The sequence below is a fragment of the Rhinolophus sinicus genome, chromosome 14 (genome assembly GCF_057876585.1).
Source record: "Rhinolophus sinicus isolate RSI-liver-muscle chromosome 14, RSI-T2T, whole genome shotgun sequence".
NCBI lineage: Eukaryota > Metazoa > Chordata > Mammalia > Chiroptera > Rhinolophidae > Rhinolophus > Rhinolophus sinicus.
This window is the reverse complement of record NC_142514.1, coordinates 25157952-25210191: the sequence shown is the minus strand read 5'-3', so window position 1 is coordinate 25210191 and position 52240 is coordinate 25157952. Positions and strand designations below refer to the sequence as shown.

General features: G+C 52.5%; 2 protein-coding genes across 4 annotated transcripts; both read left to right on the top strand.

Annotated features, from left to right (window-relative positions):
• The first annotated feature begins 4074 nt into the window (after positions 1 to 4074).
• LSM10 (LSM10, U7 small nuclear RNA associated) lies at positions 4075 to 6629 on the top strand. 2 transcript variants are annotated; one of them, XM_019726544.3, is made up of 2 exons: positions 4075 to 4394; positions 5886 to 6629. In XM_019726544.3, the coding sequence occupies exon 2, from the start codon at positions 5902 to 5904 to the stop codon at positions 6271 to 6273; it is 372 nt and encodes a 123-aa protein (XP_019582103.1). In that variant the 5' UTR covers positions 4075 to 4394; positions 5886 to 5901; the 3' UTR covers positions 6274 to 6629. The 2 variants fall into 2 exon arrangements, with proteins under 2 accessions (XP_019582103.1, XP_019582104.1); XM_019726545.3 differs by having other exon boundaries at positions 4081 to 4394; positions 5883 to 6629.
• A 5427-nt stretch (positions 6630 to 12056) lies between these two features.
• Positions 12057 to 51263, top strand: STK40 (serine/threonine kinase 40). Of its 2 annotated transcripts, none has more exons than XM_074334403.2 (11): positions 12057 to 12257; positions 32040 to 32159; positions 33837 to 33922; positions 34295 to 34438; positions 36563 to 36790; positions 37583 to 37635; positions 42761 to 42876; positions 46627 to 46771; positions 46883 to 47002; positions 47434 to 47518; positions 48968 to 51263. In XM_074334403.2, exons 2-11 carry the CDS (start codon positions 32048 to 32050, stop codon positions 49184 to 49186), a joined length of 1308 nt encoding a protein of 435 aa, XP_074190504.1. In that variant the 5' UTR covers positions 12057 to 12257; positions 32040 to 32047; the 3' UTR covers positions 49187 to 51263. The 2 variants fall into 2 exon arrangements, with proteins under 2 accessions (XP_074190504.1, XP_074190506.1); XM_074334405.2 differs by lacking the exon at positions 12057 to 12257 and adding an exon at positions 12419 to 12524.
• The last annotated feature ends 977 nt before the right edge of the window (positions 51264 to 52240 follow it).

Here is a 52240-nt window from a genome sequence, read left to right as displayed (position 1 = left end):
TATTTGCATGGTGGTTAAGGGCATCCAGAGAAAGCAGGGGAGGGAGAAGGAGGCAAAGAAGAAAGAAGATAGGGATTACTCTGACAAGTTACGTAGACTGAGTAATAACAACGCACCAGTGTCCACCTAAAGCCAGGCCACAGGATATGAGGGTGTCCACGTTAGTGCCCAGTGCGCTTTATGGGGAGGCATGCCGCAGTCAGAACCAGGACACTGGGTTCTGGCCCCATCCCTGCCCCAAATTCACCATGGTGTCTTGGGGAGTTACCCTCACCAAGCCCTAGTTCCCTCATCTGCAAGAAAGAGAAAGAACTAGTTCACTGGCTCAAAGCCAGCTTGCCTACACAAGTTGTTGAGTTGACAGTTTCCTAGGCCAAGCCCCAGGTAGGACCAAAGAACTGGAAGTTTTACCTATGCTGACCCCAGTTGCATGCTTTCGGGGTATATCTGCTCTCTTTCAGCTCTTCTGTGACTGATCTCAACTAAATTTCAAATTGTCCTACTCTTATCAGTGTTGGAATGTTCTACAGATTATGTGAGGCAAAGCACTAGAAAAGCCTTGTGAACAGAAGTATTTTAATGGCTCCCAGAAGAAAGGTATAATAAAAATTGAGAGTGAAGAGGGAAGAAAAAAAGGGGAAATCACCCCATGTAGGCTGCATAGTATCTAGCAATTTTTAAAGGTAAACTCACTTTTTCCCTTGGATCCAGGTCCTGGTAGGCAAGAAACAAACTTCAGCATGGTATCCAGATTCTGGAGATTCTCAAATCCAAACAATCCAATTCCCTCATCCACTTCATCTGGTTTGTCACTCTGGTTTATATCCAGTATGGAGACCAACTCAAGCCACAGGAAACCACAGAAAGAGAAATGTAAATTTGGGAAAATATACCAGAGGGCCAAAAAAATGTATACATATGACTTGTATTCATCTTTTGTTATTGGTATATATCGAGTATTACAATTTTAATACAGTTTTTTCCTTTCTTAAAATGTGTATACATTTTTTTGGCACCCTCTGTATTTATCGTAATACTTAATCATAAAGACCCACATTAAAATCTGAAAACTAATACAACTTTCACCTACCCCTGCTGCCTTTAAATAATGCCCTGGGTAACTCCTCTTTAGCTGCTAAGTTCCTGGACAGCTGACCATAGTGGGAGTTAAAGGAAGTGTTCGCAGGGATTGGGCCAGGGAACCCCTTCACAGCTTCATGATTTGGCGTAAATTCTCAGATCATAATTCAGCCCTTTTCAAATGAGAATGTCAAGATGCATTCCAATGGCTAATGGAAATGAATTGTGGATTTCTTGATTACCTTAATACTTCTCCCCTACATACTTACCCCCAGCCCACCCCCACCCCCACGCATACTACATTCTTTTTGTTTCTGGCCAGTGGTCTCTGTTAGCTCCCCAAACTACCTGAAACCCCAATTGCATTAGCCTGATGAGGCCACACCACTAACACAGCCCCAGAAGAGCTGGGGGCAGAACCCAGGACTCCTAAATCCTAGACAGGCACATTTGCTTCAGATTACTCTGCCCTCCTTTCTCTTTATGAAACTCCCTGACTTCTGAAACGTTGGCGCCAACATTTGTTTCAGGTTTCAAGGGGAAGGTATGGTGTCAGCCAAAGACATTTGACTCGTGTTCCGAGTATCCTAAAGACCTCTCAGCATTGGTTACAATTGAGGAAATAATACTAATCTTGTATGCTCTCCCTCATCTCTCTAGCTCAGCGTATCTTTTATCTATTCCTTTCTTTCCCTCAATCGCACCCAGCCTTCTTTCTGCACCTCAGATATTTACCCAAATGGCTGCGGAGGTGCTCCTTTCCTATCCAAACCGCTCTCACCCACCCTTTGGCCTCTGCCTCTCCAGGGACTCCTTGCCTCCATCTTAATCCATCTGGCTGCTCATGCATTCCTCTCCCCTCACCAGCACTGCAGGCTTCCTTGCTGCCTCACCTTCCCTCCCTCATACACCCCTACAGCTCCTTTCACTACACAGATCCTAATTCTCATGTCGCCAGGCCCCAACTTTGCTAGATCCAGCAGCCATTTCTCCTTCCCATGCTCCTTGGCTCTTTGAAGGCCCTCAGCTCTGCCAAACACGCTTGTCTTCCTAAAACTCTCACCCTTGAGCCCTGGTGACTCTAATCATACTGCTTTCTGACTACACTTCCCCTGCCTTCCTCAGTGGCTTCCGGTTGAGGATTGCCCTATATGATACAGGTGTTGATGTAGCTAGCTATTTTTAAAAGTCTGTCAAAATGACCAGGTCATTTGCCAGATGACCCTTATTTCATCCCTGGCTTTTTTCATTCCTCACCCTGATCTCATCTCTCACTCCACTTCTCCCCTCACACTATGCCTTACTCTGACACGCCCCACCACCAAATGTTTTATGCACCCCTGGTGCTTAGTTTGCATTCTTCTGCACATTGTTTTGCACAGCTTTCTTTTTTCAGAGTGGCCATTACTTTCACCCATTACTATTGACTGCAAGTCTCTGCATTCCCCCTTAGCTGGGCTTCAGGCTCACTTTTCTGAGATGTCCCACACCACCTCACATTTCAGAGTCTAACACTGATGTCATTTTTATTTAATTATTTCACTGTCAAAAAGCATTGAAGAAACTTAAATATAATACAAAACAGGACAGTTTTCCATTGAAAAGAAATGGAAGTGATGGGTAGAAGTTACCAAAAACTTCCTAACAATGGAGACAATCACCAACAGAGAAGTCAGTTGCTATTCACTGGAGTCGGTCAGGCAGTGGTTAGGGGATCATCTGTGGGTGCCGTAGAGGGGATTTGGACACTGGGAGGTAAGTTGAAGCAGGTGACCTAGGAATCACCCTAACTGTACGGATTCTGTGACCCCCTGACAATCAGAAACAGAAGCACAACAGAGCTTATCTAAAGGGAACAGAGAAATTCAAGGCTCCTGAAATGAATTTAATTTGAGTGGGCTTTGTACTGGTCTAGGTTGTTGGTTGCCAAAAATTGGAACCGATTCTGGCCTATTTGAGTAGAGAAGGAATTTACTGAAAGGGACTCAGGCAACTCGGAGTTCTCTAGACAGTCTGTCGGGCAGACTGGAGAACCATGAGGAAATGGACAGGAACCAGGGAGGTTAGTCAGCATAGCAGAGGACTCCAGCACCAGGAGTACCCTCAGGATGAGGCACTGGATGACGCAGACGCGAGCACAGAGCCTAAACAGTCCCTGCTGGTTTGTACCGCATGCTCCAGATTTAAAATCTGATAATTTCTGAGTTTAGGTCACATGCTGTAATTGACAAGGATCAGAGACAATATCTGGCCTTTAAATTACTTGTACTGGGAAGCAGAACTTCACCTGCCACCGAAATTCATAGAATGTCTGATTTCCCCAAACATGGGAAAGGAGTTCAGTGGCTGAATAGCCAAAAAATGAGATTTCCTGCACACGCATGACCCCCACCCCACCCCAATCTTCTTATTCTTATCAATGGGCCACCATCGCTCTGCATACCTAGTGTTAACATTTAAATCGATTCCTCCTCCTCCTCCTCCCCACACTCCAGATTTAATCAGCCTCCAAGGATTCTAATTAACTGTTTTCCAAATTGTCAAGCTCATTTCCACCAAGTCCTTCGCACAAACTGTGTCCTCTAATTGCAATGCTCCCCTCCTAGTTTTCGCAAGGTTGGCTTCATGTCATTCATCTCAGCTCAGATGTCAACTTATTAGGACATCCCTGACCATCCAGTAAAAGGCCACCCAGTCACTATCACATCACCCTATTTTAATTACCTGAAGAACTTTTATCATAATTTTCTTGTTTTTCTTATACACCCCCCCCCCCCCCACACACACACACACCAGTAGATTTAAAGGTCATCAATTCTGGGAGCTTGTCTCCTTGGTCACCGCTATGGCCAGAACCTGGGAAGGGGCCTGACACATGGTGAAGGATCAATGAATATTTGTTGAATGAATGAATGACTCCAATGAAGGGGAGAATCCAATGACATTTGCCGGGGGTTGCAAGAGCGTGAGCACGACGCTCGCAAGGCATTCTGGGGATTGTAGTTCGGGATCACCCCGCGGTGGCGCGGGCCTGCGAACTGAGCGCTCTCTATGCTCTGGGAGGACAGAGCGGCGCCGTCGTTGCTATGGCTTTTCAGTCTCGCCGCTGGAGGGAAGCCGCCCAGCTAGGCGCCCACTAGCTCTGGCGCCAACGCGGACCGGGAAGCGGAAAGAATCCCGCGTGGTGGGTCCGGGGACCCCCAGGGCGGAGCGCGAGGAGACCGGAACCCCGGAGGACAGCGCGAGCAGCGGAAGCGTTTACTTCACGATTTGCTGAGTGTAGCTCATCTCCCCCAGCCCACTCCCACGGCTCTGTGAGTAAAGGCTCGTCACCGTCCTCACTTTACCGATGGGCTAACTGGCTTGAAGAAGCTAAGTGGCTTGCTCGAGGTCTCCCTCCCGGGAAGTGACAGAGCCCGTCTTAGAGCCCAGCTCTGCCTCGTTGCAGTCATGGTGCGGCCCCAAACCTCCGCTTGGGCACAGACTTCTGGTGGAGCCTGGTGGGGTCGTTAGACCCTTCCAGCCCAGCTCCCAGTCTCCCTCATCAGTGGCTTAGGCTGGCTTGCCACACGTAATGCCACCCTGCTCAGCCCTGTGGGGATTCTGAGTGAGGTCTTAAAGAAAATTCCACCACCTTCCACTCAGAGTCTGAAAATAGGGATGGATAAAACAAAATTACATTAATAAAATATCAGGGCATGTTGAAAGCAAAGGAAAGTACATTTAATGTGGTGAGATTCTGTTAGCCTTATTTAGCCTATGGTTTAATAGATGTGGAAACAGGTTCAGAGACATTGAGTAACTAACTGGCCTAGGTTTACAGTTTGTGGGTGGAGCGGAAATTCCATCCTAGGTTTCTCAAAATCTGTGTGCTTTATATGTTCCTTTTTTTTTTTTTTTTTTTTTTCAATTAATGACCTAAATTTCTACTTACATGGCGACTGCATATTGTAGATAGACCAGTCGTTCTCACTGGGCCCCAGACCAACAATCAGCATCAACTGAGAATATGTTAGAAAGGCACATTCTTGGGCCCCACCTCAGACCCACTGAGTTACAAACTGAGAATGGGGCCCAGTGATGTGTTTTAACGAGTCCTCCAGGTGATTCTGACACACACTAATGTTTGAGAACTACTGGTGATTTCACCGGGGGGGTCATGTTAAAATGCAGATTCTTTCAGAAGGTATGGGGAGGGACTGAAGATTCTGCATCTCTAACAAATGCTTGGGTGATGCTGAAACTGCTGGTCCATGGACCATACTTTGAGTAGCAAGGGGATAAACTACACCTTAGAGCAGTAGTTCTCAAACTTGGATACACTTAGAATTACCTGAGGAGCTTTTGAAACATAGGACACCTGGGGCTCCACCCTTGACCAAATGAATCAGAATCTCTGGGGTGTGGCAGTCAGGTAAAAACCCACCAGGTGATTCTAACATACAGTGCAGTTTCAGAACCCCTGGTGTGGAATTTGGAGGAGGGAAGCCACGGATTTTGAATCCCAGCACTTATCAACTGTGTGACCTTGGGCAAGTGACTTAACCTCTCCTGGCCATATTTTCCTCGTTTATAAAATAAGTATAAGTAATCCTTGGCTTACCGGGCTGTGTAAGAGCTTTATGAGGTGTGTATATGCAGCGCCTGGCTCCTCCAGGTGCTCTACAGACTCAAAAACTGGGGAGGTGGGCAGACCTGGGGAAGTCTGTGCTGGGGATTTTGTGCTAGACCCTGGTGGAGGGGAGTTGGCAACTGCACCCCTTAGCTTGCTACAGCTCCCCTCTGTGTGCTCCTCCCGCAAGCAGCCAGCAGTGTGGAACAATGGCGGTGAGCCACTCGGTGAAGGAGCGGACCATCTCTGAGAACAGCCTGATCATCCTGCTGCAGGGCCTCCAGGGCCAGGTCACCACTGTGGACCTGCGGGATGAGAGCGTGGCCCATGGACGCATAGACAACGTCGATGCCTTCATGAACATCCGCCTGGCCAAGGTCACCTACACAGACCGTTGGGGGCATCAGGCCGAGCTGGATGACCTCTTTGTAACCGGCCGGAACGTCCGTTATGTCCACATCCCAGACGACGTGAACATCACTAAGACCATCGAGCAGCAGCTGCAGGTCATCCATCGGGTACGCAACTTTGGCAGCAAAGGTCAAGGCCGGCGGGAATTTCCCACCAAAAAGTATAAATGAGGTTGACCCTTCAGCAAGCCCCAGTCCCCACCCAGGTTCCTTCTGAGTTCTACTGAGCCAACGACTGCCTGCTCTCCCTCCCTTTCCAGGTTCTGGGAAGGGAGCAGGGCCAGCCCAGAAACTGGTGTCTGACAGACAACACCTGTCACAGTTGCCTTTCACAGGGTTCCACCTCCCGGATTCATCCTGGGACCCAGAATCCTATTTACCTGTGGCCTTGGGGTAGATGACAATCCCCCTTTCGATCAGTTGCACCTGAATTTGTGATTTACTGATTTAGGGAATCTGTCAAATAGTTTTCAACCCTCACACAGTGAGGATTATTAAATGTGCTGGGCCTCAGCCACCCCTGAATATCCCTTTTTCTCTTGCAGTTGTGTTTGTTTTCTCATAAAACTAAACTTGGACACAAACAAGTCCGTGCCTCTTGCTTCCCCTGATGAGAGTGGGTCCCCTTTTGGTCCTGTGTCCTAGGCTGCTGGGTCTCAAACTTGGCTGCACATTGGACTCACCTGTCCCACACTCATCTATTTGGATTTCGCCGGTATGGGGGATGGCCCGGGCATTGGATTTTTGTAAGTTTCCCACATGATACTGCTATGCAGCAAAGTTTGAGAAGTGTAGTAGGAGAGTCCTTCAGTCTGGTCAGGTGGAAAGTGGCTTTTCTGTTCAGATTCCCTATGGAGGAGGCTGGTAGTCTCATTGCATTTCCTCAGGGGGAGAGATTGGAGTAATCCTGGGCCCTCCCCTCAAGTGTGGGAACTCCTCCAACAGCAAGTAATCAGGCTCCAACTCTGAGAGTCACTGGGTCCTCAGGGAAGAAAGGATTCTGAGGTTAGAACCCAAGTCTTTGTTGTCACTGCCTTGCAGCCAGACCAGCCCTGCCACAGGCAAACCACCATCTCAGTAAAAGCAGCTCCGTCCTGTGGAACCAGAGGGTTTGTCTTCATCAAACAAACATCCACAGAGCAGCTACCTAGTGCTCGGCCTTCTCCTGAGCACACACTCACAATAAGATTTGCTACCTTCTGGAGGGGAACTTATAATCTAGTGGAAGAGGTGATCAGTAACCACAAAAAAGATTCAGCCAGAGAACTGCTGTGCCAGAGTTGTGAATAAGGCACTTTAAGATGCTGTCATTTCTTGAGGGAGATTTGAGAGGAATATTCATTTGGGCATGAATTTACATTCCAGCACAGTCTTTGTCAAAGTGTTGTCCTTGGACCACCTCATGAGAACCAACTGGGATGTGTCTAGAAAAGCCACTTTCCTGGCTCCCTTTCCCCAGACTTGAACCACAATCAAGCTGGAACCCTGCATTATTCATTTAAATTTAAACGGAGAAGGAGCCTGCCATTTAAAGAGCCAAAGGATAGCAGAGGAAACTGCTAGTGCAAAGGTCCTGAGGTGGGAAAGCTTGGGAGTTTGGGGCAATAACAATACCATTGCCCTTACTGAGGCAGGAGAAATGGGAGAGGGGTGGGGCAAATGACACAAAGACCTTGTGGGTAAGGAGTGTAGCTGGTTCCAATTCTGGGGTGTAAGAAATATAACTTGAATTTTCTCTAACTCAAGTGAATTCATGTTTTGCCTCACTCAGCCAGTGTCAGAAACTTAATTGCAATCCATTCAAAGTTACCCCCACTTTCCTTGGAATTGGTCGAATTCTAGGGTACTTCCTTTCAAGGCACCAAAGCATGGGAAGGGTAGTTAATCTGGTGGTCATTCAGTCACATTAGCATCCACTGAAATGTCCTCGTTTTGTTCTGGCATTTTGTCATCTATCTACTCAGGTTGCACAAGTCCACGAGGGTTTTGTTCTGGTGTTTTGTCATCAGCCCACTTGGGTTGCTGCTGAGTTGCTCTTCTCTGACCAAAGACCGCCTGACCTCCCCTTCAAGTGTAACCCATACCCCTCTCAGTGTTTCGATTTTTGTTCTACTTTTCCCAGGCCAGTCAGGCCCCAATTCTTAGGGTCTTAGGTTAGTTAGGCCCTGTTTGCCCAAATGCAGCACACAGCTGTTTCTTCAGAGGGTTTTGTTACTTCTTGGCCTTCCCCCAGGAAAAAGAAGCACAACTCTTCCTGTTTTCCACTCTCTGAGACCCAGCTGATACCCTCCAGCTACCAGGCTGAAAAGAAGCTTCTTTCTTCTCAGGGACCACCCCCAGGTCAGTCTCCCAGATGCCCGTGTCACACAGTTTTCTAAATTTGTATCTGCTCAGAAATTCTTTCCATTCCTCTCTGAAGCCTAGGCCTTTGGAATTCAGAAGCTAAAAATGAACTCTGCATTCTGTTGTATCATTTATTTCCTGACAAGGAATGCAGAGTAACCTAGCTATCTGCATAAAGGAAAGGCCAAGAGACACCAAGGAAGAGATTTAGAAAAAAAAAAACATTGCCAATGTCATCACCCCATTGGAGTTTGGGTTTTGTGCTACTCGTGGTGTGGCCTTTATTCAAGCTCAGACATAAAGCATTGTGGGGTCCTAGGTGATGACTGAGCCCTCAGGAATTCTGACTGCTCAGGTGGTATGGCATGTCCCCTCTTTCCCTTCTTGTTTCTGGAGAGAAGAGTACAGGGGTCTCTGTCTCTGATTTGCAGGAGGGGACTATCAGGACTCTGAGGAGAGCTGGGTGGGCATGCAGCTTGAAGGTCCTGTCTCCCTGGGGGCCATACAAGTGACACAGCATCTCCAGCTCTCAGCTGGTTAGGACATGAAGGGACTTGAAGGAGAACATCCAGTTCAGTGAGTTCCAGTCTGGTATCCCTGCCTGAAAGATCCCTGAGGGCAGTAGGGGTCCCTTGAGTTCTTATCAATGTTCTAGAAGGACCCAGAGAAACAGCACATAGTATTGGAGGGTAACCAAGCTGGCTTGGTCTCTGCTTTGGGCTGTAATTATACCAGCAGGATGGTGGTCACCTTGGCTTGCTCTTTCTGATCACAAGCTCTAATGGCTATAATACGAGGCGGTGATCAATAAAAAGGGGAAAATGACTTGATGCAAGTTATATGAGAGACAAAATCTTACTGAATGTGAGGCTTGTGTGGAGGGAAAATGCTAAAAGAAGCTTTGGCAGTGAGATGGTTGGGAACCACTGATCCAGTACAACTCTGCCTTTTTACAGTTGAGGAAACAGGCCGTTTCCTCAGGGGGAAGGGGAAAGGGGTCTTCTCAGGTCCCATGTTTAACTTATTGGCAGAATGCCAAGATGGTCATCATAAGTAGCTATCACTTGCTGAACCTCATTGTGTGCCAGGGCCCTAGGTGCTCCAGGAGGACAGAGCTGTCGCCTGTTGGGTCCCACTGGATCTCCAGCATCTAGCCCAGTGCTCTGCACATAGCAGGCACTCCATAAATCTTTGTGGAGTGAAAGAATCATCTCATTTCATCATTGTTACAATGGTATATATTAGTAGCCCCATTTTACAGATGAGCAAACAGACCCAGAAAGGTGAAGTGACTTGCTCAAGGTTGAAGAGCCCGTGAACAGCAGAGTGGGGATATGAACTCAGGTCTGTACGACTCAAATTCCATGATACTACACTAGACTATTCTGCTTGCTGACGACAGAGTGCCCTGCTCATCTCCATGGTGGTACCCAATCACCAGGTGGGGGCCTGGCACTCAAAACTTACCATACACAGGCGTGGGGCTTGGCCACAAAGAGAAGCCAGAAGTCCACCAATAACAAGGATTTGCTGGGTTTCAGAAGCCTGAGGAAGCTCTTTGGGGTTGAAGGCCTCCTCCTGTGATGGGCAGGCCTGCCTATATCTCGTCAAGCAACCATCTCATGCTGTTGTGACAGGCGTCACTTTGTTATGGCAGTGCCATCTGCCAGTATGCCCAGAGTTGGAGAGCCAGCAGGAGAGTATGTCACTGTGTGTGTGTGTGTGTGTGTGTGTGAGAGAGAGAGAGAGAGAGAGAGAGAGAGAGAGAGAGACGCATAGCTTCATGTTGGTGTCTTGATGACAGTATTTCATTTCCTCTGGCTGGCACCTTTAGTTTTTATTCATTACCTATTCTCCCCTCTTTCTCTTTCTCCTCCTCTCCTTTGTTAAAATCCTATATTTTGAATCAGCGGAGAGTCTCCTGGGGGTGGGGATGGTGTTGTCAGCTCCTAGTGATTCATCTAGCTGATAATTAGAACTCTGGAAAACCCAAAACTTATTTCTGTCAGAGTCAGGGCTTCCGGAATCCCTAGGCTTTTCCCTTTGTCAGAGAGGAGAGCTGGGGAGGGGGCGGGGAGGGGGTGGCTGGCTTCTTTGTGCCTGACTTTCTGTCATCCGCTTCATCAGAGCTCTGTAACTGAGGTATGAGCACTCTTACTCACCAGGTCCTGTGAGAAGTTGTTTCCACACTCCCTGAATCGCAATGATCCCACGAGGTGTTATCTCTGTTTTGACAGCCAAGGAAAGTTAAGGAACTTACACTAAGTCACTCAGCTTGTAAGGAACGCAGTAAGAATTCATATCCAACCATTTCAGAATCTGTCCGAGTTGGTTCAGATCACAGCTCTGCCATTATAAGCTCTGTCTTTGGATGGGTTACTTCCCCTCTCAGAGCCGTAGCTTCTTCATCTAGAAACAGACTCCTAACCGGATGTCTCTAAACTCCTCAATACAGTGTGTGACACAACAGTGGGAGCTGTTTTATTACTATTATTCTTTAACCCTATTAGCTCCCAGGACACCAGGCATTCAGAGAGACAGAGATGGACACAGGAGGCTGCATCCAGACTCTCACTTGTACCAACTCTCATGTCCTGGCACTGCCTGTGTGGAGATGACAAATACGCATACACATAAGTGCCTGGCCACACGCCCTAGAAAAACCCAGCAGTGCACCAGGCTTGGACACGTGTGCCCACACATGGATACAGGGTGACCCAGGGCATAACTAGCTGGAAAGACACCCGGGGAGTCAGTCATATGCAGCAGGCACCCCAGCTCACACCCGAGACAAAGGAGTGGGGCCATTGTCGCTGGTGCTGCTGCCACTAAGCCCTCCTAGCTGCTTCGGCATGACAGGGGAGGGAAGCCAGGCTCTCAGAGGGCCCCAGTGAGTCACCAGCCTGATGCAATCCCTTTAAAGGGCTCATCTGCTGGTGCAAGAAGCTGATTCATGGAGGGCGTGGTTGCTGGAGGAGGAGGAGAAAGGCACCGAAACTGCAACAGGAGGGGCTGAGGTTAGGTGGCTGGAATAGTTAATAGGAACTCTTCACTGTAAACCTCCCTGGTCAAGACTCCAGCGATCTTCAGTTGAAGCGGGGTTTCTACAAAAGCGAGGGGCCCAGAGGAAAATGTGAGGGCTGCGACAGGAATTCCTGTCATTGAGTCTAACTGCAGCTCTCTACGCACAGAACTCCAGGAACCGAGAAATGGGGATCAAGGAAGAGCCATTTTTCTGATAAATATACTATATCTGGCCGACCTTCCAACTGCTGGAGATTTCTCCAAATCCAGCAGGGCGTGTGCAGGGTACGCGAGGTGCTGCGGAGTCGGGGCGGGGGGCGGTGCCTCCGGCCCAGCCTTTCCTCAGACATAGATAAGCAGTTAGTACCGCCCCTTTAGAGTCTCAGCCTCCAATCGTTTCACACAGCTCGGCCCAGACCCCACCTTGAACCAATCCTCAATCGGAATCTGGCCTCTGGCCTGAAGGCTTCCGCCCGTCGTCAAGATGGTGCCCAATCCCAACGCTGTGGGTCTGTGGACTTGGGCGAGGGGCGGGGCCATGGGAGGGGGCGGGGCTGCGGCTTGTGCCGGGAGGAGGGGGCGGTGCGTCACTTCCGTTGTCAGGTGGCGGCGCCGCAGCCATGGAGGGAGGCGGCGGCGGCGGTGGCGGCTCCGGCGGCTGCGCTGGGAGGCGGCCGTGAGCGGCTCCCACGCCCCCGGCCCGGCCCCGGCCCCCCGGGACGGAGCGCCGAGCAGTCCCGGCTCCGGGCTACGGACTATGGGCGAGCAGCGCTGAGCACCGGGGGAAGGTGAGAGCGGGGGTCCGGGAGTGGGGAGCCGGGCGGGGGGTGCAGGTTGGCTGGGCGGGCCTCAGCGGCGGTGGCGGTGGGACCCGGGTGACAGCCTGAGGCTATCCGGCTGCGACAGAAGTGGCAACAGCGAATGTCCCCTCCTCTTCTGGGGTCTGCAGTTCTCCGGTGGCGGGGGCTGCTGGGCGCCGGGGCCGCGGTAAGCCTCGGTCTCGCCGAAGCCCTGGGAGGTGGACACTGCCAACCTTGCTCGGAATCACTCAGCCAGTAAGTGAAGGCACCGCCGTTTGAACCTGCCAGGTTTTCCCCAAGAGACACCTTCTGTCTCTCCATGCTTCCCTCCTGATCTTGAGAGGGACTTGAAAGTTAGAAGGAGTCCCCAGGGAGGGCCAGCCAGGGCTTCCTCCAGGAGCCCTCACCCGTTGGCACGGGCACCATCGCTTCTGGGGAATTTCTCTTCCCAGGCGGCGTTCAGATGCGGGTCAGAGCTACCTGCTTGCCAGTGCTACATTTGGTCGGCCTTTTCCAAGGAGAGAGCCTGTTGCTGTGGTCACTGTTTCACCTGCCATGCCGGGTCAGGCCCGCCCATTCCCACGCCACTTGGCCCCACCTTCCAGGCTGGGGTGTTGGGATTCCCGACTCCTCGTTCTCTGCCCACCCCCACTCCCTAGGTTTGATGCCGGTTTGTTGGCGGAAGGAAGAGATGACAGCCGCCTTCTGTGGCAGGATAGACTTTGCTCTGTTTTAAGTCACTGGAGGAAACCCATTGGCTTTGCTTGGTTTTGAGAGCAGTGGGGAAGAGGGTAGTCACTCTGGGCTGGGCGCATTTCCCTCTTGGCTTAGCTTTCAGGAGATAAGGAAGAGAAGAATATGTAATTGTAAGGCCAAAAGCATCCTTGTTTGTAAACAGTGTTTGTGAGCTGCTCCAGCACTTTAATGGCCCTGTTGTGCCAGTTGTTTACTGGTTGGATCTAGACAGTCTGGAGATAGCCCTCATTCATTCATTCATTCGTTCCCCACATGACAACAACAGTATGTTTGCCTGGAGACGCAAGTACCCTATATTATAGAGATTAAGACTGGGCTTTGGAGGCAGTCTTCCTGAGTTCAAATTCTGGCTCACAGCTTTCTAGCTGTGTGACCTTGGGCACATTGTTTAACCTCTGTGCCTCAGTGTTCTCATCTCTAAAATAGGTTGATAACAGAGTTGTAAAGATTTAAAAAGTTAACATATGTAGAACACATAGAACCATGTCTGCCACATAATAAGCATTCAATAAACATTAGTTATTATTCCTATTTCAAGAAGCTCATGGTCTGGTTAAGGGAGACTGACCTGTAAACTAGTGGAAATGTGGTCTAAAAAGCCAATAGCAGCAGGCACAGAATGCTGTGGGAGCCCAGTGGAGGGAGCTGCTAGCTCAGCCTGGGTAGCAGGAGGGTCCTGAGAAGGCTTGGCTGAAGCTGTTACGCTGGAACTGCATCTAGAAGGATGGGAAGATTTAGCCAGGTGAGAATGAAGGAGCAAGGTGTTCTACTTAGAGACAAGTAAACTCATAGTTTATGCTAGAAACCTCAGCTTGTTTAATATGGTAGTGTGAAAGTCGACATAATGCAAGGTAAGGCAGTATAGGTTGGCAAGGGAATGCCACATTAACAATTCCGGACTTTGTGCCAAGGGCCATGGGGAGCCAATGAAAAGGTTTTAAGCAAAGGAGTGTCATGGTTGGATCTAGTTTTAGAACTATCTCCCTTGAGTCTCAACAGAGGAGGGAAGGAAGAGAGGAGAGACTAAAAGACTGGAGACCTCTTCAGAGGCTATTGCAGGCCTCTGAGAGGAGAGAGTTGGTGCTGGTGTGGTGGATCTTGGCTGAGAAAGCACTTTTTGCAACCGGTGGCAGGTGACAAGCTCCTGTATTGCCCTCGGCTTCTCTGCCTAGCACAGAAGTGACTGGTGCATGTGCCCCTCTCTTCCTGAGCTTGCAGGTCATTTGAGCAGCCAGGGAAGTAAGGTTGCCTTCTCAGAAGGCCAGTTGTAGGGGGTGCTGCCTTTGCTCCCTTGTACCTTTAATTTGACCTTTTGGGAAAACAGCAGATTGTAGTGGTTACCAGCCTGCTCGGCGCTGCAGTCAGACAGATCTGGGTTCTAATCCAGCCCTGCTAGTCACTAGAAATTACTTATTCTCTCCATGCCCAGCTTTCTCATCTGGGAAATGGTGACAGTCAGAGCCCCTCCCTAGTAGGGCAGTTCTGAGGATTAAAGCTATGGCAGGTTGAGCATTTAGCACACACTGAGTGAGACATGCTTGGAAGTGTTAGCTGTTATTGCAGGCCGCGGGAAAGAACTTCCAAAAAGTAGTTGATGCAATTAGTGGCAGCTGGAACTGTGTCCCATTGAGCTGTCAGAAGTGTCCTGAGGGATCACAAGAATTTTATTGTATTCTTTCTGAAAAGGAAATCAGTGGGGAGTTTACCCAGGCTGTATGGGAGCCATTTGGATGATTCAGCGCGGCTCTTTAAAAGAACCATTTTTTTAAAAATAGAAGTAGGACTGCTAAGGGGGGGAAAAAAAGTGTTTTAAAGTACGAGCAAAAGTAGAGTTTCTTCCATGTGTGTCCCTATTAGTGACCCTAGTCTGGTGCCTGAATTAGTATCATCAGGAAGCCTCTCATACATTGATGTGTGTAGCGGCTCAGAATCCACAACTTGAGTTCCATACACATGAGTGGCTGGGGCTGTGCTGGGATTAGAAGGAGAACGGAGAGGTAGGCAACAGGGACAGATGGGGCAGGCTCCTCACCAATTCACACATGCACAGAATTAGGCAAGTGTCTCACAGAAGCCTGTGCAGCATGTAGTGGGAACCCAGAGGAAGGAGTGATTCCCCTGGGAGATGAGGAGGAGGAGGTTGGGGAGAAGTTGGAAGAGCCCTTGGAGCTTATACTGGATTGCGAAGGGTGCATAGAGTTATCTGAGGGCTCATGCTCCAAGCAGGGGAGCAGCATGGCACAGGCATGGATGCCTGCTGGTATGTGTGCACTGTAGGAACCCTGAGAGGGTGTCGCATAGGGTGTGAAGGGACCTGGCTGTAGGACACACTGGAGAGGGGGCACCAGTGCTCAGATGCTTGAACTAACCATTCTCTTGGTGAAGGGAGTTTCATTTTAAGTGGAGGAAACATTAGACCTGCATCTTCCCAAAAGCACTCTGGCTGTGGGTGGAGGATGGACTGGAGAGAGAGGGAGTGTGGAGTCCCCGTAGGAGGCTGTTGCAATAATCAAAGCACGGACTAGCGGAGGCCTGGATCAGGGCAGCGATCAGGGCTGCTTTGGGTGAAATCGGCTGGACTCGGGGAGTGTTGGGAAGATTAAGGGAAGGGCAACGGTGGCAGGTGATCCCAAGGTTCCTGGTGTGGGAGACTGAATGAGAGACAGTGGCCAGTGAAATCTGCCAGCTCCGTTCAGAAGCCCTGAGCACACCCTCACGGGACAGCGTCAGTTGTGGTCAGTGGCTCCCTGTCTGGCTTAGGGCCAGGCTTCCCTCTGATTTTGCCTGAGTCAGCGCCTGGGAGAAGGGCAGCTTCCCTTCCTTCACCTTTTCTCTGTCCAGGTTTGCCCAGGGAAGTGAACTTCTTCAGTGTTTCAGAAACTCAAGTGGCTGAGTCTGAAAAACTCCCGTAATTTCTGCAGCCTTCATATGGCCCTAAAGAACAGCCCTTCAGGCTGGCATTATCCACACTGATTCAGCAGGTATCAGACTGATGGGGTCCTGGACAGCAGCTGCCCTCGGAAGGAAAGAGCTCCCTGGAGATCTTATCTAGTAAGAGACCTTGAGATTGGATTTACTCCAGCGGCTGGGCCAGCAGACTCAGGCCTTCTTAGGAAGGAGAGGTGTCAGCCAGAGGCCTCATAGGACTCACTCAGAACCATCAGGGAAGAGCCCTTATTCCCCTGAGCTCAAGGGGAATATGGACTCAGCCTGAATGGGATTAGGCTGTGGGGGGGGTGCTGGTGGGTGTGGCTTCACATAGACCCTTTAGAACTGGGGAGCTCTCCACAGGATTTGTCCTTGCATCTGTGCTGTAAAGAAGGTAGAAAAGAAAGTGGCCTGAAACTAGAGCATTTCTTCCTTCTCCACCCTCCCAGGTGAGACTGTGGCTTTGAAGGTGGCCCTCCCCACAGCAGCGCTGCATATCCTCGGGGATTTGTAATCAAGATTCCTTTCACTTGCTGTGATTTACTTACTGTCTTAGAGATGGTTCTACTTTGGCACATGTATTTTGGGCTACATTGTGTCATCAGCATGTGTGTAATTTATTCAAGTTTTCTACTGATATACTCAGGTTATTTTCTGTCTTTTGCTCGCCAAACAAAGCTGAGGTGACTATCTGTATACATGTGATCTTCCCTGCGTTAGGTGTCTGCAGGATAAATTCTAGGAGTTGCTGCTCCAAAGAGTACCTTTCATTATTATTATTATTATTTAAAGTATTTCTAAACCCTCTTTTAATAAACTGAAGCATTGTGATTTTCCCCCAACAAGCAAGAGTACTCGTTTTTGGGTTGCGGTCCCCCTTCTCCCTTCCTGAGGGGTCTATAGCCCAGTGGTGATGGCTGTTGGGAGTCTGTCTTGGGTGTGAGCTTAGACTCCCCAGTATAGCAGTATACAGGGCTGGTGATTTCAAAGAACCATTTTTTTAGATAAAAGTAGGACTGCTGATTTTAAAAAAAGAATTGTATTTTAAAATATGAGAAAACAGTATTTAAAGTTTATTCTGTGTGTGTCCCTATTTGTGACCATAGTCTGGTGTCTGAATTCAGAGAAAGCATCAGGCCTGTATACTGCTATACTGGGAGGTTGGAAGCACAGAGGTCGCAAACCTGAGAAGGGCTCTTGTCATTCAGATGAAGTTATCCCCTCTGAGTATGTTTATAGACTGCCACCTACTTGGCAAAAGAGATGGACAGAGGATCTTCAGCCTTTAGGGAAGCTGTGACCCAAGGGACCAGCCTGGACGTTGCCGTAGTAATGCTTGTCATTTGTCTTTGAGTTTAGGGCAGAGCTGGTTCAAGGTGTGATGAGGGAACAGCAGGTGCTTCTAGGAACAGGCTTGATTCATCCCCTTGGGAGAACTTGGCACTGGCGTAGCCCAAAGTTCTGTGGGGCTTTTGGAACCCCGCTACTGGTATCTGCCAACTCTGGGGAACAAGAATCCTGCTCCTTTTTGCAGTAGATATGGAGCTCCTGGTGTTACTGTGTTTAGGGCACGTTCCAAGGGATATGTTCTCTTCTGACTCCTTTCCCAAGGTGGTTTCCTAAAGGAACAGGAAGGAAACCAGCCAAAAAAGAAGGATCCCCATCACCTTCCAGGTCCTTGGCTAAATACTCTGCAATACATATTGAATCTTTCTCACATCTAACGAAGAAAGAGTTGTCTATTTTACAGAGGAGAACCCCTAGGCTCAGAGGGGTTCAGTAATCTGTCCGCTGTTACACAGCCAGCAAGGGCAGAGCTAGATTTCTAGCCCACACTTGTGTGACTCTGGAGTTCATGCCATCCCAATCCTCCATCCTGGCCAGGCTCTGGCCCCAGGGAACCCAGCCCGCATGGAATCTTGGACTCATAGAGCCGTAGACCTGGAAGGGACCTTGACAAACCTGAAGCAGTCCCTTCTTTGCCAGAGGAATGGAAACTGCCACTGCCTGGAGACAGGTCCCTCCCCCTCCTGCCCTGTGAGCAGTGGGTTAGGAGACTTTCAACCATGTCATCCAGCAGTTAAGGGCCTAGGCTCAGAACCCAGTTCTGCTACTTGCTCTCTGAGTGACCTTGAACAAGTCACTTCTGATCTCCATCCCAGTTTCCTCCTCTACAAAATGGACATAACGCTCCTTGCTGCTAAGGTAATAACCAGGATTAGACACGAGGTGTTTATTGTCTGTAGCAGGTTCAGCCTAGTGCCTGGCCCGCAGTCAGGAACCAGGGGCCAGCTCTAGCGAGAGGCCCACGTGAGCTCTTTGCTAGCAGGTCTGTGAGTCTCCCAAAAGCGGTGTCACAACCCAGCTTACAGGTCTCCTGTTTGAATGGTTTGATGGTCCTCCCAGCCCTTATGGAGACGAGATTGCGAGCAGGAAGTTCCTTGTAGGAATGTTTGCAAGTTACCTGGGAAAGCGTAAGTGTACCAGAAGTGCTTTTGTCCCTTCTGCCGCCCCACCCCTGGTGCAGCCTTGCGTCAGCAGTCAGGCCCATACATTCGGGGCACTTAAGCTCACACATGTGTTGCCGTGCCATGTTCCCTCAGTGTACCTTCTCAGGCTCAGCCTCCCCACCGAGTCCATTACTGCTCTTAATGATTTCAATGGGTTGAGAAAATTTTTAGATTTTTAAAAATTATTATAGTAGTCTGTGGTAAAATAGTTACACAACATGGAAGAATGTAAAACAAAACTCTCCCTCCCCTTCTTGGGCCCCTAGTTCTACTGCCTGGAGGTATCCATTAAGTTTCTTCTAGAAATTTCCTATGCATATTCAAAGGTGTGTATAATCTTTTTTTAAAAAACCCAAATGGGATCATATTATACAAATAGTACTGTAGTTTGCTTGTTTTTTAAATGTAATGTACCATAGACATCTTTATCAGCAGGTGTAGATTTAGTCTTAAGGGCTGCGTAGTATTCCATTGTCTGGATGGAACAGATGTAGTGAACCAATCCTTTCTTGGTGGACATTTAAATTGTTTTCTGTCTGAGGTGTGTGTGTGTGTGTGTGTGTGTGTGTGTGTGTGTGTGTGTGTTGATTTTTGTGGTTTTGTCTTTTGTGATTTTTTTGCTGCTACACATGGGGACCCTTGAGCACATTCATCTTTGTGAATTTGTGTGAGTGTCTCTGTAGGGTAACCCCTAGAACTGGAAGTGCTGGGCCTGAGGCGTGTGCATTTTCTTTTACTTTGTTGGCTGTTGTTTCACGTGTGTCTTCTGCGCACCTGTTGGGCCTGTGCAGGGATTTTGAGGTGGACAAGGCCCCAGGCCCTGCCCCGAGGAGCTCACCCTGACAAGAGACACAGGAAAACAGACATGTAATGAGTGTGCGCTGGCCAGTGTATGGACGGTATCTGTCTGTGTGGCTTGTGGCCCTTGGGATTGGCTGAGGTTGCCCTCTCAGGCTCAGAGCAGCTGAGGCCCTCGTGTGAGCCCACCCCTGTGATCAGCCCACTGAGGGACACCCTGATGACCAAGCCGCTGTCTGCCTCTGTAATCTTGTCCCTCTGAGCAGCCACAGCCAGCAGCATTTGATGAAACTGCAGAAAGTGAACTGTATTGTTGTGGGGGCGGAGCCCCAGAAAGTAGTTTCCAGGCTCTCGGCCTCACATAGACAGGTGCTGGCTCAGGTAGTAAATGGCCATCAACTGTGATTGCATGGCCATCAGCTGTGGCTAGTTGGCCGTCAGCTGTAACCAGTGAGCCATTGGCCACTAATATAACTGCTGTGGCTACGCTAGAGGAGAGAGAGAGAAAAGAATGGGGGCTAGCAAGAAGATGGCGGCTGGGCTGGCAAGCGTGGATGGCGGTTTGCGGACAGTGTGGATCCAGCCTCCAGTGAGAGTATAGTGCCGCCAGAGAGAATATAGTGGTATGACTCCCCTACCTATGGCTCCGTGGGTGTTCCTTTTTGGCCTCACCATATCCTACGTTCTTGTGTGGGGAGCGGGAGCAGAGACCCCGCAGGCCTCCCTGCATGACAATTGTTCATTGTCAAAGTTGTGAAATTTAATCGAATTGAATTTTTGATAGAGGCAGTTAAGGAAAGACAGTTTGCTGGCCCACGTCCAAATTGACTTTCTCACAGGATGATTGTAGTGATTTTTGCTGTTAAAAACAGCATAAAGATAGAGAATCACGTGCACCTGGGCCTAGCCTGGGCTTTCCCACCTGTCAGTCTGGAAACCTGGGATAGAAAGAAACTTAGCATTTGTCTAGTGCCTCCCACGCTTGGGCTCCCGGAAGTCCTCAGGGGACGCTGCGCAGGGCAGCGCTGTCCTCTGGTGGGAGACTGAGGAGCAGAGAAACGAGTCCACAGCACACAGTGGACACAAAGGTGGCTCTCAGACTCAGCCAGCCCTTCAGTCGCTTGATGCTTTCCCTTTGCCTGATTTGGGCCACTGAGTGACAAGAACCTGGAGTCCACGTGGGATCCTGTGGCAGGCCTTGCACCTGGGCTGTCACTACACAAAGCAATAACTGATGGTTTGAGCTGAGGGGCCCCATCACATGCTCATGCCAGGGTCCCCCTAGTCGTAGGGAGGCTGGCATGAAGGGGAGGGCTGTCAGTGACAGGTCTGCTGTCACTGCGCATGGCAGAAGGCCCCCCACAGAACCAAGGGGCCTGGTCTCCCAAGCCAGTGTGCTTGGCTGCTTCCCCATGCTGCTTCTCTGGATGGGAGATACCAGGGCAGCACAGCCTGAGAAAGAGCTAGTAAGTCTGTCCCTTCCTCCTTCGACACCCACACATAGTGACGGATTATTTGTTGTCACATCAGCTGCTTCCGGAGGCCCTTGGGAGGGGTGAGCTGGTGGCAGGGCTGGTGAGGCCGCCCTGGATGCTGTTCTGGTGGCTCGCAGAGTGGCTGCTGGTGAAGCCCTTTGACCTGTCTGCACAGGCTGTTTTCTTGGGCCATTTCTCTTTTCCCCAGAGGGGCCTACACGTCCACCTCTGTGTGCACAGCCTTGGCGCCTTTTCTCCCAGTCACTCTGAGACACGTCCTCTTGGCTAGGGGCCTTTCACCTCCATCTGTCCCTCCAGCCTTCCTGGAGGCCACGAAAGAGCCCAGTGGGGACTCGTTCAGGACAATGGGACGAACAAGGACATCACTGATGACATAATCTCCTTGTGTGTGTGATCTTGCCTGCTGGAAGACACTGGAGATGGACCCCGAGCTGCAGGCACCGGGCTTCCTGTGAGCAGTGGGGTTTTCAGGCCACTGCTGGCCCCCACGCCTGCTGTCCTCAGCCGGTCACAGTCCTGTGAAGAAAGGCAGCGGCAGAGGACGGTCTGTGGGGATATGCTGAGGGAAAGCAGGCTGGGCACAGGGCCCTCTTTCTGACCGCCCCTCCCAGTTCCCACTGGGCTGAGTCACTTCCTCTCTGGCTGCGGCAGGTACTCTCCCACATGCCCGAGAGCAGAGCAGGCTTCAGGGGGTGGGGTTCACCCTGTGCAACAAGAGAGAGCTCTGGTTAGAAGCAGCAGCTCACTGGTTATTATCCCCGAGGCAGTGAAGCACAGCGTTTAGAGAATGATGTGATGTTATGTATTCTTGACAAATTGGAGCTATACATATCCTGCATTTTAAAAAGGAACAAAATCATCATGCTGTTTGGAACAGTGAAGATGACAGCACAGGCATGAATCTTTGTCATCAGGGAGTCCTGGCTGAAACCAGGGATTACTAATCCGCCTCCCCATCCCCCCAGCATCCATCCTGAGCACAGAAGCAAATGGCTTCCTGGGGAGACTGCTTATAGCCTTCAGGCTGCCAGGGAGAAGGGTTATCTTTGCTTCAAAGATGGCTGTCATTCAAACTCAAAGGAAAAGCCCTCAAACAGCCCCCTCACATCCAGCTAGCGGGAGTAGAAGGGAGCAGGCCACAGGCAGCCGCCTCCAAGCCAGTGAGCTGGGCCAGGGTCTCTAGGCTTTGGTTTGTCAGCAGTAAAAGGGGGAAATCTTTCAATTATGAAGTCGTGAGAATTAAGAAAATCGAGGAGACACTAAGAACAGTTCCTGCCAAGCAGTAGGTTAGGTGCCCATCAAATGATAGGAGGTATTCGCCTGGAGAGACGTGTCACCAGGAGGCTTACCTCAGTCAGCACAGAGCAGGGAACACTCACCCTTCATTCAGCAAAGACCCTACGACACCACCAGCCACAACATCATGTCTGATCCTTCAATCATCCCACTTTTACAGATGAGGAAACTGAGGTCCACAAAGTGTAGGTGACTCTCAGAGGGTAGGTGACTAGTTCAGGGTCACAAAGCAAGTGAGTGAGGGAAGGTGGAATTTGAACCTGGGCCTACCTGACCCCAAAATCCATCTTGATCTCCCAACTGACATTTGAATAACTGGTCCATGGTTTGAAACGCTTGGTTCCATGGGCTGCAAATTCCTGTTGGTTCCTTGGGTTGACTTTGTAGCTGGAGAATAGGCCTATAGGAAAGTTGGTGGCACTGGTAGAAGCACTGACATATTAGTGTTGAGGTGCAGTGGGGGTGGCTCCCAGAGTGTTTGGGTCAGGGAGGCGTGGGGACCCTGCCTTGTTGGTTGAGGGGAGGATGTCCCAGTAACCCTCCTCAGACTCAGCCCTTTTCTCCATAGAGACCCAGCTCAAGGGGCCTGAAATGCCTCCTTCTCCAGGGAGAAGCACAGCCCCTCTCTTGCTGCTCACCTGCAGCTTTCTGGCTTGGCAGCTCCCTGAGCAGGAGAATGATTGCTTATAAGGAGCTCCAGATGGTACTGTCCTTGCTGTGATTGGCATTCCAAGAACCACAGCCAACATCAGATAGAGAAGGAGCAGCTGAGGAAGCAGTGTGGTCAAGTACAAAGAATGTGGGATTCAGAATTGGAAAACCTGTGTTCACGTAGGTGAACGCCAGGAGACTTTAGGCCGGTCTCTCAGTATTTCTGAGCCTCAATTTCTTTTCCTAGAGAATGTTGTATCCTGGAGCCAGGGGGTGACCAGTTACAATCGCATGTTTCAGAAGTGCTTTGTAAGCTATAAAGTGCTGTACAAAAGTGAATGTGAGGGTGTGGGCCTCCTAGTGGGTTCTGAGTCCGAAATTCACCACTAGAAAGGGGCTCTGGCAGTTTCTGAGGGGTGTCTGTAAGGCATGGGCCATAGATCATCTTAGTATTCAGATTTCACGCTGCTCACCACAGGTCTTGTCATTTCATTCCAGGTGTAGTCAGTCAGCTAAATACATGCCTGGGCCAGAAGTTCTCTTTTCTGGGGGAAGCAAGAGTGGTAGGAATTTTCCTGACCAGCAGGAGGACCTTCACACTACACACCTGAGTGGACAGGAGGACCTGTCACTGATGTGAGGGGCCAGGCCAGGCTTTCACTCCCACGCTCCCACGTCTTGCTGCAGGAAAGCAGATCTTTTCGCTGGACTTAGCAAAGCGGGGGCTGGTCTGTCTCTCCACCTGTGAGGGGCTGCGCCCAAGCTGTAGGCATGCTGTGAATGGGTCTATTTCCTCAGTGGGGGCTGCTCTCCAGCAGCAGGCACTGTCTAAGCACAGCCTCTGGCGATCAGCTGCCTAGAATGCAGGCCTCAGGCATCCAGGCGTTTCTGACACGGGGCTTTTCCTGGACAAACTTCCCAGCACCACTGCAGCCCAGTTACCTACACTGTGACCCCCTGTCTCTCTCATCCTGGGTTCTGTCCCCTGCCATGAGCTGGTAGACCATGGTGCTTCCTTCTGGGTCCCACTCCAACCCTGGCCTCTGGCTGGGTGATCAGGACCTCTGTCCCCTGCCCAGGATGGGTTTTGGTGCCTTCTGGGTGCACACACACAGTTCTACACATTCTGTTTTCTCATTCAGCAGATTGCTAGGCACCAGGTGGAGTGCAGGGGAGCCAAAGTAAATTGGGGTTGCTCCCTCAGGGGAGCTCACAGCCTGGGGCCTGGGGTTAAGGGGAGTCAGACACATAAACCAATGGTTACAGCACAGCAGGAGAGGACAGGTGTGCTCAGGTGCTCTGGGAACTGGAGGAGCAGAGGACTTGGTGCAGAAGGTGACATCAGTAAGGACCAAGGGAGAAGGACGAGCCAGCCAGAGAGAGGAGGGCAGGGCAAGGGTGTTCATGACACATTCAGGGAATTGTGAGTCATTTGGTATGGCTGGATTTAGGGGGCATGTAAGGGCAGCGCGGCTGGAGAGGTGGCTTGGGTCTGGCCAGGTTCACTGAGGAGTTTGTTTCTTCCTGAAGACCGTGGGAGCATTGGAGGACCCCCATAGCAGAGACAGACAGATACTGCAGGCCCAGGTCCCCAAGCAGAGGAGCAAGTGCAGCCTGCTGGAACCTGTCCAGCCCCAATTACACAGGTGACTGAGGTGGAGTGTTCTGATGGAGTCGCCCCAGCATCCTTCCTGATCAGCCTCATGGAGAGCAGTGCCTCACCCTCCTGAACCTGGTGCCAAGAGAAACCCTTTGAAGGTGTGCTGCAGAAAGACGCCACCAGGTGGCAGACCTGGAGATTACACAAAGACCTCATTTTTTTACCCCATTCCTTTAGCAGTGTTTGGGGTGGGGAAGGAAGGGGCAATCATGCCAAGCTGGCTCTGCCCAACAAGTATGAGATTCCAAGTTTTGCCACTGTGGGCTGTGTACCCCCTCCCCTTTCTCCCCCAGAAATCCCTTGTGCACCTGTGATTCTGGACAGCAGATTCCTCCAGAGTCTGGGGAGCTATTCATTCCAGCAGGTCGCCTGTTCTCCCCCATCTCGGGGCACCTGAGAGTAAGTTACAGACATTGTGACCCGTCATCCCCCAGCACTTTAGCATCTGTCACCTAAGAGCAAAGACATTCTCCTATATACTGTATTATTCCACAGTGCAATATTCAAACTCAGGAAATTTAACATTGATACAAGGCTGTTATCTAATATACAGTTCGTGTTCAGATTTTGCCAATTGCCTAGTCATGTTCTTTATAACTTTTCCCCACAGGACCACTTATCGCATTTACTTGTCATATGTCTTTGGCCTCCTTTAATCTAGAATAGTTCTTCAGCCTTTTTTTAACTACCTGACACTAGTGTGTTTGAAGCCTACAGGCCTGTTTTGTTCAATGTCCCTCAGGGTGGGTTTGACTCATGATCAGATCCAGTTTATGCATTTTTGGTAAAAAAAAAAAAAAAAAAAAATTAATGTAAGTGTTGTCATAGCCTTATAAGTGCATCACAGCAGGAGTAATGTGATGCCGTGTTTCCCGGAAAATAAGACCTGGCCGGACAATCAGCTCTAATGCGTCTTTTGGAGCATAAATTAATAATATATTGTATAAGATCAGGTCTTATATTAATTTTTGCTCCACAAGACACATTAGAGCTGATTGTCCAGCCAAGTCTTATTTTCGGGGAAACAGGGTGTCAGTTTATTCTGTTATTGGCAATACTGTCTTTGACCATTTGGTTAAAGTTGCAGCTTTTTTTATTTTTTTAAATTGAGGTATATTTACACACATTAAATTTCACAGATCTTTACTGTACAATTCACTCATTTTGACAAATGCACATACCCAGAAGTTATGTCCTTCGATAGTAAAAGGGGTAGTTTTACAGCCCAGCATATGTGCTCTGTCCGCCTCCCCCAATCCTGCTCCTGGAGAGCTTGGAGTGGAGGCACTAGGTCTTAATTCCATCAAGTGGACCCATTTGGGGTGACCTCCTCATGCTGTGGATGGTCCCTCCCTGTGCCCGAGGTGATAATGGCCAGTGGGTGCTCCAGCCCCTGCTTCCCCCCTAAAGCAGTGAACAAAACCAGAGGATGACATGCTGTGTGCCTCTGCCCAAGAGTAGGCACTCACTGCCCTGGGCCCGTAAGAGCTGTACGCCCGCTGCTGCAGAACGTGCACCTAGCACTACAACCGTCTGCTCCTCAGCAGCTCAGCGCACCCCCAGGCCTCCTGTCCTCCCCACACCAAGTTGAGCATGTCACTCAGGCTGGCCATCAGGCCACCTGGCCTGTAGTCTCAGGCGAGCAGAGAGCAGGTTCAAGGTGTCTTAAGCCTTTAATCTAGTTGCCCTCCTGCTCTCCACCTCCCTAATTCAGTGCCTAACTGTCCCTTTCTCCTTGGGCAGAAGAAATCCAAAGTTACTGTGTCTAAGCTAACAGCACAATTCATCAAATGCTTACACTGTGCCAGTAGGTACTCCGCTGGGCCTGTTGTGTGGGCTGTCTCACTCTGTCCTTAGACCAACCTTGGAGGGTAGAGGTACTGTGCACCACTTTGCAGATACAGAATAAGTAACTTGTCCAAGATCCCATCACTACTAACTGATGGTGCCAGGCTTTGAATCCAGGTTTGGCTCACTCAGAGGTTCCCAGCCAGTGTGCGTTATGTAGATCAAAATGGTGATCCCTTCAGCCGAAGGGCCCCCAGTCCTTGCAACCCCAAGTGCTATACAAATGTTTCTCTTTGTTATGACAGGAAAAAGACCAAGACACGTTACTCTCCTGTGTTAATGTCCTGTGGGCAGAGACTCTTTCCGCCTCCCTCCTGGGATCTGCTGCAGGTCTGGCACACAGTCCCATAACATGTGGCAAATAAGATTGAGGCCAGGGATGGGTGGGAGCTCTGTGCTCACTTCCAGGTGCCAGGAGCTCACAGAGGTGTAGGGCTCTGCCTTCATGAGACACCACCACAGGTGAAGTCCAGAAGCCTGCACAGCTCAGGAACTTTCTGCTTATTTGTTTGTTCTGGTTTATTTTGACAGAGCCAGGAAACATGGGTGGGTGGGGGGGACGTAGGGGCTGCTGACAGGCACAGCTTGAATATTGATGCCTTCGGCTCAGCCTGATCCAGCAGTGTAGACATAGTCCTTTGGCTCTTAGCAGGAGCACAGAAAGAAGCTGCTGACAAATCGTGGCTACCAGCTGCTGCTGTCACACATGCACGCACAGCAAGTGCTGCACTGGGTCAGTCTGCTGTTTGCTCCTCGCAGGGACTGGCCTTGTACTCTGCCTTCCCTGGTTTGGTTTGCAAGGTCGCCCATCTCTCCAGGACCCCAGAGCAAGAAGCCTAGGATGAAGCTGAGGGCAGAACTTGCTGCTCATGTGGGCGGCCCCACAGCTGCCCCTCCTGCTTGTGGGGTTGGGGTCACTCTCTGGCTCTGTGCACGGTTTGAGTCGGCTGCTGGAGGCCATGCACCTGCGCACCTGTGTGGGGGGCTGTGGGGGTGCTTCTTGTGTGAGTGATGGGCCCCTCCATGCCTTGGGCAGCTTCAGCTCCTTTGTGGTTGGGCGGAGCAGGGGACACACTGAGCTGGGGACACACTGAGCTGGGGAGGCCTCAAGACCATCTCTTTGCGGCTCACCTCCCTTTGGAGTTGGTGGTGTGTCCACCATTTTGAACTGTGCCCTGCCATAGGTGCCTTGCCCGGCTCTACCCTGCCCAGCTATCCAGTACTACTCTGTCACGCTGTGCTCCTCGATTTGGCATCAAGGGCCTTAGGCTCGTGTGTGGCTAATGGCCCAGACTTCATTGCTTTATGGGGGAGATGGCCTCACATGGCCCAGCAGCTTTGAGGGGACATGACTGTGGGGACAGAGTCCCAGAGAGTGATTTCCAGGCTCTCGGCCTCACGTGGAAAGGTGGTGGCTCGGTTATTAGATGGCCATCTGCTGTGGCTGGGTGGCCATCAGCTGTTACAACTGCCGTGGCTACGCTGGCGTTGGGGTGGGTGGGTGGGTGGGTGGTTGGTTGGTTGGTTGGTTGGTTGGTCGGTCGGTTGGTCGGCAGAGAAGCGGATGGCGGATTGTGCGTTGTGTGGCTCCTGCTTCCTGTGGCTCCAACCCAGCCGCCAGCGAGACTATAGTGGTGTGAACCCCCATCCATGGCTCCGTTGGTGTTCCTTTTTGGCCTCACCATATCCTGCGTTCTTGTGCGGGGAGCAGGACCAGAGACCCCGCATGACACGACGCCACCCCCAAATTGACAGTATGGCAGGCCTCTCCTCTGGGCAAGCCATGGTGGCTGTGGGGAGCCGAGGGCCTCTCATGCTGAGGCCCACACTGGCTGCCTAGGCTGGGCCAATCCAGTGGGACCCCTGCTTTCAGGATGAGGAGTGCAGCCTGTAGGAGGCAGGGCTTCCAGGCTGGGTTCTCTTTCAGTGCCTCCCTCCTGGCCTCCACCCCCCACCCCTACTGTTGCCTCACTAAGCTTCCTGTTGAGCCCAGATTCTAAGGGAACCATCGCTGACTTGGGATAGCACACAGAATAGTTGAGAGATTTAAAGCTCCGGATTTAAATCCTAAACCAGGATTGCTGAGTTCCTGGGGAGCTGAGCACTGGGCCCAGGAAACACCAGCAAATGGCTGCCTCTTAGGCAGGCTGGGCCAGGGGCCTTCACCCCAGCCTGAGGACCAGTATCTCTGGAGGGGCCTGGCCCTAAATCCTTCTCAGACCAGGGTAGCTAGAGCTTCCACAGCATCGATCTTACTGTAAAGCCAGGATCTCTCTAAGTGGCCTCACCTATGGGCGCATTTGTGGACCATTTGCAGGTGTGTCTCTGGAGGGGGACACATGAGGAGGATTTGAAAGTGGGGCACATCCTTCCTGTGCTTCAGCAGGGGAGCAGGGAACAGGAGGGTCCGTCCCCAGGGGTCTTTGCTCCCCTCACTAGTGAGCCTGCAGCAGCGACTTCTGCTTTTCCGGGCCTGCCTCCTCGTCCTGCTTCCTTTGCTTCCACCAGCTCTGGGTGGCATGAAGGAATATTCAGGAAGGCAAGCAGCCTTGCTACCACTCCCCCTACCAGCAGCATCTTTTCCCTCTCCCTGCCCGTCTGCTCCCGTCCTTCTGTCTGCCTACATTTTGGAGCAGTTCCCGTGCCATTTGCTCGAGCTGCATCTTGAGTGGGGTGGGCGGGGTCAGGGTGAGCCCACTCACTGTGCTGCAGCTGCTCCCAGCAAACTGTCGTCTAGACCACGCGTGTGTGTGGGCACCTGGGCTGTGTCTGCACAGATACGATGAGGCCTCCTCAGTGGTCTCCAGGGAAGGAGGAGGACAGGGCCAGAATGGCATGGAGCCAGCCGACCTGATAAAAACCATCACCAACTGTGGGAAGGCGTCCAGCCCCATTCATAGAGTGTCTGCTGGGCCGGGTTCTGGGGGTGCACTGGGGTTTTGGTTTTTTATTGTGGAATTTTTAGTCTAGTGGTGAGGGAAGGATATTAAGGATATAAGCACACAAACAGTAAATAGATAATCACAAAAATACGGGAATTGCTGTGGATGAAAATTACAGGATACCGAGTAAGCCTAACTGGGACCCACTGGTGCTGAGGACGCCAAGGAAGGCTTCTCTGAGGACGTGATATTTCAATTGAGAAGAATGCACAGAAGTTAGCCAGACACATTAGTGCCCAGCTTTTTAAGATTTTTCTAGAAACAATTTTATTCTTCCCTGCTTTTGTGTGAATGACTTTGAATCTGCTTATGGCATGAGCTTCTTTCGCAGAAGTCATGGCTGAGCCTACCCATGGCTTCGGCTCCATCTGGGGGCTGCATGGGCCTAGTTCCTCTCCGAGTGAAGTCATGGATCTGCTCCTCAGAGGCCTGACCATTCATCCTGGGGCTTGATGGGAGGCAAGCCTGGTGGCTCGGACTAGAAGTACATCTTGTCTTCTCCTAATTTCCAGTTCACTGCGTGGAGTCTCCTGGGGCTTATAATAAAGGCCAGAATGGAAACCGTGGAGATTAACCTAACGAGTGCATACGCACCTGTTCTCAGAGTAGGGGCCAGCCTTCCAGGAATGACAGCAAAAACAAACTAAACGAAAAGAGAACTATTTAATTACATAAACATTTAACCTTTTTTTTTTTATTTGAAAAAGTTAAAAGATTAAGGAAAACCACATTCTATGTCAGTTATAGCCTTAATATAAAAGAGTTTCTAAAAATCAGTAAGACCGACACATACAAAGTAGTGAAACATGGAAAAAGAATATGAACTGGAAATTCATAAAAAACTAATACATACAGCCAGTAAGGATGTGAAACAAGTTCAATCTCGCAAATAACTAAGGAATTATGAATTTAAGCAATGATGTACTTTTCATTGCCCATCAATTTGGCAGTCTTTAAAATTAAGGGCATATTCCTGGTGCAGGTCCTGGGACCTACTCACCCACACCTCTGCTGGGGTCTAAATTGGCCCAGCCTCCCTGAGAGCAGCCTGGCAGTGTGTGTCAAACACCTTTAAAAATGACGCTGCAATTCCACTTCTTGGAATTTACCCTAAGGAAGAGAGATGAGTATGCCCAGGCATATGCACGTCATTGTTAATAAAAATACTAAAAGATGGAAAGAATCTAGATTTCCATGAATAGGGGTGTGGCCCAGTAAATCATGATATATTCTTACCAAGGAGACTGTAACTATTTCCAGTGATGCTACAGAATATTGTCATACAGGGATGGTAGTGGTACTTTGTTTGTTTCTTTTTAAGGCTTTGAGGTATACTTCATATGCCATAAAATTCACCCTCATAGTTTATTTTAGGTGGGAGAAAAGGAAGCTTACAAAATGGTATCACAGAGTGGTCCAAGTATTTGTAATAATGAAAAGTATAAGCACACACACATACAAACACACAGACAAGAAAGTCAGCTTGAATGTTACAAGTGATCACATCTGGGTGGTGAGACAGGAGCACCTATTTTCTTGTTTTTGCATATCTGTGGTTTCTAATGCTTCCACAGGGAATGCCAGTTACTTTTGTATGAAGAAAAAAAACTAGAAGTTTAGGGCTCAGTGTTCCCCAGCCCTCTGTGGAAGGGTCAAGTTTTCACTCCTCATGTGGCCATCAGGTCCCCTAGATCTGGTCCTTACCCCTTCTCTGGGTCACCTCTCTCCACTCCATTTCGTACTATGCACTCCAGCAACACAAACTGCTTGAAGTTGGCTGCTTAGGTGCCATTTCTTACCTCCGTACATTTGCTCACCCAGGTCCTTCTGCCTGGAACGGCCTGGCCCCCTTGCCTGGCCCATTCCAGTATCACCTCCTCAGGGAAGTTTCCCCTGAACCCCCTCCCCCATGCAGGGCCAGGACGTCCCCTCAGGATGGGCAGCCAGCCTTCCCTGAGCATTCCTGTGACTGTCTGCCCTCATCTCCGTACACCTGTTCCCCCACCCACCTCCAGGACACGGCATTCCCGAGAGCTGGAAGGAGTGACTCTGTTTTTAAAAATCCATGTCTAGAGGTTAATGTCTCCTAGAATCTGGCTCCTGTGTCCACCTTTTGTTTTAACCCTGGAGGAGATAGAGAGTACCAGGTGAATCCTGAGTGCTCGCGACCCCCCCTGGTGTCCTTTAACTGGCTCCTAAATGCACAGTGTGTATTTTTCTTAAAAGTAATTAAAGAAATTTTTGAAAATAGGGAAAGGGAAGAGAAAACAAGTTAATAACGCCCCCTGACAACTTCGGGGTGTTCTTCCATCTGAGAGGACCTGAGAGTCGAGAGTTGTAGAGAGGAGACGCTCAGGCAGCCACCCTCACACTTCACGGGCATAAGAATCCCCTGGGCCTCATGTACATCGTGCCAGTTCCTGGGGCCCACACCCCAGAGATCAGATCTTTGAGGGTAGAGTGGGACCCAGAAATCACCTCAGGCCACTTGGCTATGGGTATGTGGAGGAAAGGCCTCACTTCGGGAACAGTCACTTCCAGGCCGGCTCTCTCCTACTTCTGTGGTGGCCCCTCAGGGACCCCACATCTCCACAAAGTGTCATCCTCTCTGCATTTGACCACTTTGTGGCAAGCTGCCCACCTCTGTAGCCATTACATGCTGCTACATCCACCTTGAGTTCCTAACTAATCCCAAGTAAAGGAGCCATGGCTCTTTGTCACCAGGAACCTTCAGTGCTCCTCTGGGAGGGGGAGGTGGCAGTGGCAGCGGGAACAGCAGCAGCAGCTGTGTGACGCATCCCCAAACCCGAGACTTGGAGTCTGGGTTAGCGTAAGGAAACTCACTGACTTGCTCAGTGAGAAGGGCTCTTTTCTGTCTTATCTAGAGCTGAGAATGAAGCGGAGAGCATCAGACAGAGGAGCTGGGGAAACGTCGGCCAGGGCAAAGGCTCTAGGAAGTGGGATTTCCGGAAATAATGCGAAGAGAGCTGGACCATTCATCCTGGGTAAGCCTCTGATTGCCGGGGGTGTGCGGGTGTGGGGGTCAGGGGCCAGGCGCACTGGTGGGCACAGTCTGACCTGCGAACATGCAGAATGAAGTGTCATACCCACCCGTGCGGGGTCCTGACCAATCCTCGGCCGGGCCCAGCTTCGTCACTTTAACTGCAGTCTGTTTATACCTGTGGAAGGTCCAGAGCCTTAGGTCGTTCTGTACCAAAAGCTGTCATTTTTGTTGTAGCCACATCAGCCTTGGGTCAGTCTTAGCTAAGAGCTAGACTATCTCTTCCCTCCAGGGAGTCCTATGATGTCACCATGGGAAGCTGCATTGGAATCCAAGGGCCATCATCCAAGGCACTTCTTGGACCATTCTTGGAGGGCACAATTAATTTCACAAAGCATTTGGTATAGCCCCCTGACACTTCTTCTAGAAGTGTCCCAGAAACCCTGTCGAATTGGGTATTCCCACCGGTCCCGAGGAGCAGCAGCGCCTTTCTGAGTGATGCTAGAGGCCCAGCAAGTCCAGATGGCTTAGGCTCGGGGTTGCAGGTGGGGTGGGCTCTGAGGGCCGACTGTCCTCGCAGCCAGAGACGGTGTGTGAGCTTTGCTAGGGGCCAGCATCTTGTGCTAACGGGCACAGGATCATTCCAACTCCAGTCATTCAGCAAGTAGTTCCGGTGCCACCTCCGGGCCAGGCCTGTGCTTCACTAGGGATGCAGCCGTGCATGAGCCAGACCAGTTCCTGCCCTCACAGAATGTAGCATTCTAGCTGCAAAGAGAAACAGTAAACATTGCACAAGGTCATCGCTGGGGGCAGTAAGTGCCTTGAAGGAAGTAAACAAGATGTTGTGAGAGAGAGTAAGACGGGCCTAGAGACAGGAAGGTTCTGTATGAGGAAGTGCCATTTGCGCTGACACCCAAGGACAAGAAGAAGCCAGCCATGTGAAAAGCAGGGGAAAGTGTTCTAGACAGAAGGAACCGCAAGTGCAAAAGCCCAGAGGCAGGAAAGGGCTTACTGTCTTAGGCATTAAGAAGCCAGTGTAGCTGGAGTGTGGTGAGGCGGGTGGGGAAGCATCATCAGTTAGAAAGATGGACAGGAACCAAATCATGCAAGACTTTGGAGACCAAAAAAGGGGTTTCAATTGAACAGTAAGTTGATCACTGTTAAAGATTTTTAGCAGTGCAGTGACAGTACTCGATTTATGCTCTGAAAGCTCAGGCAGGGCACTGTCACAAGACCACTAGCAACATACATCTCCAGAAATACAGAAGTTCCCAAAGCCAACACTTGGACCGGGCCAGGTGGCATATCAGACTGCCAGGGGAACCTGTTAGAGCTCTAGTTTCCTGGTTCTCACCCTGGACTTGCTGATTCAGAGGGGCCAGCTGAGAGCTCCTTTTTTAACACATGCTCCTCAGAGATTCCAGCTTGACCCACTGTTGGAAATCCCCGTTTTTGAGAAATGTGTCTATAAAAGCCAGGTGTACCTCAGGCAGATGCATACAAACCCTCCGTTTTTGGAGGGGAGCCCATGAGAACTCTCCACCAGGAGTCTTTGGGGGGTGAGTTCAGTGGATGTGAACTGTGGTGCCCCCCTAAAGAGAGGAGCTAGCCAAAAGACCACGTGATGCCATGGTGCCAGGATAGCGCTGCTGAGCAGTAAGCCAGCCACTCTCTGCCATAGGTCCCCGTCTGGGTAACTCACCGGTGCCAAGCATTGTGCAGTGTTTGGCGAGGAAAGATGGCACGGATGACTTCTATCAGCTGAAGGTAAGTGAGGCACGGAGGTGGGGGGGTGGGTGGGGGCTGGGGACCCAGGGGCAGTGCTGCCAGCCCAGCTCTTCCCGCTCTCCACTGTCGCACCTACATCACTTGTGAGCGAGAGTGGCACCATTTCTTCCTAAGAAGCATCAAGTTCACGTAGCCTCGCTCTGAACAACTGATTTAAAGAGCTTTGTGCATAAATTACGTTCCCGTCACATTAAGAAAAACTTTCATATGTGCATGTGTGAGTGTGTCTGTGAGTGTTGCATGGTAGACGTTAACCCCCTGCTTTTCCTGTTCTGGTCATTCTGATTTGTAAAGTAAGGTTTTTTTGGGTTATTATTTATTTTTTGTTTATGTATGTGTGCCTTCCTAAAGATCCTTACCCTTGAAGAGAGGGGGGACCAAGGAATTGAAAGCCAAGAGGAGAGGCAAGGCAAGATGCTGTTACACACCGAGTACTCTCTGCTGTCCCTCCTCCACACACAGGACGGTGTGGTCCACCACCATGGGCTCTTCCAGGTGAGTGGCTGCCTCCTCCCCCAGACCCTTCACCTCAGGCTGTACTTGCTGGGTCCACACCTGTACTTTGAGCAGTGGGCAGCTCACCCATGAGACCCCCTGGCATCCCTGCGTGCTGGGTGCGTTGGGACTTCCTGGGCTGGGTGGACTGGAGGTCAGGCTGGGCCGGGCCAGCTGCTGCAGTGCTCTGCTGTGATGACCACAGCCTAACAGGAATGCACAGTTTGCATCTTACAGCCTTTCTTTGAAGAGCCGCTTTTCTGAGAAAAGAGGAAAGCAGGAAGTCATTTAAAGACACACGGGCTCTTTCTACTGTGCTGTCAGGAATTAGCCAGGCCAGGGTGGAAGGAAGGACAATGAGGAAGCATGGGCACTTGGGGCCAGTTGTTTTGGTACCAACAGTCCTTGTGTCTGCCCAGGCGTTTCAGTTTGCTCAGCAAGCGTCCCTGAGCCCCTGTGCTCTGATGTTCCAGGTCCCTTAGGAAAGTTACTAATTAGCAACTTGTACCCTGAAAAGAGCCCTCCTCAGGGCAGAACTGAAATTGTGTCTCCAGAAATGAAGAAGCAGGTTCAAAATGCCCAGGAGGCCTCCTGCTCAGGCCCCCAGCAGAGCCTGTGCAGGACTCTCAGCCAGATGTGCTGGCCAGGGCCCCCTCTTCAATGGACCTCTGTACTTGAAAAGCAGCATGGTGTCAAGGAGCCAGCAGTCCTGGATTTAGGTTGTGTGACCACAGGCATGTCACTGCAGGTCCCTAAGCCCCAGATTCCTCATCTGTAAGCTGTGGATAGCGATCATGATGCCCACCTCGTAAGGTGGGTGAGGAGATGAACGAGAGTGTATAAAGCATCGAGCTGCCCTGGTTCACTCTCATGTTATTTCAGGCAGTAAAAACTTGTCAGCTTGATTCCTGAAATAAAATAAATAAAAATGCCTCCCACCCGCAAATATACATCACACCAAGGTCTTTATTCTAAGGTGTGCAATTAGAGACAACCCAAAGTATCATCAGACAACTCTGAAAATTAGAGTGTTTCCCTTAAATATGAAGTCAAACTGAGGGTGATGGCGGTTTCTCAGTACGTTGTTTCTGAGAGCTGCCAAAGCTGGGCCTCAGCTTGTGTAAGTTTAGAGAAGAGAACCTAGGTGAGTAGTGTTTCTAGTGTGATCTATATGCCAGACACTGCGGGGCCTCTGGGGAAGAGAGAATAAGAGGGGCGATATGCTCTGAAGGAGAAATGTGGGTATTCAGTTCCCCAGAGGTGACCGACCGTCAGCCTGCTGGGGATGACACCAAGGGCCTCCTCAAGCTGGTTCGATAAAGGTCCCCGTGTTGTACCTCTTTTTGTCTTACTTGAAATACCTTTTCAGCAAGGAAATGAGTCCAGAACTCCCAACGGCAGTGTTGGTAGCAGTGCCCACCTACTGAGCCCTGGCTGGGGCAGGACCAGCGCTCGGCCTGGGCTCTTATTCTCTCAGGAACCTGCAAGGGAGGGGTTGCTAGCTCCCATTCACAGATGATGAACCAGAGGCTTAGGTTGGGTGAACTGCCCCAGGTCCCACGACGAGGACAAGGTGGAACTGGGCCGAAACCCAGCTGTCAGGCGCCGGAGCTGTGCTCTTAGCCACTGCCACGTGGCTGCCCAGGAGTCCTGCTCCCGTGGAAAAGCAGTTATCTTGGACACACAGAACACTTCACTTCCACCATTTTGGATACTGGAAGGAAGTGTACAGTGGTCATTACTGTAATCCCTGGAGCACCGGCGGGGAGGATGCAAGGGCCCTGGCTTTACTGCCTGGACACTGGCTCAGGGGGTCCGTTGGCTTTAAATGCCCAGCCCCTATCTGAACCCTTCGCATGAGGATCAGCTCATGAAGCCTGTACCCGAGCTGTTATACTTCAACCTCAGCCCCTGGCTGGGCCTGGCACTCACACACAGGAAGCCGGGCATGGCACTTGGCCCCACGGTCCGTGCTGCCCAGGCCTCAGGCCTCTTCCGCCCACACACATGCAGGCTTGCTCCAGGCTCTCTCGTTGTTGTGTTTGTCTGGCCCCAGAGAGTCCCCGAGCCCTGGCCCGGCCCTGCGAGGCCCACAGCGAGCCCCATGTGCCCCTTGCCTCCCAGGACCGCACGTGTGAAATGGTTGAGGACACAGAATCCAGCCGGATGGTTAGGAAGATGAAGAAACGCATCTGCCTCGTCCTCGACTGCCTCTGCGCCCACGACTTCAGCGACAAGACTGCCGACCTGATCAACCTGCAGCACTACGTCATCAAGGAGAAGAGGCTCAGCGAGCGCGAGACCGTGGTCATCTTCTACGACGTGGTGCGCGTGGTGGAAGCCCTGCACCAGGTCAGGCTCTGCCCTCTGCGTCCCCTCCTTCCCTGGCCTGGGAGCGTCCTGGGCCCCACATGCCTCAGAAAGCAGAAGCAGCTCTGGCCCACCCTCAGCCAGGTGTGCTTTGCAGCGGGAAGTGTCCCGAAGGAGAGTGGCCAGGTGATACGGACACAGTGCTGCAGACCTCAGCCCACGCTCCTGGGGGGGAGGGGGGCGCCCGGACAGCCAGCCGAGCAGAACCCAGCGCAGTGATTCCTTGTCAGTTGAGAGGCTAAAACTGAGTGTCCAGGCTTGAGTGATGACTGCAATATCCACTGTGGGTGGCCAGAGCCCATCTCTGAGCTTTCCCTAGGACTGGGGTGTCAGGTACCCCAAAGTCCAGGTTAGGTGAGCCTCTTCCAGGCACACAGCTTCTGCAATCCGATCCTGCAGTCCTTGGTCACCAGAGACATGAGAGTTCATCTCTGACCCCAGATCCAGGCAGATGCTTCATTTTTTGTTTTTGTTTTTTTCCAATGGGATGTTTGATGGAGGTGGAAAAAGAACTGCTTTTGCCTATTGGCTGCTGCCCTGAGGGGACAAAGAGCTGGGAAACTGCCCTTGGTGAGGCAGATTGCCTGGGCTCACATATTCTTACACATGGCTGATGAGGCCTTAGAATGGTCCTGGTCTGTCTGTGGAGCCTAAGGAGACATGTCACAGAGCTTTTTCCTGCCTTCCTAAACACCCGGAGAGCCACATCTTACAGGCAGGGCCCGACACCACCCCTCACCTTCCCGGTACAAACCGTGTGCTGTTGTCTTCCAGAAAAACATTGTGCACAGAGACCTGAAGCTTGGGAACATGGTGCTCAACAAGAGGTAAGGTCCACTTCTGGTCTTGACGTTGGGACAGGCCCCATGCTGCAGCTGCCCCATGCCCTGCAGTGTTCCTGTGGGGAGTCGGACTCAGAACAGCCCACCGCTCCCAGGAACCCCGGTGGCTGGGGCTGGGATGCCTGCTTCTGTCTTTGCCACATGGGAATATGGTGCTTGCTAGGAAGGAAAGTCTTACAGGCCATAGACAGAGAGCTCTGGGAAGGATTTCAGAGATACCCCCAGTACATTGATGCCTAGTGAGTGCTCAGTAAATGACTATAAAAATATGGACAGATAGCTGAAGAAATGACAGAGGAGCAAAAGTGTCATAGGTCAGGTTCCCAGGAAGCACTCAAATGTGCATGCGGGAGGTTTACTGGGGAGAGCTCAGGGAGAAGGGGCAGGACTGGGCAGAGGGAGAAGCTGAGCTGTGTGCTGCCCTGATAGGGTCACAGCCTGGAAAGCTCAAGGGACGGGTGGCCTTTCAGATGTCCCAGATCCAGGCAAGAGGGCACATGGCTCTATATCCTCTCTGCGGCCAGCCACTGAACGTGGGCTGAGCCTGGGGTGGGACGTAGCTTTAGGCCAGGCAGTTTCCGTTGGTTAAAGGGACTTCCCAGACCAGGACACAGCTACGAGTGGTCAGCAGCCAACATGCCCAGCATGTGGTGCCTCAATCTTGGAGCCAGTGGCAGAGGGAGATCATGGGAGGCCCCAACCTCAAGCCATCACCCCACTCAGGCAGAGGGTCTGGGCCCGTTCCGAGTGACCTGCGGCAGCAGTAGAGGGACACCAACCATGCAGGAGCCTAGGGCTGACAGGAGGAGGGCCCGCTCTGTACACCACAGTCCAAGAAGCACAGCGCTGGGAAGGGCCCACCCCCTGTGCCCCCTCTCCCTGGGCCTCTCTCATCTTCTCCTCCCTCTCACCTCCAGGTGTTGAAGTGGGTTGGAGGGCTTGCAAATGGCAGGCAGCATAAATCTCAGCAGAAGTGCTGTGGTGGGTGATTTGTTCCATAATGTGGTCGCCCACCCAAAAGGGGCCACTGTCCCTATGAAGTGGCCATGGCCAAAGCCACAGCAGTTGCAGGAAAAGAAGCTGTAGGGAGAAGGGCCTCTGGGTAGGGGCGTGGGGGCACTTGCAGTCCCAGCCTGAGATGCCATGGGAGGATGCTCAGCCTGTCTCCCAGAGTTCCCCATGTGATGTGACGCCAACCAGAAAGCAGATACACTACACTGAAAGCCAGTGTGCAGAGGCGCTGAGGGCCAACAAATTGACTCAGCCATCTGAGTAAAGCTGAGAAGATTTGCCATCCCGAGAAGTGAAGTGATGAAAACCTGACCCTTTTGTGCTCCACAGAAAGAGGGAAGAAAACGGAAATACTTAAACCCTTGAACCCTTGAGTAAGAGAGTTAGGGAAGCCGGAAAGAGCAGGACTTGGGGGTCAGATGCGGCTCACAGCCCAGCACTGCCTCTTAATTACCCTTGAGACCTGAGAGTTTGTTGGATTATTTATTCATTGACCAATTCATTCATGTACTGAGAAGCTGCTACGGTACCCAGCACTTCTGAGCTTGCGTTTCCTCACCTGTCAGAGTGGAGGTGATTATACCTTCATGCCTCACAGGTTTTGGCCCCACGTCCGCGCACCCACCCCCTTGCTAGACCAGCCAAGGCTCGTACGCTCGCTTCCCTCTGGAGATGAGGCCCGCTGTGTGCTGAGTGACTGATGAGGACTCCATGGTGGGGCCCAGCAGTGCTCCAGCCCCAGCTCTGCGTTTCACAAGGAGGGCAGGTGTCACAGAACACCGACCATCCCCACCCTGACGGCAGGTTGTCCGAGTCGGAGACGCAGCGCTGGCCCTCTGTGGCATGTTGGGTCAGTCACCATCCCACTCTGGACTTCAGGCTCACTGTTCACAACGAGAGGGCGCATTTTTTGAGCCCAGAAGTCCATGTGGCTGCAGAGCACATGTCCTCTGCAATCTTCCGCAGAGCTTTTCATTGGCTTGGATAAGCATCCCGAGGGCTGATCCGAGAATGTGCCTTCAGGGCTCCTGCACTGTGGCCACCCCAGCGCTCCAGGCCTCTGTCACTGTGGTGGGTTTGCTTCCGCCTCTCACTTCTCCAGGCCCCTGAGCTTCTGGGAAGGTAGTCGAGGTCACACCTCTCTACAGTAACGCCGTGTAGCTGCAGCGGCTCGTGTGTGTGTCTGTACATGCGTATGCGTGCATATGTACATGTGTGTGTTTTCCTCGGGTTGCAGAGCACCAGTCCCTCATTCAGACCCTGCGTCTGGGCTGCACTCCTTTCATCAGATAATCCCCTTTTGTGTTGGAGCAGACAGAGGTTCTGGCCACCTCTCACTTGAGTCATGGATGTTCTGGAAGCGGGCAGGATGCCGTGGTACAGAGACACCCACCCTGAGCGCCAGGGCCCGCTCTTCGTGTGTCTGCGGGTGCACCCCTCTTGCCTCGGGCCTCAGAGTCGAGGGTCGGCCTGGACGAGCGCCAGCTCCTTCCTGCCCGTCAGACCAGGCCCTCACTCCAGCTGGAGAGGCAGGCAGCCTAGCTGGCGGCCTTCACTAGTCCTCAGAGCAGAACAGAGTGCTCCCAGGGGAGGAAACAAGGAGAAGGTTTTGCAAGGCAGCTGCAGTGACAAGTTCACCCTGCTTTGGATAAAAGGCTAGGGTTGAAATCTGAAATCCCCTTTTGGGGTTATGTGAGGTTTGCTTTGGGTTCTTCTTCCTCCTTTCTTTTTGGGTAGGCAAGTTGCACACCAAGTTCCTAGAAAAGGAGAAAAACACTGTGGTAGCCCAAAGGGCCATAGCTAAAGAGTGACTCACTCAGAGCGGATCCTGCTGACACAGAGCTCCCTCCCTTCATCCCTCGCTGCCCTCACCCCCTCCTAGCAGGACGAGCCTGGGGGGTCTGGACTCCCAGGGATCTGTGCACCACCCGGCCGACTTGGGCGGTGGTGGCCGGGCAGGGGAACGTCGCCAAGCTTCAGGAGGTCTTGGAGCTGACTGTGTGGTTTCCTGTGGGAGAGACTCCAGGGTCCTTGGAGGGCAGGGCAGGGCAGGCCAAGTGGGCCCTGCTGCCCAGCCCTGCAGAGTCTCAGCCCATTTTCCTCCGCCCACCCCATCCCCCTGCCCTGCCCCACACACAGAGGTTTGGCAAGTCCTGCCACAGAGTTGAGTGGAAAGGTTAGCCACACTGGCACATGCGCTCCATGGCCTGTGGTCACCATGTAGCACTTCTCTCCGGCTGCCTCAAAGATGGTGTCTTTCCCAGGGTCTCCTGTTCGTAGCCTCTGCCCACCACCTGAGGATGACACGCTAATCTGAGCTAGCAGCTAGTAATCAGTGACTAGGCCCTGGGATTAAGCTCTTACCTTGTTAAATCCTAACACAGTCCTGGGAGTTAGGTACTAATAGTTCCCGTTTTACAGATAAGGAAATTAAGGTTTAACAAGAGGTTAAATAACATGCCCAAGATCACACAGCCAGGAAGTGGCAAAGCCGGGATTGGAACCTGGGACTGTGACTCCCAAGTCCACCAGACTCTCCTGAGTGGTCCTCCCCCAGTGTCTCGAGCCTCAGAGAACCCCTGCAAGACGCACTGCCAGCTGAAATGGCCATCTCTGAGCAGACGGAGGAAATGCAGTGCTTCTGCTCTGTGGGGACCTTGCGCATGAGAAGCCTGAGCAGCCCGCGTTCAGGACAGTGACACGCGCAGCTCGGAGCTGGAATAGTCCACTTCTTGACGCGCCCAGACCCTTGGCTGAGACCCTTGGCCTGCACTCTGGGGCTCCAGCTGCCCTGGAGGCCACCAGTCAGATTTCTGTGGCATCCAACAGGGCAGGCCTGTATGGAGAGGCGAGTCAACATTTCCATTTGGAATGCAGAGGACAGACTGGCCTTTGTTTTGCACCAAGCCCTATGCCAGCAGAATTCCCCGAGATAGCTGAAGGGCTCTGGGAGCCTCTTGGATGCAGCTTCTGGGGAATTCCACCCTCAGCCTCACATACTCCAGACTTCTGAGCTAACCCTCCTCTCCACCCTTGAGAGGTGACCTGAAGTCCCTTGTGTGACTTCCTTTCCTGCCATCCTCCCTGGCTTCTCTGCCAGCCGGCTGACACGGGAGCCGGGCAATGGCCCCTGCTCATCTGTGAGTAGAAAGGTACCCTTCCTCACTGACTTTCCTGGGCCTCTTGGAGGGGGCCCGCCCCCGCCCCCCCCACATACAGAGGTGTTATGTGAGGCATCCTCTCGGGGCCACTTCCTTTTGCTCACATTGAGCCTCCTAAACAGGATCAGAGCACAAAGCTGCTCTCGGCCATGACTCTCACATGGGGCAATCTGTGGTTTTCTTGGTCAGGGCAGAGTCTGAAGAGTCAGCTTTGCTGGAAAGGAAGGGAAAGTTAGGGGCTGGGCACTATCCAGGGACCCAGTGGGCGCCCAACCACTGTCAGTCCAGAGGGCAGCTCTGGGGTCAGACCCAGCTTTGAATCCTACTCCACTGCTCACCAGCTGCGTGACCCTGAGCAAGTCCCAACGCTTCTCTGTACCTTTGTTGTATCATCTGTGAAATGGGGCAATGAGAGTCTCCCTCCTAGGCTGTTGTGAGGGGTGAAGGAAGACAGTCACATGAGGCACTGAAGCCACGGCCTGCACTTACTAAGTGCTCTGCACACATCAGCTTTCAGTACCGTCAGTGATACGCATTGGTAGTGATGAGGGCGATGACGAGAGGGATCGGCAAAAGGGGACAAAAGTGCCACCCAACGGTGGGCTCCAGAGCTCTGCCGGCCCTCCTTTTCCTCATGTGTAAACGAGGGACTTGAGCTCAGCCGGGGTGGCAGGTTCAGGGGAGCTCGTCTGAAACCCTCACCTGGTCAGCATGACTCAGGTCCCTGTCCAGACAGCTCAGCAGGTGGCAACCAGGGGTGACTGGCGAGTGTCGGCACCCAGCACACCCCACACAGCCGTGGGGAAGGAAGGCGGTGAGGGCCAGAGGAGCAGAAAGGACGGGTGCATGATTCCTCTGCTCCCTGGACAAGAGGTGAGGGCAGCAGGGGTCCGTCGGGACAGACACCAAGGTGTTCACTCTGTGCCTCCCCCTCCCAGGACGCATCGGATAACCATCACCAACTTCTGCCTCGGGAAGCATCTCGTGAGCGAGGGGGACCTGCTGAAGGACCAGAGAGGGAGTCCCGCCTACATCAGTCCAGACGTGCTCAGCGGTACGTGCGGTGTGCCAGGCAGCGGGTCTGAGCCATCCCATAGCCAGACGCTGCGGCCGTTCGTTCATTCAGCAAACTCTATCTGTGGGCTTCAGGGGTGGCACAAGCCAGTACTGTCCCCTCAGGTACAAAACAGGTCTTACGGAGGATGAAGACCATACTTGACACACCAGTGCATATTTAATTACTCTCTGAGATTAGTGCTTGGGAGGAAAGATTTCTGTGAGTGTGACTATGGGGCACTTGCAGGACTTCCCCAAGGAAGTGACATTTGAGCTGAGCTCATAAGGACAAGCAGGACTACACTGGGGGGGTGATCAGGCAGAGGGTGCACAGCACATTTAAGGACCCAGCCAAAGGCCATGTGGCTGCTGCTCAGAAAGTGAGCCTGGTTCATGGCCAGAGGGTTGGGCAGTGGCCAGAACACACAAGGCCTGACTGAGGCCTCACTGGGAAATGTCGTCCTTTATTTCAAGTGCAAAAGGAAGCCATTGAACAAACAGGTCTTCACTGAGTGTGCCATGATGAGATTTACATTTTGAAGACATCACTTCCTTTGTATGTTCATTCGTTCCTTCATTCGTTCCACTGGTATTTACCTACCGAGAGCCTACCAGGTACTAGGCTCTGTTCTAGACACTTTGGATCCAGCAGTAACAGGCAGACAACCATCCCTGCCTCTGTGGATCGTAAGCTGACACAGGTAACACACAAAATAAAGAAGTCAATTATGTAGTTATTAACTACCGATCATATTTCTAAGTACCAGGCACTATGCCAAGCACATAATATGCATTGTCTGTTTAAAATCACATAACTGCCCTCTGAGGTACATACTAGAAGTTCCTCTTTTACAGATTAGAAGACCGAGGCTCGGAGAGATCAAATCTCTTGTCCAAAGTCATAGCTAATAGTAAACCCAGGGCTGCCTCCTGCCCAAGCCCAGATTCTTGTTTCAACATAAGTTTTCTTTCTTTTCCTGCTTATCCTTTACCAAGTTGGGGTCCCTCCGTCCTGATCCCTTCGGGGACCAAGGACTTATATCGGCTGCCATCCCTCCAACGCAGAGCTCTCAGGGTGGTCTCCAGGGTGTGTTATCACCAGCACACACAGATGGTCCCCTCCTTGCAGTAGCAGAACCAGCCCCTTCCCAGGGGAGCAGACAACTATAACTTGCCACCAGCATTTGTGGTGCCCTTGGAGACCTCCCCCAGCTGAGGCTTCTGCTGAAATGCCAGGCCTCTCCCAGGGCGACCCCTGTGCAGAGGGTAGTGGTGCCACTCTCCAGGCCTGGAGGTTTGGGTTGGAGTCACCGCAACCTCTACTGGAGGGATCTGGGTACCAGGGCTGCACCCCAACTCTCTGAGCACCCCTCCCAGCCCAACCTGGACACCCTCCATGAGAGTCCCCAAAGCATCCCTGCAGGTGACAGAAGTCAGGAGGATGAACCAGGTCTCCCTCAGCCCAGGTCTGAGGAATGCAGGCCTGGGGGTGGGCGGGCTGGCTCTGGTCAGGACTCGTCCTTAGCAACACGGGCGAAGGCGGCCTCCATGTGCAGTCACTGCCTGCTCTGCCCAGGGCCCCCTCTCTGATTCTTCCAGACTCATGCAGTCTTGCAGGATGAAACAAAGGAACCCACTGCACCAGAAAGAGACCTAGACTGGGAGACCAGACCCCCAGGCTCTCATTCTGGCCTTGTTAATTAACCAGCTATGTGACTTGACCTTCAACCCCATTCTCTGAGCCTCAACCTCATGGAAGCAGCCCTGCCTCCCCACATTGGTAGGAGGATGAAGTGAAATGTTTAAGTACAGGTCCTGCACGTGGGTTCTGATCCCACGTCTGCTGCTTCATTTCTTCTGTGTGCACAACCGTGGGCCTCGGGTGTGCAGCTGTGAAAAGGCAGTCGTGGCCTTTTTCTTAATAGTCTGGTTAATAACTGACCTTGGAAAAGTTACTGACCTCTCAGAGCCTCAATTTTCTCATCTATAAAGCTGGCATAATAATGGCCCCCACTTCATTAGGTCCCTGTGGGATTAAGTAAGGCCTTAACCTAGTGTCTGGCTCAGTAAACATTAGCTGGCGTTATCATTACGAAAAGGAAAACTTGAAGTTCAGTGTTCCCTCAGAAGCCACAGCTCAGAGAAACGTTTAGAGCTCCTCTGAGAGCTTGTCTGCTGGAGGGAGCCATTCATCCCCCTCCACGTCAGAGCACAGGTTCTGGTCCTTCCGTGGAGGCTGGCTGAGGCTGGCAGTGGCCCCTCCCTGCTTGGCCCTGAGGTGCCATCTCAGGCATCTTGGGGGGACCACTTTCCAGATGGTACAGGAGCCGTACAGAGCTGAGAGCAATGGCCCTTTGGACTCTGTGTTGGTTACCCCACTTGGTGGAGCAGTATCTGGGAGAAAAGGTCAACTGCACAGGGTCCCCCAAGCTGCTTTTTGGCATTGGGGGTTGGAAAGGGCAAAGGCCATGCAGCCTCGGGGAAGCTGAGCCAAAGCTCACTCCCCACAGCAGCCCTGTGAGCTTAGCATCTCATCCCATTTTAGAGATGAAGTGATAGGCTCGGTGAGGGAGGTCCGTGGTCCCTTCTGAAGGTGCAGGCCAACACTCCAACCCCGAAAGCTGCTTGACCTGCGGTGGGTCTGGTGAACCCGTCAGAACCAGCGTCCCCACCCAGGAAGCTTTGGGACCCAGAGGAGGGATCGTAGTTGTCCAGGAGCTACCCAGTGCAGCAGCGTCTCTTCCACATGGAGAGCCAGCCAGGATACTAACCCGGAGACTGGGCAGGCAGGGCCTTTCGAAGCCTGGTGTGTTCTCATATTCTATGTGGGGAGCAGGCCAGGCAGCAGCTGGCACGGGGGAGGAGCTCTGCTGCTGAGGGGTGAATGGACGGGTTACCGTGAAAATGAGAAGAGCAGGGCTCTTGCAGTCAGCTCTGTGACCCTGGACAAGTTATATCTCGGGCCTCATTTTACTCTTTGGGAAAAGAGAAAATACCTAATTCATAGAGCTGCAGTGGAGAGTTAATGAGATAAAAGTGTTTCTTCCAGTGCTGTCACAAAGTGGGTATTTGGTTAAATGTCCTCTCCCTTCTGTTTGAAAGATATGGGAAATACCACAGAGACATTACTAAACTGGATAGTCATTCATTTAGCAAATATGAGGGTCCATGCGCGGCACCGGGCTCAGCAGTGAGCAAAGCAGACAGGCTCCTGCATCTGAGAACTTACCTGCCAGTGGGGGAGATGGAGACTAAACAGACAGAGGGGATATTTACAGCCTGTGCTACGAGGGGATAGTGTGGGGGTGGGGGCTGACGTGGCCAGAGCGGGTTAGCTCTTTGTCCTACACTCACGTTGCCCACCTACTCTGTGAGCCTCTCTGCTGCGTGCTGGGGCTGTCAGAGCAGGCGCAGCACCCAGGAGCTCGCAGTCTGGCAGAACAGAGCTGGTTCTTTGAGGAGGAGACACACCACAGGTGGGCCTGTGTGATCCTTTCTCTCCTCGGGGGTCCCGCCGAGGTGGGGCTTCGTCCTGTGGAGTTGGGTCTCAGCCTGAGGAGCAGGGGAGGGATGAGCCGGTGTGGCTCGCTCTGGGAGGAAGGGGATCGGGGTGACCGGAAGTGAGGGTGGCAAGGTGGAGGGGGTCCCCAGGGGAGGATTTCATGCAGGTAGCAGTGAGCTGCGGGTGTCCCAGGCCATGGTCTCTCCTGGCCCTGTGCTGAGTGTGCACGGATCTGTGTGCCCACAGGCCGGCCGTACCGGGGCAAGCCGAGCGACATGTGGGCTCTGGGTGTGGTGCTGTTCACCATGCTGTACGGCCAGTTCCCCTTCTATGACAGCATCCCGCAGGAGCTCTTCCGGAAGATCAAGGCTGCTGAATACACCATCCCTGAGTGAGTCCTGCCTCCCTGGGGAGGGGAGGGATGCCCAGAGTCCTGGGTCTGAGACCCAGCACCAGCCCGCCCGCCTGAAGGCTTGCTCTCACCCCCTCCCTCTCCCATCAGGGATGGACGTGTTTCTGAGAACACCGTGTGTCTCATCCGGAAACTGTTGGTCCTCGACCCCCAGCAGCGCCTGGCTGCTGCCGACGTCCTGGAGGCCCTCAGTGCCATCATTGCGTCATGGTAAGTGGGCAGGCACAGGGCTGGGTTCTGCCTGCCCGTAGGCACTGCCCATCCTACCCGGAAAAGCAGCCTGAGCTTGGGCCTTTTCTCCGAGACGTCCAGGTTTCCCCACGGGAAAGATTGGGAGGGTGCCCGTAGCACGCAGGGTCAAGCACCTCCTACTTCTCAGCCAATGCCAACGATGGATAGGCATGATCTCACTGAGTGCTTACCACAGCCAGTAAGGTAGAAATTGTCCCCCATTATTGGATGAGAAAACTGAGGCTCGGAGAAGCAGAGTTGATCATGTCAGGAAAGGGTGGAGCTGGGACCAAGCCCAGGTCTGTTGACTCCAGCCAAGTCTTCAAGCAGTGGGGGCGGCCTTTCTGGGGAGCAGGGGCTGGGGGCTGCCTGCAGCCAGCCTGATGTGTCTGCCCCCCCCCCCCCCGCAGGCAGTCCCTGTCATCTCTGAGCGGGCCTTTGCAAGTGGTCCCTGACATCGATGACCAAATGAGCAATGCAGACAGCTCCCAGGAGGTGAGTTGGGAAGGGCAGACAGGCCATTACCCAAGTCCTGAGGGACCAGCCTTCAGGGAGGGCAGGTGGGGCAGGGGCAAAGGTGGCAGCTCAGGGCAGGCGGCAGGGCCTTCTCGGCTTTGTCCCCAGCTCTTGAAGTGGGTAAAGGAGACCTAAGTCCTCCCCAGGGCTGCATGGGGCCTGCCTCGTGTCTGGCTCAGTCGGCGGTTCTATGGCCTGAGAGGCAGAGGGCCGTGGGGCAGCTGAGGGGGAGGCCTCACAGTGGCCCCTCCTGGCCCTCTCTCAGCTTCCTCTTCCTACCCAACACTCTGCCATGTGTTGGCCCTTTAAACAGTCACTTTTCTCTGCCCCGCTGACTCACAGGTTTCTCTCTCAGCCTTCCTGCTTTTCATGTTTCAGATGATTCATTTTCTCCCAGTTTTCTCTCTTCCCCTGTTCTCTGCACTGGAGAAAGTGCTGGGCCCAGGGTGGGGCCAGAGACCTGGGCTCTAGGCAGCAGCTAGTGGGTGATCTTAGGGTGCCCCCTGGAGGGCGCAGGTTGGCCAAGCCCTTGGGAGGGTTGTTGTAAGGACCTTCCCTCTCTGGCCCACCCTGGAGTTGCACAGCAAGCGCTAGGCAGGTAGGACCAGGAGGCACCAGCCTGGGACCACAGCAGAGTCTTCTGGCCCTTGAGAGAGTTCCAGGCCCTACCCCCCAGCTCCCACCCCTCCCAGGACTGTTCAGCAGCTAAAAGTGATCACAAGCTCGCAAGGAATGCTCACCCCAGAACATCTCATTCAATCCTTGGGGCCTGTGTGCTTATTCTCATTTCACAAGAGGAAACAGGTTCAGAGAGGTCAAATAGTTTCCTCAGAGTCACACAGCTTGCAAGTATTGGAGCTGAGCCTTGAACCCAAGTCTGATTTCACAGCCCTGCTTTCTCAAACTTCTGCTGATTAGCCCAAGGACCTACACTTCAGTTTGTTACTGTCTGCCTGGGCCGCTCAAGGGGGCTCAGCATGGAGCAGACACAGGGTTGCCCAGTGCTGAGCATCCTGCCCCGGGCCTCTCTTTTCTTTTCATACTTGACCTGCACTGCACCCCCTAGGGGTCTCGAGAACCTCTGCCAGGGGAGATTACTGCCCCACTTCATGGGCAAGGAAGCAGGCTTCTGAGGTAGTGTAACCTCTCCCAGAGTCAGTGAGTTAGGAAGGAGGGATCGGGCTCAGCTAATAGGTCTGTGCTTCCGCTGGAGAGACACCCAAGGCAGCCAGCAGGGTGCCGTCCAGGTTGGTTGGAGGGCTTCAGGGACCCCCGATCTGGACCACCCAGCTAGGTCGGGCCCAAGGGTGTGGTGCCTGGGGAGGGGGTGCTGTCAAGCCAGGCCATCTGACACTCACTGCCCTGCTCTTCTCTCTCCATCTCGGCCCCTCTCTCTCTGTCTCTGTCCCTCTCCCTCTGGCCTCCCAGGCCAAGGTGACAGAAGAGTGCTCCCAGTATGAGTTTGAGAACTACATGCGGCAGCAGCTGCTGCTGGCTGAGGAGAAGAGCTCCATCCACGAGGCGCGGAGCTGGGTGCCCAAGCGGCAGCTGGGCGGTGCCCCACTGGTGCGCCGGCTGGGCCACGACGCACAGCCCATGAACCCCTTGGACGCAGCCATCCTGGCACAGCGCTGCCTGCGGAAATAGCAGCCTGAGGCCGGGCCACCAGCACCACCCGCCACCTCTTCCTGGCTCCCAGCCAACACGGGGCTGTGGGGCCAGGCCCTGGAGTGCTGAACTCTCTCCCAGGCGGCCACAGGGACCGGCAGGGACAGCCCAGGTCACACATGGGGTCAGCAGAGGTACCACGAAGCTACCTTTTGGAATGATTGCTTGATCGTTTGGTTTTTTAATCGGAGAAGCCTAGATACTAATCTGCTTTTAATCATGACGTTTTAATCTACCTCTGTCTCTTCACCATGCTGTCTCTGGACTGAGTGAGAGGGAGGAGAAGGGAGCCCACCCAGCCACCCTGCCCCGGGCAGCTGCTCCCCACAGTCCAAATAAGCTGAAAGTGCAGCTCGCTGCTGGCTCCCAAAATGAATGCCCACCCCACAGTCAGTTTGCCTTCCTCCTTTCTGACCCCAGGCCCCTCAGTCCGAGCTTTGGAAAACCTTCACCTCATCTTAAGCGGAATTCAAATATATTTATTTTTATACTGAAACCAACTTCTCTCCCCATCTCTAGGTGGCCCGGCCCGTGGCCACTCCCTGCCCCCAGCCTGGCTGGCCAGCAGGGAGTCCACAGCCCACAGATGGGCCCCTTCCTCGCCCCCAGGCTCAGAGGCCTCTTCTTGCCGGCCCCTCCCCCTCCAGCCTACCAGTCCCTCCTTTTTTCTGGTGATAGGAGGCCTTTCTCAGCTTGGTTCTTTCTCCCATCTCAGCAGCTTCTCTGAGGTGCTGTACACTCGCATTAACCCTGGTTTCCTTCTCCATCCCTCACCGCGGTACTGAGGTAACGCTGACATAGATGTGAAAGGGGTGCCTGGTGGTTGGGCTGGGGAGTGGTGCCCTGGGCTGGCCATGAACAGGTGGGCCCTGCTTGCATGCCCTCTCGCTCTCCACACCCCACTCTGTGTTCAGAGAATTGTTGGGGCATCTCGCCGCCTGCCCTTGCCTCTCCCAGCAGAGCCCGGCCGGGGGCTGCAGGGTTCGTGGGGAGAATTGTAGAGACTAGGGGCCCTGTCTGGCCTGAGAACAGCCCTGCTGCCCTTTTTGAGCCGAGATTTTGAAGTGGATGCCCGTCTTGCCAGAAATGCTGTTCTCACCAGAATGCCCTCCCCCTCACTCTCCCTTACTGGACTTAGCCCTGCCCAGTGCCATGCAAAGACCTTCCCCCGGCCTCCTCACCAGACCCCCTCGGAGAGGCCCAGGCCAAGTGTTTCCCTCCAGGCAGCCCTGGGCCCTCAGGCTGTTCCTGCCTGTCCTTGCTCCCCAGTGGGAAGGTGACCGAAGTCTGTGTGACCTTGTTTCCCAGTGTGAGCTGCCCTTTCCCCAAAAGCTGACTCACTGTGAGTGACTTGGGCAAGTTCCCAAACCTCCTTGTGCCTCAGTTTCCCCATCTGGAAAAAATGGGGCCACCTCTTGCCAGCAGTAGCAGGGCCGCCCAATGCCCCTTCCTCCCCATGCCCTCATCCCAGCACTTGGGCGCCTCGTGCCTCTGCCTCAGTGGGTCTGAGGGAGCCCGCCTGAGCCCAGCACTTCACACCCCTGAGCACCACGCTCTGCCTGTCAGCTGTGTGCATGGCAGCTGAGAGCTGGGTCTCGTGCTGTGGGGTCGGGGGACACCCTCTTTTCTATATTTATTTCAAAAAGAAGTCTCCTAAGGGAGTAGAAATACAGTCCAGCTGAGGGCTCCCAGCCCCTGTGACTGTCCTCCTGTGAGGGGCTCAGCTGGCCCCTTGCCCAGCAGCCTACCCAGACCCTCCGGGCCTGCTTGCCATGTGTGGTCTTTCTCCTCCTTTTCAAAGCAATATTCTCCAGGTCTGCAGAGTCCTGTCAGACAGAGGTCCCTTCCAAGGTTAACCCACGTGTCTGATTACATTTCTAGCAAAGGAAATGAGAGGAGGTTGGGTCTGCCCTCACTGGGTGTCACACGCTGAGAGAAGTCCAATTGTAAAGAAACAAAACAAAAAATCACAAAAAAGTTTGTATAAAGACATATTTTTGTACTACATGGGGACTCTTCCTGCATGTCAGCAATAAACTTCCTGATCTGGAGCCACTGTGGCTTGTATGTCTGCCGTTCTTGCCCCCGTCACCTGCCTCTCCATCTCTGCCACCAGCCTGGTCTCCCTCCCATCCAGGGAGGCAGGACAGAATTCCTGCAGCTCTTGGCTCTACCACCAGGTGCACTGTATAGGTGCCCCCCCACCTTCCGCCACCCCTCCACCCCCAGGCAGCCAGCCAGCCAGCCGCTTGCCGTTCCTATCTCGAATGGAGGAGGGGACCAGAACTACCCAGCATTCTCCCAGACCAGCTGCTACAGGCAGAGTATGAATTCTCTTTCTCTGCCAAGCCCCCATCTGGGGTGGGGGAACCTAGCTAGACAGAGGGTCCCTGTGCCCACATGCCCATCCAGGGAAGCTGGGGTAACAAGGGTCAGGCCAGGTCCTTTCCTGAACCACCCGCTCCTTCCCTCCCCTCATAGGAAGCCAAGGGGCTTCCTTCCTTTCTTATTTCCTTCTTCCTTCCTTCGCCTAAGTTTAGACTTTGCAGATCGAGCATTCGCGCAATGAAGCTAGAGCTAGGTGGGCCCCTCCCCCAGCACACCACAGGGCCCAGGCAGCCCCACCTCTGTTTAGGAAGCCCCACACAGGCCCAGGTCACGGAAGGAGCAGAGATCCATGCAGGAGGAGCGCCTTCCCAGGCAAGTATCCACACAGCCAGAGGGAGTGGCCCTGCTCCAAGCTGTGAGAGGGCCCTGGTGCTCTGCAAATACTTCAGGACAGGCCCCAGACCCCTCATCCCTACCTTCACCCCACATCCCACACCTACCCCATCTTCCTGGCCACTCCCGAGTTGATAGGAAGTTTGCCCACTTCATCTGGATCATACTTGATCTGGTGAGCTGTCCTGGAGGCAGCACCACAGGGGGCCCTCGCTCCCAGCCCAGCACGGCCACACTCCAGCTGCCACCCCTGGGCCTCATTTCCTTTTTCAACCTCCCTCCTGTCCCCCTACTTGATTATCCTCTGTTCTG

Bases quoted from the DNA above. Each gene is read 5' to 3' on its own strand.
- LSM10 (XM_019726544.3), top strand. From the start codon at position 5,902: ATGGCGGTGAGCCACTCGGTGAAGGAGCGGACCATCTCTGAGAACAGC.
- STK40 (XM_074334403.2), top strand. From the start codon at position 32,048: ATGAAGCGGAGAGCATCAGACAGAGGAGCTGGGGAAACGTCGGCCAGG. The intron at 42,877-46,626 runs GTACGTGCGGTG...GTGTGCCCACAG, and splicing joins CAGTCCAGACGTGCTCAGCG to GCCGGCCGTACCGGGGCAAG. The intron at 47,003-47,433 runs GTAAGTGGGCAG...CCCCCCCCGCAG, and splicing joins AGTGCCATCATTGCGTCATG to GCAGTCCCTGTCATCTCTGA.